The sequence below is a fragment of the Agelaius tricolor genome, unplaced genomic scaffold, assembly GCF_023055355.1.
Source record: "Agelaius tricolor isolate 1412-34295 unplaced genomic scaffold, bAgeTri1.0.p SCAF_12, whole genome shotgun sequence".
Taxonomy (NCBI): Eukaryota; Metazoa; Chordata; class Aves; order Passeriformes; family Icteridae; genus Agelaius; species Agelaius tricolor.
Window position 1 is genome coordinate 16,598,358 of NW_027269272.1, and position 61,854 is coordinate 16,660,211.

General features: G+C 50.5%; 1 protein-coding gene across 1 annotated transcript; it reads left to right on the top strand.

Annotated features, from left to right (window-relative positions):
* The first annotated feature begins 37,419 nt into the window (after positions 1-37,419).
* Positions 37,420-60,657, top strand: LOC139594995 (mannan-binding lectin serine protease 1-like). Its single transcript, XM_071437792.1, is given in 12 exon segments — positions 37,420-37,841; positions 37,844-38,067; positions 40,088-40,313; positions 46,991-47,168; positions 47,419-47,550; positions 48,026-48,222; positions 48,520-48,667; positions 49,143-49,261; positions 50,130-50,208; positions 54,494-54,631; positions 55,598-55,672; positions 58,105-60,657. Coding segments are annotated over 12 exon segments (2,511 nt in total). The 5' UTR covers positions 37,420-37,742; the 3' UTR covers positions 59,001-60,657.
* The last annotated feature ends 1,197 nt before the right edge of the window (positions 60,658-61,854 follow it).

Sequence of the window (61,854 nt, forward strand, 5' to 3'; positions counted from 1 at the left end):
GCTAGTCCCACCTCCAGCCCAGTGTGACACAGAAAACAGGCCCTTCAGATAATGCAGGAGAGGTCATGGAATACCAGTCTCCAGCAATGGCTAAGGTGGTCCCAGCACTGGCTCTTTCCAGCTGAAGTTTGAAAGGGACATGAAATCCAAAGCAGTGTCAGTCTTCTTAGCCCACTCAAGCACAACAGATTTGTAAGTCAGTGAAGCTGGTGGTGCTTGTGAGGATTTGGTTGCAGACAGATCAAAGAAAATCCATCCCAGGAGAGAACATTTGCAACGAGAAGCAAAGAGTGTGTGTGTGAGACAGGGAGGAGGGAGCACAGTGGGGGTAGAGGAAAGGACACAATGCAGAAGCTTACTTTAATTTCCTTCTCCTTCAGGCTCTTTATTAACACCCAGCCAGATCTCTCTCCCTGGCTGTTGCAGCAGTGGCAGGGGCCAGGCTAAATGTGATGGCAGGGCAGTGCAAAGCATCTACACATCCTGCTTCTCTCACAGCAGCCGTGAGATCAGATGGGGCTGGAGGGGACATGGCAATAAAGGACCAGTGACAAGCTTTTGCTTTTCGTGACCAATCCAAGTGACCTGCTGCAAACGCAACTCTGAGAGGTGCTAATGTGTGAGGATGTAATTTCCTGGCCAGTCCACACCTGCTCCAGCCTGCACATCACCTACTGCCAGCACAGCTGTGCCAGTCCAGCAGCCACTTGTCTCCAAGGCTTGCCTGCAAGGTGGCACTCCTGGCCTGATCCTAAGCAGGACACACAGGCAGGGAGGGAGGAGAAAGCCCACAGAAGCTCTGGCTGATTCTGGGGTTATAGTCCATCTTGAGGCTCTAGAAAAGGGGATCTTGTAAAGAAAACAGCAGCCAGTTTCAGCCCTCAGGTACAGAGCTGGTGCCCCAGTGCTGCCACAGCTGCTGCTTCTCCCTTGGCTGCCTGGAGAGATGAGGCTCACATGGACCAGCTGAACCTTGGAGTACCATGCTGCCAAAGGGCTGCCAGTCCCCCTGGTGATGCTTTTAAACCTTCAGGCCATCTCCAGAGAGGAAGACATCCTAGAGAAGTGAAGTCCCCACAAATGCTGTGAGCTAGAAGATGTGACTAAGCTGAGGAGGGGGGCTCCTGCTATTTTTTCCACCCAGGCAGAACAGCTGGAGCTCAGCCCTCAGTCCACAACAGAGAATATACACATATACCCACAGAGACAAGCACACAGGCACAGAGCCAAGCTGGGATGCACTTTCACATCTTCTGGATGACAGAGAGTGCAGTTGTGAGAGATGAAGGCACAGGAAAGATGGCTTGATACGGGCTCAAAGACAGCTCTAAGTCATTTCCAAAATAAGAACACATAGAAGTGAAATAAAGCCAGGACTGAGGGAGGTGATGAGGAGAGGGAGCACTTTCCAACTCTCCTTGAGGTGCCTCAGCGGGTGGGCAACTGAGCAAGTGCCTGGAAGCCTCCACTCCATCAGGGGCACGGGAAGTTAAAGCACCAGCAGCGAGGCAAGCCCTGGAGTATTGGTGCTAATAGCCAGCCCAGCCAAATGAATTCCAACTGCGTGCAGCCGACCATGAAAGCGTTGTTGGTGGCAGCGCTTCCCCATCCGCTCACATTTTCGTGAGGTAATTAAAGCCATTAGAATGTAAACCAGCTCTTTTGGCTTGGGAAGGAAAGAAAGCAGGAAGGGAAAAGGGAAACTGAATGACAGCTTAGCTAATTCAGCTAATATTCCCACTATTTCCGTATCTACTGATTAGTTCCCATTCTCCAGCCATTTCCATTCCAATGCAAAGGCTCAGATCCTCTGCAGAGGTTCCTACACGCTGACCCCAGCTCAGCATCCCCCCCATGGAGGATGCTGGCAACTGGGATTTCTTACTACCAGCCCTCAACCCTCAAGCATCCACATCCCAGGATGCAACTCAGTTCTCTCCCCCACCAGGATTAAGTGGAAGGAGGAGAGATAGGAAACAGGCTTTGTGCTCAAAGGAAAGAAACCCCACCATGAACCTCTAAAGAAATGGACAAAAGCAGTAGATCTGAGGCAACCACAGTGCTCTGGAAAGTCATTTCATGTCTGAAAAATCCTGCACATGACATTCAGCTGCCAGATGAATTGCTTCAAGTGATGGAGCTACTTCTTCAGTGTCTATTTATTGGGCAAGCAAAGGGAAGCAGCACTGTGGATGGCAGATGGCCAGAGCTGGTACCTGGGGCTTAATTCTCTGCCTGGTGCTGGCCTGCATACCAGAGGGCAGGCAAAGTTCAGGGCCAGCAGGACCTGCAGTGAGGATGGTTTTGTGGCAAGTCCAGGTTAGAGAGAAATGAGCTTGAAAGTAGAGAGAAGGAGATGCCAAGCAAGGTGCAGAGAGTTGCAGGGGAGAAATGAAAATGGCAATGCCAGGAGGAGGAAATCCTGCTGGGACTCCAAGGCCAGATGTCAGCTGTATCTCAGCTGGTCTCCACTAGTGCCACTGGGGCTGGGCCAGTGCCCAGGACCCTGTAATCCTCCCTGGACAGTGCCTGGGAGCTGCTGTCTCCATGTGCATCCAGGGCAGATGCTGCCTGCAGGCTGGCTCTGCCTAGGGACACTTCCTCACACTATCCTGGTCAGACAGAGGTGGAAAAGCAGCAGCTGTCCTGCTCATACAGCTTTTTCCTACCTTCCACCCACTTTGTCCCTGCTGAAGCAGCCCTGTGCCATGGCAGGTGTCTGGGGCTGCAGTGAGGACCTGGGCAGCACAAGCTGTCAGTGAAGCCTGGAAAGCAGGACCAGCCCCATGTGCTTTCTGTGTGGGCTGGAGCCATACACAAAGTGCTGTGATGGATGAAGAGGGCACAATACAATCCTTCAAATACCTGCAGAGAAGTTCTTTGTGGAGGGGCTCTGCCTGTCTCTGGCTCTGTATTCCTTCCCTCATCAGCCTGCCTCTGCTCCATGCAGGCCATGTGGGGGTGTGGGTATCCTGACATTTCAAGCCAGAGGAGCTCAAGAGCATCAGGGGGACATATTTTGTCTGTGAACAGCAGCAGTAATTCCCTCTTTGGGAGGTCTCCTTGTAGAAGACCAAGGGGCAAGTAATATTGGATACAGCAGCTATCTTGGGGCTCTTCTGAGCTCAGCCTGTGCTTTATTGGACCATCTCTCCCATGGTGGACTTTTCTCAACACTTCAGAGCTAAAAGCCAGGCAGGATCATGCACTCTACAGGACCCAGAATGGTTTAACCAGCTGGGCCTCTTGTGTCTCTCACATTCTCACATTGGCAGGTTGGAGCATGAGACTGAGAGTTCAACTTTCCCAAGGGATCAGTCTACCTGAAGGATGATTTCCCCACAAACAAGCTGGGCTAGGAGACTTGTGAGCACTGCTGCAGCCAGCTCAGCTGGCTGATTTTGCCTAGGACTGACCTAGGAGCACTCACATGGATTGTCCTGTGTGCCAGCACTGAGACACAGCAATGGGCATCTGTGGAGGGCTACTGGGACTGAGTGCATGCAGGTCAGTGACAGGATCTGGACTGAGAACGGTACTCTTTATCTGTATACTTGGACAGCAAAGAAAAAATACAGTCAGGAAGCTACTCCTACACCTCTAGGAGTACTGAGATAGCAGGTACTAGTGCAAAATCAAAGGGGTTTGCCCAAGAAATACAGGATTATTGATCCAAATGGGAGCAAGGAGGGCCTATAGTGCAATTTTCAAACTGAGGCTCCCACCAGTAGCTGCTCTGGCACACATGCCCCAGAGATCTTGGAGTAAGAAGCACGGGGAAGCAGCAGGAGGAGGAAGGAGCTGCATTTAACTGGCAGATCTTTGTAGTGGGATTCCACTCCTGGCTCCCCCAGTGCAATCCCACCACTGCTCTCACAAAGTGTGCCTCGAGGAGCACAGCACCATGCATCCATCACCCAGGCATTCATCCCACCTGGGCCTCCTGGCACAATGTGGTGAGCAGCACTTTCAATCAGGCAACATTAAAATGAGAGAGATTCATTTTTTCACAGACATCAGCAAAAAAGAAGAAGAAGAAGAAGAAGATGACACCAATTGAACCCAATGGGCTAAATAACATCTTTCACTCGATTTTCTATGGGCTCCCAAAACTATGGGAGAAAATTAAAATCTGTCTCTTTCTGTCTCCTTTTCTTCCTTTTTTTTGTAATAATTCCTGGTATGCGAGGCCTTGTGCCAGGGCTGGTATTGTGGGTGATGAATCCTGAGTCAGGCGGCGGGGAGGTTTCTGTCCTATCAGCGAGCACTTGCCATGGTTTGGGATAATGTGCCTGCGGCTTGTCAGGTGCTGATGGGGAGCAGGAGGGGTGGGGGGATGAATGCATTTTTGATTGCTATAATTGCCACAGATTGGATGCTTGAGAGGAGCTAATTAACAAGGAGGCTATGGGCGGATTATACTTGCAGAACAGAATCCCATGCAGATCCTTTCCCTTTGTGCCACATGTATGAGATCATTGGTAGGTGATTATGGCTGTGAATACGGTGCTAATTTACTTTGCACGTCTGACGAAAATCCTGTACATAATAAAACGCGGAGGCAACTTAAAGTAGCCCAGTTCAGAGGGGAAGGACGGCCTCGCTGCTAAAACACTGAAGCCAGAGCTAAGCTCCTGAGGTCTCCTACTTTCCCTGAGTAACCGTGGCTGTGTGACAGCTCTTCCTCCTGCCTCAGTTTCCCTCTCTACCCAAGGGAGAAGGCAAGCTCATAAGTGTGGATCTTTGCAAGGCGCTGTGCACCCTGTCAGGGAAGATGCTATAAAGGATAGAACAGAAATATCATCGTGCCATGGGAGCAGATCAAACAGCGCAGCAAAAATAGCAGCCAGAAAGCTGTGCACATGGAAAAAATACACGTCTTTGTGAGCACTCTGGCTCTCTGAAGAAAAGAGTGTAAGCAGTAGCTCCAGCTGTTTCTGCAGCCTCGGGATTAGAAAGAACTGACAGGCAGGAATAGCTCTGTCATGCTGGTCTTGCTTCTCCAGTCTTGTCTTACCAGCATATCTCCTACATTCTCACAGGCTTCCTGGGGCCCTGAGGGAAAAAGGAGCAAAGGTTTCTCCTTAAACGTAGCCCTTATCCAGCTGGAGATGTTTGGGCTGGGGTTTAACCAGCTCTGACTTCAGGGCAAGGCTACAGTTGTTTTCCCTTCTGGTATCTGGGCACTCATAGTGTCTGAAAATGAGGAATTATCCTGTAGATTCTGTGCCAACACACAGCTGGCACACCACCAGCCAAGCAGGGAAAAAAGTTACTGGTGGGGGATGCTCAGCATCCATCCATCCATCCATCCATCCATCCATCCATCCATCCATCCATCCATATCCATCCAACCATATCCATCCATATCCATCCAACCATATCCATCCATCCATCCATCCATCCATCCATCCATCCATATCCATCCATCCATCCATATCCATCCATCCATCCATCCATCCATATCCATCCATCCATCCATATCCATCCATCCATCCATCCATCCATCCATATCCATCCATCCATCCATCCATATCCATCCATCCATCCATATCCATCCATCCATCCATCCATCCATATCCATCCATCCATATCCATCCATCCATCCATCCATATCCATCCATCCATCCATATCCATCCAACCATCCATATCCATCCAACCATATCCATCCATATCCATCCAACCATATCCATCCATCCATCCATCCATCCATCCATCCATCCATCCATCCATATCCATCCATCCATCCATCCATATCCATCCATCCATATCCATCCATCCATCCATATCCATCCATCCATCCATCCATCCATCCATATCCATCCATATCCATCCATCCATCCATATCCATCCAACCATCCATATCCATCCAACCATATCCATCCATATCCATCCATCCATCCATATCCATCCATCCATCCATCCATATCCATCCATCCATCCATCCATCCATCCATCCATATCCATCCATCCATCCATCCATCCATCCATATCCATCCAACCATATCCATCCATATCCATCCAACCATATCCATCCATCCATCCATCCATCCATCCATCCATCCATCCATCCATATCCATCCATCCAGCCATCCATCCATCCATCCATCCATCCATCCATCCATCCATCCATCCCTCTCTCCCTCCCTGCAGGTTTTAAGGGAAGGTTGAAGTACAACACCCATCTTTATTTGGAGAGCTGGTGAAGAGTTTGCCCAGGGTCCTTTTGCTGCTGTCTGTGCCAGTGGGAGTTAGGCTGGGCCAGCCTGTGGGGCTTTGGTTTTTCCAAGCAGGAACACTTTACTGGGAGTCAGGCAGCTTGATGAAGTACTGATAGACTTTTTTAGAAAGTTGCAGTATTCCTCACAAATAAATTGCATCTTTACATTCAAAAATGGAAATGATATTTATAGTATTGGATAATTTTCACTTGAAATATTTTCTGCATTTTTCAATGGAATTTTTTTGGGGGTGGGGGGGGCATTAAAGTCAGCATTTTCAGAGGAAAAGAAACAAAACCATTTTCAACCTTTTTTCCTTTAAAGTCAGCATTTTGAATTCCAAATTATATACAGGGATTTAGACCTTTTCCTTCCACAGATCATTTTACCACAGTCATTTTTTTATTAAGGTTACTCTTTCCATAATAATGGCTAGCCATTGATTCCAAAAGGAAAATATCACTTGCAGATCTCCTAATAAGAACACACTGTTTCATAATAGTTCCTTAGTTTTATTTGATTTTGTGCTTATTTACTACGCTCTGGATGATGACTCCTAGAAAACAAAACTCCACAGCCAGCCTTCTCCTACAGTCAAGACCTACTCACCTAAATTTTACATTTAAATTAATCAAGACCAAGAGAAAAAGCAATCTGTCTGCAGGTTTAAAAAACACTTTCAATGTTGGACTCATTTCAACAACAGGAAAGGGTTTTCTTCCAGACAAAAAGCCCAAGAGGTGTAAAAATGGATTTCCACTTCTGTCACGACTGAATTTGAGGAGAACAATCCATGAATGAGAAAGAATTGTTCTGCTGAGGGAAGAGGCTGCTGCCTATTAGCAATCTGGGCTGCTGGAGTCCAGGGAAATAAACTGGAGAGGAAATACTTCATTTATTGAGAGACAGGATTGACTGACTGTGAATGCTTCTAGACAAGTTAACAATTGAACCTTGCCTCTGTGCCGCTCCTCTATTCCTACAGGGATGAGCACAGAATATCCATGGACTGTCTCACTGCAGAAAGGAAGAGTAGCCTAAAACATGAAACAATACAGAGAAAGGAAAAGGCAGCCAGGATAAAACCCTCTTCCGAGAAAGAACTCCAGTTCTTGCCAAAGCAACCATTTGTGACACTCTGGTCCAGGTCCCAGTTTTACTGCTGGCCATTTTCTGACAATGTCTCAACCCCAGGTTTTGCTTTGGACTATTTCAAACCATGTCCCTCACCGTGCTAGAGTTTCTGTCTTTGAACAAACCCTCCATTCTTCTTCTCCTCCCCTTAGCAAAATATTTTCCATCCTTCCATGTCAGACCCTGGATATTTGCCTTTGGAAAGTTGGAGAGTGGAGCAAATGGAAGGCAGGGATCAAACTCAAAACCATGGAGTCACTTCCAAAGACAATGTGGTGGGAAGCTCAGCAGGGTGGGGGTGATGGGTAAAAAGAAAGAGGACATTTAAGAGGATGGCATAAGGGTGTTGGCCTTTTTAATCACTCACATTGAAACATTGGCATGATTTGCCCTAATTTCTATGCAAAATATGTATCTCTGGTGCTGAGGAGAGACAGGTTGTCACAGATGTGGAACAAGCAAGGTAGAGATGCTGGCAGAGCAGACTGCTAAAGGATCAACATTAGCATATTGGCATTTGGGCTGACGCCTTATCTTGGGCTCACTTCTGAATGAAAAGTAATTCCAGGTTCTCTCCTTCTCCTGGAGCAGTCTGTTACTTTTTATTATTGAGATTGACTTTTGTCCTGTTGAGCTCTGCCTTCCCCCACTGAGTGACCAGAGAGGCCAAGTCCTGCCCTGGGGAGAGGAGGGGGCGGTGGTGGAGGCACAGCCTTGTCTGCTGGCAGCACTGGTGGCTACTGAGGTGCAGGGGTGGCTGATAAGGGACAGAAGGGGAGCAGAAGAAAGGCCCAGTGATGAATTTGGCACAGGCAGAAGTGCTGTCCAGGCATGCGGGCTGGCAGTGCTGGAGTGCACAGCCCAGATAACAAAGCACCGTCCTGGTGCAGAGCCTGTGACCACCTCCCGCTCCATGCCAGGGTGCTGCTGTCCCCTCTGTCACTGCCCAGTGTCCCCAGCCCCAGACATGGCTTCATGAGGTCCAGCTGCTGCCCCAGCTCTGGGTCCCTCTCTCCAGCCCCCCGTGATGTGTAGACAATGCTCCTCCCTGCTGGCAGCTCTCCCCAAGAGATTCTGCTTCTACAAAGGGCCCTTGTCCCTCCCATCCTTAAATAAAGAAGAGTCCCATTAAATACTATAAAGTATTTATCGGCCAATGAGTAAAATGAGTGGGTTTCTTTATGGCTGCAATGATCATTAATGAAACTTTAGGGTCCCTGTTGGGACCATGGAGCAGAATAAATGACCTCTTGCTAGTCATCATCTCCCTGGTTTCTAGGACTCTGCACCAGAAATGATCCAACTTCATTTAAGGAAAATCAAATTAAAAACAGATTAAAGTAAAAGCACCTCATGCCCCTGTTCTGATTTAACGGTGATGAAAAACAGACCATGGAGTAACTTTATAATGGGAGGAAGCTCATTTAAATAGTCCCCTCCCTACAGAAAGAGATTTAAGAATTAAATGAATGAGGAGATTTTCCTTTTAATGAGATTAGCTTTTTATAATTGCTCATTATGGACCACTCGAGAGATTTGGAAGAAAAAAGTTATACAACATACCTGGAAAACACTGCATTAGAAACCAGCCAACCCTGCCCCTTCACCATCAGTTCCAAAAAGTGAAATTCAAACTAGTTTCTACTTACAAGTCACTCATCTCAAGTGGCTCCAGCTCCTCCAGATCCTCTCTGCAATTACTGGCTTTGTAAAGAAAGTGAAACAGAGGTTTGAGATTAGCAAGCCTTAATACATTTGCTAAAAATTCTCCCCTTTTCCCATGGAAACACATTTATTTTTGACTGTCAGCTGTCTGGCAAAGCCATGTGATTTCATTTCATCTTTCCAAATTTCAGTCCTACCTAAAATAAAGGCTGGACAGAGCCGCCCCTTCTGGCTTGGAAATGCTGGCCTGATTCAGAGGCACTATGGGGAGGTTAGACCAGAATTTTTTGTCTGAACTTGAAGCATTTGGCTCTAAAGTCCCAGCTTTGGGCTGTACAATAATACCAGAGTAAGGACACATACACATGTATAATTTCATCTCTGACTGTGATTTATGCTTAGTGTCAGACTCTTTTGGATGAGCTGAAACTAATTCTCAGGGCAGGATTTCCTGACAAAGTGGGACTGAGCAGCTGTTTGCTCCATTCGTGTGGACAGCACTGAGCAGTAAAGGAGATCAATGCCTCTCTTTGTTTCCTCCATGTGCTGGGTATTCACAGCTATCAAAGCCTTGCTCCTTCTCCTTATCTCTTCACCTGCAGTGGCTGCAGTGGCCGAGCATTTGGCCATGCTGGTATGCAGGGCTGCAGGATGGATTTGCACCTTTCCCACTGGGGCCCCTAGATGCCTTTCCCATCTGTTCCACTGGGGTGTGAAAAGCTACTAAATGCAGGAAAAGACTCCATTCCCTGCAATCTGGCTGCCTTGGAATGGCCATGCCCTGCTCTCTCTGCAGTCAGAGGGGAAAGGGGCACTTCCAGAGGATGCTTTGCTCCACTCCAGGAAGGGGTTTCAAGGCAGATGGGTGATGACATGGCAGGTCACCACCTTCTCTTGTCCTCTCCTGCAGGACCAGCTCAGAGTAGACTCCTCATTGTCAAGACCTGATGTCCAGAGAGCTGGATCCTGGACCAGGATCCACTTGGTTTTGAGAAGACACAATTGAGTGCAACCACACAGGCACTGTGACACTGGGAGCTCAGGCCGGGTGACCACAGCCATGCCCTGGGATGCTCACAGGGAGTGGCCAAACCAGCTCACCAAGGCCATCAGCCATTTGGGCACTCAGCACTGGTCAATGTGTCAGTGGTGCTTGCCTGGCTGCCAGAGCTGCTCAGCCCTTTTCTGTCAAATCATTTGGCTCTCAAGGCAATATTTTATTCCAGTGTCATTTTGTTATCAGAAGTCAAGTCCATTTCTAGAGCTGTCAGTGTTAGTTTACTTTGATTTATACTTCCTTTCCATATTTGCAAAGGCAGACACAGTTTTCCAAGCATCTCTGCTACCCACTGCATTCCCTTGCAAATCTGTGCTGGTACCAGAAGCAAGCAGAAAGGGAAAAGTGTCATTAATGAATCCAACCTCTCCTTCCCATGCACCCACCATCAGATACTGTCTGCCCCTTCCCATCTCATCGGGGCTTTGGCGATAAGAGGAACTCAGCCTAACTTTGGCCTTTAATGCATACAAATAGGCTTTATGTTAATATTTGCAAATAGTTTCTCAGAGGAGCAAGGTATTTCCCAAGCCTCCCATCTTCTGGGGTTCTCCAGGCAATGGAGTGGGACAGATGAAGTCATCAGCACAGCCCAGGGATGAGGTCAGAGACAGAATCACAGATATTCTGTTTAAATCACCCAGCTGATGGGGAATTTAGAAGCCCTGTGAGATCTTGGCACTCCAGGGCACTCTGTGGGCAGCCTCCTGAGTGGACCTGGGCAATTTTATCTGGTGAATCAAGAGGGGTGTTTTTGTTGAAAACCAGGCCTGGAAGGCCAGAGCTATTTGAGAATTCAGGTCAAATGCAGCAAAAAGTCTTGGTGGAGACAAAAGGATGGTGTTTTGAGATAGAATGCCAAAACATATTCTCTGTCTTTCCTCCCCCATTACAAAGTAATTTCTTTTTCTTCAAAAGTTGCCCTAATTTTCTGGAGACATCAAAACAAAACACAGACAAAGAAATCCATCTGCACAGGACAGAGTGAAGATGAGGGCTGAGTGGAACCCCCATATTTTCCTATCTTTGATTTCACATGGGGAGCACAGAGGGCTCAGTGAGAAAGGGCTGCTGTCATAAAGAAGAAAAATAACCCCTTTTATCTCAGCCAGATCATTCTCCACAGACAGACCCTGACCTTCCCTTGCTGTTAGTGAGACAGCTCCTCCTCTGCAGCAGGTAAGGATGGAGTAGCTGGGACAACATCCAGTCAAAGACTCCTGTAGCTGAGGCTCCAGGCTGTCCATACAGGCTGAGTTTGGTGGCTCCAGATCACCTCTTTTTCAGGCAAAGAGGAGGAATTGTCATGCTCATTGCTGGGTTGGCAGTGTCCTAGCCCCTGCCCTGCTCCCTTAGGTGGCTGCCTGGGGACTGATACCTGTGGCAAAGGAGAGCCTTTCACTCCTCCCTTGCCATCACCCTGGCACCATCTACGCCTGTCAGAGATGTGGAAATTAAAATAATAAACAAAGCAAGCAACACTGCATGTGGAGGCTAATGTACCATAATGCTCTGAAACACAGGCAGCTGCTGCCTCATGCTGAGCACAGAGGATGTGTTTGAAAAATGTATCTTCCTCCAACAGCAGTTATTTCAACAATATCTTTCTCTTTTTTTACTTCAAATAAGACATTTACTTTCCCCCAGCTCATAATCTCCATATGGAGGAGAGCAGAGGGCAGTGGGGAAAGGCAGAGAAATTACACTTTTTAACACAGTGGGATTTAAATCATAGGAAAACAAATGGAATTTAACTGCCTGGCTGAAGTCACATTCGTGTTGTGGGTATTTATGGCAATCATCACTAACAACAGGAAGAGATTAGATATTGCTGAGAGCCTGAGTGCTGGCTGGGGAGCAGGGACTGACTCTGTCAATGTGTGTGATCTCAAAAGCAAGGACAGGATGTCTGTCTGTACACACACATCCCTGCAAGCACCCACATGTGGGGAGATTGTGCTTGGTCCCTGTGTTCAGTGGCCATTCCAGAAAGGCCTTTGCTGCACAACATCAATTTCACACTTTAATCTCAACTTCCACCTGAGATTTGATGAAGAAAGGGGAGCTCATTTTATTGGAACCGGCAGAGAGTGACTACAAGATTAACTCCAAATGTAGATGTGGGTGTACCTTGAACATCTCCACCAGCAGAGATGTGTGCTCATTTTCCAGCTAAGAGTGAGCCCAAATAGGAACTGTAATGGATATGGAGAGCCTTCTGAGATTGGAAAGGTGGTTTATCTCAGATCTGAGAGCAAGCTGTTTGTCTGGTTGCTGCATGCAAACGCTGCTTACATTGCAATGCAAACATTGCAATGTGCTGTACAGAGAACCCCACCTCTAGCAACTGCCCCAGGAGCCAGGTGAGCACACAGCATCCCTCACCTTGTCCCTGTCCCCATGCTTGGAATGGGTCAAGACCCAGATTACCCTTTCCCAGCAATGTAGATTTGACCAGGGATGCAGCAGCACCTAAATCCTGACTGCTGGTATTTTACCAACCTGAGCATGTCCCCCCAGCCAGCTGAGCTGAGCCCTAACAGGTCAGTTCCCCAGCAAAACCATCTCATCCTTACTCTAGGAAAATCAACCACAAACAGCCAGAACCACTGCATTGTTTCAAAGGATAAAATTCACTCAGAAATCCCCTTTTCCAATTCCCAAGTAAACATGTCCATATTAATAAAGTGCTCTCACCCAGAACAGCTCTGGCAGGGAAAAGCATTTTAATGGACTGACTGGGAGGGAAAATTGACTTGCAAGAAGAAGAGTCCTGGCTGGGTCCCCTGAGCCTGGGCAGGGGCACGGTTTAGAGACCTGTTTTAATCAAATTGCTTTTAAAAAGCAGAAAGGGAAAAGCTCTCTGACAAATTTGACCTTTGGGCATCTCAAAGATGAGGGCACAAAATGCATTACACACTGGCTCAGGGGAAATAAAATAGGGTGGGAATAGATGGAATCTCATCTTGGGAGTGGAAAGTAAAGGAGGGAAGAGGACAGACAGATCATCTGCTGGCTGGTGGTGCTGGATTCAAACCCACCTCAAGGTTCTAAATGGGACCCAGTGGGGTCATCCCCAGTGGGAGCAGCATCAGCATCCTCTTGGACAGCTCCCTGCTATGATCTTACTCCACACTTGGGTTTATTTGTGTTGGAGGCTCTGCAAGGAAAGACAGCCATGAGAACTCACTGCACCTGGGGGCAACCAAACAAAATAATTAGCAAAAACATAATAGAAAATAAATTAAACATGCACCAAAGGAATGGGAAATCTCCACTGCCCACCTCTGCCCCCTGAACAGCACTTCCCAATGGAGAGGTTTGAAACAGTGGCTGATTTAAAACTCTCTGGTGCAATGTGGATATTGAAATCCCAGAGGCACCAAGCACATCTGCCCAGATGGGAAAATCAGAAGTTACAGCACTTGGGTGGTATGATAGGTCTTTTTTTTTTTTTTTTTTTTTTGCACCCTGAAAAACAACTCAATTGTGGGAGGAATGTGTCAGTTGTAATTTTGCAACTTAATTAAATAAATCAACCAGATGGAAAGACGAGATGAAGATGAGCCCACACAGTCTCGTGGGAACACAAAGGCCACATGAAGCCAGCTGCTGGGAAAACCAAGAGCTTGTCTGGAAGACTTGGGAGCCCCCTTTGTGGTGATGACAATGAATTCCCCAAGTGAGGAAGCATCTTTGAACTTTCTCCAGCCACTGGGGCTGAGGTTTCAGGAACATTTGGTCACTGAGCCACAAGAAGGCAAGTGCTGGCTCAGCTGAGCAGTGATATCAGGGGACTGATATCACTGACATAGTCCTGCTCCTCCTCACCTGCCAGGATGTCGCCTAAGGGGAGCAAAACTTGAAAACCTAGGAGGCTGAAATTTGTAGGATGAGCAGGGAGCAGCAGCAGGAAGAGCCAGAGCCATGCAGAAAGGTTGGGAGAAATGGCACAGCTTAACCCTGCAAAGCTGAGGAGACATTGCTGGCACCCTCCTGAGCCCAAGTCAACTGAGCAAACCCAGACCTGAAGAGTCAGAGCAAGACTTGACAAACCCTTGTCAGTTAGAGGAGGCAGAAAAATGCTTGGCAGTTAAAGAAGGAGCATCTTTCCACAGCAGAAGCCCAAGACAGAACATCCTTTGGCCAAGGATACAGAACACTGCCATCCTAAAATAAACCCCAAAGGCCCACAGCACCCAGCTCTGCAGAAAGGAGACTTTACAGCAGCAAATTGATTTCCAGAGGCTCCTTCATTAATTTTCATGGCACCCTGAATGTGGTTTCAGAACAAGCAGAATTATTAATGTTCAAAGTTACCCAAGCACTGTCGGGAGCACAAGGCCCTCTGAGAGTCAAAGCAGGGCTGACAAACTGAGGAAGAAAAAGCCAGAATTGAGAAAGTGCATTCTTCAGGGTTCAACCAGGCTTGTCCTTGGAGGCAGGCAGAGGGAGAAAAGCAGGAACCTTGGAGAAAAGGTCCTGTGCCCTCTTGATGGCTCTGCTGTTTGGAAGGAATAAAATATAACAGACACTTAGCTTTTAAAAGGAGAGAAGATTGTCTAATTGCACTAATTCAGAGCTGCACTGCTTCTGAGCCAGTCCCAACTTTCAGGGAGTGGGACAGCAGGCAATTAGGAAGGGCAAAATGTTCACAAGGGGTAGAGCTCACCACTGGCTGGCAACACTGTTCTTGCCCTCAAAATCACATCTGGGCTTCAGTGACATGTCAGCTAATTAAAGAGAAAGCCAGCCCAAGTCTCCCTGATTGAAGAATTGGTCCTGGACAGATGTAAATCAGTATCCCAAAACTATCCTGAATTATCTCCTGGCTCACCAGGGAGGGAGGATGGGAGCCTTATAGCTGTAAAGGCATCTCTGTCTAGCTTTTCTCCTCCTGTTTTTGCACCCAGAGCCTCATTCCCAAGCACCTCAGTGCTTTTGGGCTGCCCCATGCCTGCAGCCTTCTCCTGCCTGCCCCCAGCTATTCCTAATCCCAGCCACTTCTTTGCATCTCCAAACACAAGACCCAGCCATGGCAAGCTGAAGGATTTTGCTGTGCCAGGGGATACTCTTTGGCTGGCACCACATCCCTCTGATCTCGCCCTGCTGGAGCAAGAGAAAATAAGTACCATTTGTTAACATGCCAATCGTTCTTTACACTGGCTGATTAAAAAATAATTACCCACAGCCATTATTGAGCACTCTTGCAAATGAGCTGTGGGAAGCTGTGACCGTGTGCTTAGCACACAGTGTGTCTTGCTTGTTTCAATATTATTTTAATTAAGTATCTGGGTAAAAGACCTTTCTAATGTAACTTTCTTTTCATCAGCAGAGAGCCGGGCTCTGCTTGGCTGAGCGGTGACGGACTATGGCATGGCTCCAGGCTGCTCCCACTCTGGTGACACAGTGGGACACGCTGCTCATTGCAATGCAAGAGGACTAATCTTAGGCAGACCCGTGATGGGAAGAGAGCTCTCTGTACCCAAGGGACATGGCCACAGCATGAGCTGGGACAGCTCTGGCAGCCCATCACCCTGAGACCGACCCGCTGGGACCACCTGGTTTGGTCTGGGATGTGGACAGGGTGGAGATGATGACCCAGGACATCGTGTGCGGATGAGGGGCTTTGGGCCACCTCTCCTGCTGGCACATGGGAGCAGAGGAGAGCTGGCCCTCTCAGCCAGATGGGAGGAGAGGATCTCAGTTAGGAGAGCTCTGCAGGAGCTTCATCCCACAACAGCACCACAGACCCCCAGCACAGCTTCACTTGCCAGGGACTTCTGTCTATTCTTTCCACAAAGGATTTTGCAAAGGAAAAAACAGAAGAGGTGGAGGAAAACTCACGTGTTCTGGTCACCCCATCCACCTCCTGTAGCTGTCTTTGTGCATGACTCAAAGCAGTCACATCAGACAATCCCACCTCTTTCTTATTTACATGTTTTCCACTTTCTGCATCCCAGCTGGAGCTGTATTTAGCAGAGCACGTGGCCGCCATCCATTATTTTGGGGGGTGTTTGCTCTTTCACATCAGCTTACATTCTCTCACGTAGCATTTAAGCTGCAGCGCTGGTGTCAATTGTCTGTTGTTTGCAAGCAAATTAACCTGGCAAACAGATTTCAGATCCTCAGCTGGTGTAGGATGAACATGGCACTGGAGAAATTGAATTACTGCACAGGTTCAAGCAGCACAAAACAGCCCCAGAACTTCCTCTTGATCTTCCTCTTATCAGATTAAATTCCCTCTCCAGATGTTTCTAGCAGGATAAAAAGAAAGCCCTGAGCAGGTGCACTCTGAAGTCCCTCCCAGACCTGACAATAGGGAATTGAAGTTGTTGCTGAGGCCTGGATTGGGTTCCAATGACAGATTCTGTTTTGGGGGATGCAAAACCTGAGGATAAACAAGATTATTGAACACAAAAGGAAATTTTTTCACTATGATAATAATTAGCCATCACTGGGCACTTCTACACATTCAGCTGGAATGACCATCTTGTCTGGACCATGCTGTTGTCAAAAATGTGAACCAAATAATCCCTGAGGTCCCTTCCAATCTGGTCCCTTCCAATTCTCTGATTCTATATAGGAAGGTGTGGGGAAAGCTGCAGCCATAACAGGCTATCATCACCAGGTGAGCTTGCAGCAGGATGGATAAATGATCTCTGACTGATTCTCTGGCAGAGTCAGACCAGTTGTGTTCTACTCCTGGAGCAACACAGCAATAAAACAGCTTTTTGATCAAATGGACACTTAACATTTCCCCAGACAATTCCTCTCTGTGAGTTGAGAAGTGCAGTAATTCCAATAGACACTCCAGCAACCTGAAAGCCTGAGCTTTAGATTTTGAATAGACTAAATAAAAATCAGAGGGCTTTTCTCTTGCTTCAACAAAAACATATGTTCTCACCAGACGTTTTTGATGGGAAAAAAATAACACATTTCCCAAACAGCTCTAGTTATTGCAGACAACTTCATTTCCCATCTCAGACACTGCTGTGGCAGGAATGTAAAAAGCAGAATTGATTAGACCAGATTAGGTTAGATAGCAAGCCTGGTGATGAAAAGCTGCTGCTGCTCTCCTTGTACCCATCCAGGGCCATTAGGAACCTCCATCCCTCTCACCCAGGGATGCCGCCCTATTGCTGAATTCTGCTCTAAGTAGCTATTCCATGTGTCTCAATTTCTCCCTGCAGTCTCTGTTTTCAAGCACATTTTTCCCCCATGTGTCCTTCCCCCACTGGAGGTGGGGCTCCAGAAAAATGGCAAGGAATTTCTGTACACACAATTTGACAACACACTTTGGGATCCCTTGGGATAAAGATTGCTAGATTGGTCCACTTTACTATCACAAGGATGATGATGACTATCCATTTTCCCCTGAAAGCCTTTTTATTTTGTTTGTTTTTCTTTTGTCCTTTTCTTTTAATGCAGTAACACTTCCTTGTAACTTCCCCCAGGAAATCGATATTTCCAGTGTAGCTTCACACTAAGCTGGAAAGAGCCATTTTACCAGCCTCTCCTGTCTTCAGCATAAAACTACTAGATCTTATTTGCCAGTGCATTAAGCTGGCTGAGAGTGGAGCAGGTTGTGGATGCAGTGCAGTTTGCCCTAACTCTCTGCTTCTTTTTTCTCTCCTTGGATAATTTCACGGTCCATTACTTTCCTGTAGCTGCTTCTCACAAACACACAGGCATCACCATGGTGTATGAGCTTCCCTGTCACTACCACAGGCACTGGGCAGAATGCACATGTAGCTGCCACACCTGCTCCAGGGCACAGGAAGAGCAGCTCAGCCTTGTCCAGAGCAGGATCCCCAGGGATGCTGATGGCCAGAACAGGCAGCACAGGCTACAGGGAGGCGAGGAAACACAGAGCTGAACCCCTGGGTGAGACTGTCCAGCACAGTGTGGTTTACATGAGTCCCATCTGGCACCCACTGCATAGAAAATACAGCAGGGAGAAGGATTAGAGGGGGTTTTCCCACGAGTGTTTTCCCACCATCCAGCCCTTCAGCTACAGAAGGAGATGGAGCATCCCATCACAATCCCTGGCCAGAGCAACCTCTGGGCTGCCCCAGCTCACCCTGAGAAAGCAACAGGTCCAGGTGCCCACAGCACCCTGCCCTTGCAAAGACAACAGCTGAAGCCTCATTAAGACTCTTGCTCTGGAAGACACAATTTCATGTCTCTTATTTTTAAATCACCTGGAGATTAAAAAAAAAAAAAAACAAGAAAACAAACCTGTGCATGAGGATTTTGCAGCTGCATGTCACTGCTCAGTTCTGAAATGTGCAGATTTGGGGAACCACTTGCCAACAGTGAAGTCTGTACTCAGAAGATGTGAGACTGAATTTTCAGGGAGAGGCTTCCTGGTCCTCATGGGAAGGCTGGGGGCAGCAGGGTGAGCAGCCCCCTGGACAGGCATGGTGTGGGTGGAGGGGGATGATGAGATTGGTGTCTCTCCAAAACAACAGCTTTTACTTGGAGTACACTTTCTCCCTCTGACAATTGAACTTTGGGAAGAAAAAAAAAAAAAAAAAGAGAGGCCAGAGCAGCATGTGAATCCTGCAGGGAAAGGATAAAAATAAACAAAAAAACCCTCTCTAAACAACCCTCAATGTAACAAAGGAAGGTGGGGGTGGGGGAGAGAGCTGATGGGTCTAACACACAAAGAAATGTTATTCACAGGCATTATTGATTAAGTTTTCCTCACCAACACATACATAAATACTTATCTCTCAAACGAATAAGAGGCTCTGTAATGCTGGAGGGAAGGAGGAAAAAGATTATTGAAAACATGAGGGTCAGAGAAGCATCCGGCTGCAACAGATGCACTGAGAAGATAAACGAAGGTGTCTTTGTCAACACGTTGGTCTGCCAAAGAACAAATGTGATAGAAGGCAGAGACTTTCAGGCACTGGAAACCATGCTTGGACTTTGATAACAATGAAATAGAGACTATGGAGCAGATCCTCACCTGGGCTAATTCAGTGCCAGAACCCTCATCACAGGGCAGCCACATCAGTTTACAGCACCTGAGGATCCTCTGGCTCTGGACAACACAGCCCATTAGCAGCAGGGCAGAAGCAGAGATTTATGCCAGCCTCTGTAGGGCACAGGAGAAAAGAGAAGAGCAGCAATGAATGAGATCAAAGGAGAAACAGAGGAGTGGTGGCTCTGACCCACAAGCACCCCAAACCTGCCTGACTCCCTGGGAACCATCCCTCCCTGCCACACGGTGGAGCACAGCTGTTTCTGGGATGGCTGGGACTTGGAGGAATTGTGCCAGATCCAGTGACACCAGACCTGGCCCGTGAGCCAGCCCAGTGTCACCTGTGGCACCTTGCAAACCCAGGCTGGGACCCATACACACCCCTCAGATGAAAGGGAGCAGAGAGGAGGGTTTGGTACTGAGCATTTGTGATACCAACCCAGAAGCTTCAGAGCCGTCTGAAGGCCATGAGGGATCATCAGGATAATCTGTTCAGCACCCCCATGGGATCACCTCATGCACCCTGCCTGGAATTCACATCTCCACCACCATGGCTTTCTCTCAGGGCAGCAGGACTGTCTCAGGGATATTTCCAACCCACTCAGCACAGCTCAGGTCTTACCTTTCTACAGCCACATCTCTGCATCTGCCACCATGCAGGGCAGCAATGCCTGGACCATACAGGCAGGAATTTTGTTGAATAGGACATTGCAGCGGGTGTGCTGACAAAGAAATTAAGAAGAAGTGAGCTTCCCCCAGCACAGTGGCTTAGCAAAGGGGTGCTGGCCTTGCACAGGTGTATGAGTGCAGGATTGAGGGTGCACCTGCAGCTGGAGACACTACAGTTCTCCCAGGGAAGCTCTGGTGCTTCAGGGCCCAGCCATCAGGTTTGCCCAGCTGTTCCCAGAATCGGGTCCCCCCATGCTGTCCCTGCAGGTCCGAGGATTTTGCTGTTATTATACACAGACATACAGGCACACAGACACGCAGACACACACAGGGTGTGCTCCTGCCCCCTTTCGTGGCAGCAGCCACAGACAGGCCCTGGGCTCAGTGTGTGATAACATCCCCCATGCAACTTCTGGTACCTCAGTTCCTCTGCCTGTGAGCAGGGACACGAGGTGCATCCCTGAGGTCACAGGTTTGCTGCGACAAGCTGCCAGTAGAAGAAAGGAGAAAAAAACCCCAAACTTCATATCTTCTGATTCCTCCAGCACAGGCAGCAAAGCTGCAGTTATCCCAAGGAGTGGAAGCTCAGGAGCTGGAGCAGGGCAGCCTCTAGTGGCTGCAAGCCAGGAAATGTGCTCCCCAAACCTGTGCAGAGGGATGTTTGCTCCCCACAGCATCCACCTGAACAAGCCACAGCCTGTGCTGCTGGACTGCCCCATGGCCCAGAAATGTGGGTCCTTGGACTCCCCCTCCCTCTTTTACATCCCTGCCTCCCTGCTGCTGCAGCCACCTCCTGCTCCTCCAAACTCCTCTGAACCCCTGCTCTGCCCAGAGGTACCAAGAGACACATCCCAGACCTCAGGGCTGTGCCACCCATGTCCACAGCACCTGCAGCATGCCTGGAAGCAGCTCCATCCCCAGCACAGATTTGGCAGCTGATTGTGGGTGGCCGCTGGATCTGCAGCTGTCCAAGTGCTGGAGCTGGCTGTGACAGTGAATCCATCCAAATTCATTCATGTTCCATCTGCAGAAGCCTGGCCTTCTCCACTGCAGGATGCTCTGGCCCCAGGGGCCTGCACTTCATGGGGAAATTTTCCCCAGGAACTCTTCTGACCATTCCTAGTCCCAACATTGCATCATGGCCAGGATCACAAATGCCTCCTGTGCAGTCTTGAACTCCCTCTGCCAAAAAAACTTTGTCAACCAGGTCAAAGATTCTTGCTCTAAAGCCATCCCACAGCTTCACCCCAGGCCTTCAGCTTCCCCTCCCACAGGACATAAAAATGAGTAGAAAACCAAGCAGGACAAAATTCCTCCTGGCTGCCTCCAACAGCCTTTTGGCTTTACTTCAGCATAACCCCACTCCTGCCTCATCCCAGCTCTACTGGTGAGTCAGAGCTCTCCATTTGATGTCTGAGCACTGGGGCAGGGATCAGGAAGGCAAACAGGGATCAGGGTGTTTGTGGGACGTATCAAAGGACAGACACCCAGACAGACGAACATAAATCTGCAGATCAGGCAGAAGAGGAGTTATTTACACACCAGTGGGGAATGGTTTCTTGCCATGAGTTGGACAAAACATTTTCCTGCCCCATGTTTCAGGGAGTGACTGGTACCAGAGCACAGCATCAGTGTAGCAGGCTGCCTGCCTGCTGGCTGTCAACCCTGCAAGCAATTTAAACACAGTTTATGTCAACAGTACAAGCCTAAAATGAAGAAGGGATGGGGAGGGAAACCAAGCAAAGAGCTTGATGCTTAAGATGTGTGTACCTGGTCCCATTGCAGCTGCTGAGGAACCCACATCTGCCAACAACCTGCCCCACTACATTTCCATTGGAGAGCTCAGTCTGTGGCAGAAGATTCAGGAGCATGGCAAGGGTATATCAAAAGTAGAAACAGGAAAATCCCTTGAGCACTGGAAATATTGGCGGGTAAATCACCTTCATGAGTGCAAGAAGGTTTTCCTCCCCACCTTTGGCTTTGACCATTTCACTGGGAGATGCAGGCTCCTGGCTAAGCAGCACAGGCAGCCATGCAGAGCATCAGAGACTTTGCTGCTGCTCTGGACATCAATGGAAAGCTCCTGACTGCAGCAGAGCCAGGCTTTGTAGCTCCCAGAGACTCAGTATTTAAGTTAAGGGATGAAGAGCTCCTAGCCCACACATGTTTATGCATATTGTCATTTCCTAATGAGGAGATGCTCATTAGTGGGTCTCTGCAGAGGAGGCCCTAATCCTGCACAGTGTCTCCTAGTTAGGAACAGAAATCAGTCAAACTCAGTTTTGAAATACTGAAAAGAGAGTGAAGCTGATTATTGGTTGGGACTGGATTGTCACAGGGCTGAGAGCATCTCCTGTGACAGCTTTAGAGTCCAGACAAGCTGGGCTGCATCCATGGGACATGAATCACTTGGCCAGAACCAGTCAGGGAGCATCGACGTATCAGAAAAATTTTTGCTTCTTCCTGCTGAATAGCACCTTGTTTCTTTTGACTGTTTCTCCCTTTTATTTGGGCAAAAGAATAGCTAGAATTTCCCCCAAAGACCACTGGGATTATTTCTTAAAACCCCAACTCCTTCCTGTTGCTACTTCATAACTATTCTGTTCTGAAATAATCTCTGCTCTCAAAGGTGTGACACCTTGGAGTGACAGGTGACAGCCACCCACCTCAGAAAATGCATCATAGGCAAGTCAAGGCAGGACAATGCCCAAAACAGCACTGAAGAAGTTGAGGGGGAGGAGATGAAAGCAGGCCAGGGACAAGAGAAAACCTTTCATCCCCTGCATTCACCAGGACATTTGTCTCTTCCTCATTGAAGCAGACCTTCTCAGCAGCACCTGCACCCAAGGACCTGAGTCCAGCTCCTCCTGGACAGTGTGGATGAGGACAGCAGCTGAGTGGAGCAGGAGGTGTTTTCAGCCAGACTTTTGCCTCCAGGAACACTCAACACTGTCTGTGCTGTCTCCTCAGCACCAAGGCAATGGCAAAATTAATGGCTGTGCCTCTGAAAGGGATTTAAACATCAATAATGAAGAGGGGGACAGCTCTGCAAGGCACATTAGCAGCCATCCAGGGCTTCACTTGGCTCAGACAGGTACAAAATGGTGTGTGCAACACCAGGGTCTTCTCGTGATGGGCATCCATCTGTTGGGAGTGGGATGGAGATGTGAGGGAGCCTGGCACAATCTTACCTCAACTGTACCACTCTGATCCTGTCTCCCCTTCACTCACTTCCCTTAAAGCCATAGTGGGTCAGAGTATTTGGTTTCTCAAGAGCATGGAAAGATTGTGTTAGATCTAAATCTCCCCTGATGTTGCATTGCTTTCCATCTCACACACAGATTAGCTGATATGTCCCTAAAATTTACTGTCCTTCTGAGACTGTGTGTTTGGCTGTTTGAAAGAACAGAAACATTTATCTTGATCAAAACAGGAGAGGGGCCAATGCAGTTTTGTTTCCATCAGAGCAGCTGTCAAAGCTGTTCAGAGGAGGAGCAGGAGCTGCATCCATCTCACTCCATTCTTTTGATGACAGCACAATAAAATCAGAAATTCGGTGGTCAGAGGGTCTGGTAGCTCCCACAACATCTTCCCTGACATCAGCACCAAGTCCTTCCCCCATTCAGTGAGACAAATAAGCCATGTACCCTGTTCTTCTGTTCCCTGTAAGTTCAATCTGCAGAGCTGCTGCAGACAAATGAGCTCCCCAGGAGGCTGTTTGGTCACAGCCAGCTCACACAGCCAACACCTCGGTGTCCCCAGACATTGAGACACATTCATTATCTGCACTGCACTGTGGCAGAGGTGTGCAAAGGCAAGGCCTCCTGGCCTGAATCTGACAAAGTGTCCTCTGAGCTCTCCTTACTCATTTTCTGGTTGCTGAGCTTCTGAAGTCAATCTCAGGCCACAGTTTTCAAGCTGTGTTCTATGATTATGAGGCATAAAACATCTCTTTTTTTTAACTAAAAGCTTAGAGTAACAAGAATGTCTGAATCCAGATTCCAAAGCTTTGGAACAAATGCCCATTCTTGCAAACATCACAATAAAATTATGTGAGCAAGCAATACTTGAAATAACACCCAATTTATCTTCCTATTTCCCCTGTGTGATTATGGCTTTCATTTTGCTGGGGTAAAGAACCTTGAAAACAAATGAGTCAGTTTGATTTTTGTTTCATGGAGGAGTTCATTTCCTGGCTCCTTTGCTCACTTGCGACGTTCAGCTGACGGTCTGCAGTTCTCTAAAAACTGAAAGACTTTGGAAACTTTGGGCTTTGTGGGACAGGAGGGGGAGTTCCCAGAAACCACTTACCACCCTCCAATTCTGCACTGGCATTCCAGGGCCTGTGGTACCTGAAGCAAAGGAACACTGCCCTCCCACCTTTCCTTCCCAAAACATTCCCACCACTGAACTCAACACCAAAGACAACTGAGAGCCTCAAAGTCTGACAAGATTTACCTGAAACATTGGAAGTGTAAATAGCAAATAAACCACCTCAGCATCACATGGTGTGCTATGGGGTGGCAGTGGAAGCTTGCAAGCCCTTACTCCTGCTGTATAACCCAGATCACTGCCAGGACACAATCACAGAGCATCATTTACCCCCTGGAAATTTAACAGGACAGAGTCTTTCACCTCATCCTGAGGAACAGCCTTGCACCCTCAGTCTCAAGCCTCTTGACTTGCTTTCCAAGGTGACTCCACCAGGTGATGGAGCAGTCCAAGGACTGTAGAACCTTTCCCTTCTCTAGACCTTTGGCTGTTTTCCTCCCTCCACTGGGTTTGTACTGCAAACAGGAGCCTATCACCCTTGCCAAGAGGTTGATTGTATCTCAGAGCCAAAACTGGCACTGGGCACCACTCTCCATACCTGCAGGAGCAGCCCCCCACATCTCCAGCCAAGGAGGCATTTGGAAACCTCATTCTCTTCTCCCACATCCTCAGCCCTTCTTTTCACCCCTGCAGCACAACCACACACTCACAATCTTGCCCAGTCCCATGAGATGTGGCCAATTTTGCATTAAAATGAATGTACATACATAGAAGTTCTGATTCAAACACTTCCATTAGATTTAGTCACTGGCTTCCAAGTACAAAATGATGGTGACACCAATTCCTCCTCAGCCTGAGTGACTAATTGTCACACAGATGCAATTAGGCTTAGTTAAATGATCCATGTCCCTTCAAAATAATGGTCTGTCGAACTGCATTTGCCCAAAATAACCTAGGATTGACTTGACAATCAAAATATCTATTTCTTCAAAATTAATACAGACCCAGAGTTCCTTGTTTTCTCCACAGTGCAGCTGCAAAATGAAAGGGCTTCCTCACTGTACTTGGGGGAGGGTGGGCCACACCAGAGAGGTGTGAACAGACAGTACAGGGCAAGAAAAAAGAACTATCACAAACTACTTGCTGCAGGCAGAACAGAGCTAGAATAGAGCTGGATAGACTGCTCTGGCCTTTAGAAAACCTCCATCCAAAGTCTCCAGCATAAAAAATAGCTGGAATGCAGGAAGATGGAGCAGACAGACATCTCTCTCCACCAGATTGTTGCCACCAACAAGATCTCTCCTGGTTGCACTCTGGGGGTAACATTCCAGTTCTGGGAGTTTCCCTCTAAAGAAGGCCTGCAAACAAAAAAAAAAAAAATCTGTGGCCCTTGAGGTGATCCTGCAAAATCCAGAGCCCCTTCAGTCCTGGGAAGGGGAAGAGCCACCTCATGGAAACACCTTGCAGAGAACACAGTGCTAGCAGGGACTGTAGGGCACTGCCTGCCTTGGGGACAGGGACTCTCAGGAGATGGGAGAAGAGTTTTTCCAGGATTCAGGCAGCAAATTCCAGAGCAACCTGCACTTCCCCACCAATATCCTAACCCAGAGTTAATAACAATCAACCTTCAGGTTTGTTACCTGTCAGCCTCCACAGGGAGCTCCAACTAATTAAGTGTAATGGTTTAACTGGAAGAACCCACACAAACCTCCCTTAGAAGCAATTCCCAGGAATGAGCTCCCCCCATCCCTGTGACCCCCTACCACCCCATGAGGTGGCTTTTTAGCCACCCACTACAGTGGAGTTACCCACCTCCATGGGACCACAGTGAAGGATGTCCTGGCAGTTCAGCTCATTTCTACATCACCCACAAACTGTGCCAATGCAATTTCCATCCTCTCTGCACAGCTCACTGCACCCAGCTCTGAAAAGGGAATGACAAAGTAATTACCCATGTTAATGGAAGCAAATATTCCATCCTGCCTGCCTTAGTCCCTGTCCCACCCCGAGGGCTGATGGCAGAAGGTGCCACAGAGCCATCTAAGCACAGCTTTTATCTTGTCTGCCTCTGCATCCCACTCGCTCACACCCAGCCTTCCACTGGCAGCAGAGACAGGAGGGTGGCTTTTCAGGGACTCTCCCAAGTGGATTCTCACCTCTGAGGCTGTCAAGTTCACCCCTTGGAGACACCAGTTTGTGTCTTCCACCTTTCATTGAACTGAAGAGGAATTTAACGTCTTTGAGACTATCAGTTGGCTAAAGGTGCCTGGTCCTAGGGTGAGAGACAGAGGGCCAAGCCCCTTAGCTCATTCCTGGGACATGAAGCTGGAAATGAGAGATTTCACATTCAGAGCAAATTACCACCTGGGAGGTAAGAAGAGTCACTGCTTCCTCCTGAAACGTTGCTCCAGCCCACACAATTTCCTCCCCTGTGCAACTGCTTAAAGCACTGTGGACTGAGGACAGACATCCTGGGGGAGACTGACCCTTTTATTTGTGTGCTGGATGAGCCCTTGCCAGCAGCAGAGGGTGGGGGAGGGATCCCTGAAGTCTGTGTGATGTTGTGCATGTGACAGAAGGGAGTCAGACCTGATGATGCCATAGGTCTCCAACTCCTGTTCTTTACAGTGAACTCAAGCAGCACAGTCAGTAATGCACAGAAATAGCAACTTACTACTGGGAGAGATTTTTCACCAAACTGTCATTTCATCTGTGACTGTCTGGGCTGATCTGCAAATTATGAGTGTAAAATAGCTCTGAAGAGATGTGGGAATTGAAACAGTTCTCTACAGTGAAACTAAAAAAAATCTCTGGCCTTTGAAGGGATAGTGAGTTATTCATGCTAGTGCTCATAGCATGTTATAATCACTCTCCCCCAGCATCCCCTCCATGTCACAAGGAGATTAATTACTTGTATTCCTCATTTTTCAATGAAGAAAACTGGCCTGTTACTTCTGTTCTAGCCAAGCCTCTCTGCTCCACTGGTACCAGCAGCTTTATTTCTTGGGCTAAATGGATCAACATGCCCACTTAAACTCAGGATGGTTGTTTTCAGTTTGCTCCTAAATCCAAGGCTTCCTTAAAACACACACAGTGACTCAGCCTGGCCTCCCAGCTCTGGGTCTCCAGCCTGTGACACCCTAGGGCTCCTATGAGTTCCCAGATTTCAGCAAGGAAACGAACCACAGCTCCAAGCACAGATGGAGGTGGGCAGGAAGGTGTTAAATCAGGAGCTGCACTAGCTCTCCCCCTCCTGCAGTGGAGACTTCATCCTTTATTTATGGGCCAGCCTTCTCTGGATACAAGACATTTAAATTTTTCAGCAAGGTCTATGTCCCATCACCCAGGGCAGTTTAAATTTTCACTCATCATGCACAGACATCCAGCAGGGGGATAGTAATTACAGCAGGAAAAGGATGAAAATAAGAGTCAGTTCTGCAGTGATTATCCCCCATGTAAAATGGAATTATGTACATTTTACAGGGTGGAAATGATCAGCCTGTTGCACTGAGCCCTGCCTGAACAGAGCAGAGACTTTAAAGGAGCTCCTCATTAATGTGTTCTCTCAGCCAAAGGACACTGAACATGAGAAAGCCCCAGGTAGCAATCCCCTGGTTGTGAGCAGGATGTGACCAACAACCTCTGATTCCTCACCAAAAGGCAGCCCAAGAACAGAAAGTTCTTTGGCACAGGGGTCAAACAGAGCTGTAACATGGGACGTTTCCACCTAGGGTGTTGACACTTAACTCTTAAAGGGCCCAAATTTTCAAAGACTTGTGAAAACCCAGCTCTGAGACAGCAGGAGAGTTGTTCCAGTCCACAGGAAGTCCTCAGGCTTGCTGCCTCCTGTCACCAGCCACACCAAGAGCAGAAGCCACCACTGCCCCAGCTGCCAAAAGAGATGCTGATCACCAGACCATGTCTGAACATTAGGCACGCTCAGACAGATTGGCTTTATGTGTCAGAAGAGGTTCAGGCTCCCAGCAGAAGCTCCTGGGCAATTTGCACAGCTCAATATAACAATTTGCTCATGGATAAGGTGATGGGAGAGAAGAGAAATGCTGTCTGAGTGCTGAAGAGGAGAGCTGCTCATTGCCGTGCCATCAAGGCATCGCTCCATGGTCATTTTCCCAGATTTTATTTAAGTGGCTGTTATTGCTGGGAGAGAAGAGGCAGACTCTGAGCTGCACAAGGACACGTGCCCAGAGCCAGAAGGGAGGGTGGAGAGCACAGGGGCTCCAATTCCCCCCATCCAAGCCCAAGGGCTCCAATCACCCCCACAGAGGGGCTGGACAGGAATGGAGCTCCCACATCACAACCCCCCCCTCAGGAAACCCCAGCTGCTTTTCCTTGCATTCAAAGCCACCCATCCCCATCCAATGGAGCTGCACATTTGCCCCTTTCCCACCTCTCCCAGACACTGCCCCACATCAGAGGGCTGCACTTGGTCACCAAGTGTTGTGGTGAGAGCACAGCCCAGAGTCCTACACAGAAACTTCTGCTCACAGGCCACCATAGCAGAGGGAAAGGGGCTGCCCCTGGGAACCCCACTTGGCACTTCCAGAAGTGGAGGCAAAAAACTTTGTTTATTTTTCTTTCATGGACTGGAAGGCCTCTAATTGCACTAGACCGCTTCTATAAGAAGGATGTAATTAAAAGTGAATGGCTCCAAGTCTTTTATCATCATGAATATTAAATAAAGATAAACACTACATCAATATTAATTTAAGCAAAAACAGAAAATGAAAGGCAGGACTTGATCCCAGCTGACATTTCAGAGTTTTATAGATGAAATGACGCAGCTAGGGGTGAAAAAAAGACTCCAAAAGCAACCAAACAAAAAAACCCACAAAACATTTCTGACCTTGGCACAAAGCAGATGGGACAGACTGGAAGTGACAGCCACTCTATGCTGTGCCCTCTTTCATCACCCAGTTCCCAAAGTTAGTTGCTTGAGAGGGACATTCCCAGGCTGACAGTTCCAGCAGTAAGTGGCCCAGGAGCTGGGATTCAGCTCAGCTTTGCTCACAGCTCTGTGCACAAGTGTTTGCTGCAGTCATCCACAGACAGTCCAAAAGGGATGCTCTCATTGACTTCACCAAGAGCCCATCGTGCTGCTGTGGGGTGATCCAAACCCTGCTGAGTGGGCAACCCCTCCCCTTGCAGTCTTCTACTATGTTAAAGATTTTTCTCACTTGGAAACGGATCTAAAGTCGCATTTTCCATCCAGCTTCTCCTTGTCCATCCCTGCTCACACCTTTTGTTTCTCTTGTCAGCACTTCCCCAGCACTGATGAGACATGAAGCATATCTCACCCCCAGCACCTGCTGGAGGCAGCTGGATGGTTCCTCAGTCTCTTGTTAAGGCTGCTGGTGCCTCATCAGTGACCTGTCAGTGTGGGTTTGGTATCTTTATTACTGTTTATAGCATGGTAGCACACAGAATCTGCACCCACCCACACTGGCTATCGACAGCTTATCCCCTGCACATTGTGCCCTCTGGCCTCCCCTCATCACAGACTGGCTTTCCCCAGGGAGCCCAGACTGAGAGCTGAGAAAAGGTTTGTGAGTCCCAGCTCAGCCCCCATAAGTACTAAAGGACACCATTAAGGAGAAATCAGACATAGCTGGCTTGCAAGGAAGTCCTCCTGGGCAAGCCAAGCCTACATCCTTCTGCAGGAGGTCCTAGGTGCCCCCACCCAAATCACCCAGCTTTCCTAAGGACCAGGCACACCACACCTCACCCAGTCTGCATCCCTCAGCTTTCTGGGCCACATCTCACATTCCTGTGTGCCCCAAGCCTGATGGAAACAGCAGAGGAGGGAGACAGAGCAAAGGAATGATGGGGAAAGTCTTTCCAAGGTCCAGGATGGTAAAACGACTCTCAGCTTCTCTGTAGTTATTTCTGCAGTTTCTTACTGGTCTGAGGGCAAAACCAGTGCAGCTGTGTCAGACCAGAAGCACCATTAACCCCCAGCTTCCAGCCATTCTCACCCTGCTCTGAGATGGGAGCACAGCCCAGAGCCAGGGCCCATGTGGAGCTTTCCCTGAGGTGTAAAACTGATGTTTAAATTTCTTCTGTCTGTAAGCAAGGGCACAGAGTGTCTGGGTCACGGCCTGACAGTGGCTCAGGCAGACACTGGCTACAAACTTCTCCCCCTGCCCAGCCTGCCCCTGCCTCTCCCCTGCACTGGTAAGGTGCTCAGGTACCCACAAGCGGCCACATCCTGACAGCAACTGAAATCACCTGTGTGCAGTCAATTTGTGATGCTACAAATGTTCAATATCATTTTTCTGTGCTCAAATACACTCCCAAAGAGCTCACTCATGAATGAATAATGCAGAAATTGCTCTTCACAAATTCAGCCCAGGGCACCATCCCTCTCTGCCCAATGCTGCCCTCAGGACTAACAACCTTCTGCTTTTCCCACACCCATAGCTCATCATCAGCTGAATTTTTATGTCCTGGAGGGGTCGGCTGGAGCATGAGTAAGGGCTAAGATGTGATTTGAAAGAGATTGTAAATGTGGTTGTCCCAAAAAGCACAAGGCACAGCAGATGTTGAAGATAACCAAGGGCCCGTTGCTGGGTCTCATATATCCAGGTGAGCTGTTGAAATCAGCCCCCCACCCCCCATACCCTGTCTCCAGCTATGTGATCTATAAGCTGTGCTCTCCTCCAGCCCACAGAACAGATTCTGCATTTCCTGCCGTTCTGCACAGCCCCTAACGAGCCGGTGGGTGATTAACGGGCTGTAATGAGGGCAGAGCTGTGCTTGTCGATAATCCTCCACAGCAGACTCACAAAGCCCTCTCGAAGAACCACAGCTCCCGAGCTGGTTCAGAGCCGTGCACAGAGGCAGGCAAACAGCTCACAGTCCTCTCCAGCATCCCTCAGTCCCTGAGTCCTCTTCTGCCCCCCTGTCTGTGCATAGCCACGAGTTCCCAGTCTTCCTATTGCTGCTCCAAGGGATGGCCAGTGGAAGGGTTAAATATCCAAACCTTCCTTGGGTGGGGTGCTCGGTGGGCTGGGACAGCTGGCCTCTCAGCTGGCCACATGAGAGGCAGCAGTTTGGGAAGCACAGTTGCCAGTTAGTGGCACCATGGCCTCAACATTTGTATTGTCACTGTGTCCAATGGCACTGAGAGAAATTGAGGTGGGGGACATCATGCTTCTGCCATGGGTGTTGCCCTGTGTGAAAGGTGCAAGGCACACACCCAGCTGTGGCTGTGGGGGTCTCCTCAGCAGTGCCACAGGGTGCACAGTGCCAAAGGATGTGTCTGAGACACCTTCTCCTTCTTGCAACCTCCCCATACTCCTGCCTTGCCTTCCAGCAGCTCCTCAGCAGCCCAGCTGCCATGTCCCACCCCAGAAATGGGAAGCAAGAGGGATGATCCCTGGAGTGACTGAAAGGCCCTAAAAACGTGTGGGTTTCCATGCTGGCAGCAGCAGTTTCCCCTTGTGGCCAGGAGGAAATGAGTCACTTGGCACAGATGTCTGTACCAACTGCCTCACCACTGAAGCAGCCCCAGCACCAAGAGCTTTCCAACAGTTTTGGCCTCACCAAGAAGCAGTGGATGTCACCATGACATTTCTCTGTGCACCAGACCTTCTTTGGTTTATTTTCTTTCCAGGCTGTGTTGCTTGAGATGGCCAACATTGTGAGGACATCACCAGCCTTAAAAATGCTTCCTACCACAGGCACAGACAGGGGCCTCAAGCGTAAATTTGCATTGTTCATGGCACACATGGGCAGTGTCCCCAGCACCAGTGACACACAGCAAATTGCCTGCCAACCCCTGCTCCACCAAGGACCAAATGCCACCCCCAGGAGCCACCACTCATGACAAATTGCTCCCCAGTCACCTTTCTACTTGGTGCCACTGTAACCGAGACCCCAGGGAGCAGGTGGACCCAACACAACCCTCAGGGAGGGGATTGTTCATTGCTGCAGCTAACAAAGACCTGCAGGCTTCCACATCCATCACATCCTCACCATCATGTCTAGAAGTAACTCCAGCCACCCAGGGCAGAGGGCTTCCCCTGTGGGGAACTTCAGGAGGTCTACTGGTCCTGAGAAAAAATGCACATTCCAAAGCAGGAAGCTTTGGGTTCCCAGGGTATTTATTCCCAGGCTTCCCAAGAGGGGAAAGAGGCTGCATTTAGGGTAGAGAGTGACACACCTGGAGCAGGGGCTGCAGACCTGAATGATGCTGGCAGCTATGAGCTACAGGGACCTGCAGTGAGCCCTGGGCATGTGAGCAGGGGCTGCTGCTATCAGGACCAGCAATGACTCACATCATGGTCCAACACCCACCAGCTTCAGCAGGGCCAAGCTTTTGGAAATGAAAACAAGAGAAGGAAACAATGCTCTGGGATTTTTCTGGGTCTTTTTTTTTTTTTCCAGCAAAGCAAAGTCCTGCAAACAAACTGTTGAGTGAGCTCAGCCAGCTCACGTTATCTGTGCTCGGGAGCACAGCTCAGCCCCCTCCAGTGCCACGGATTTGCTATCATCCCCTGCCACCCACATAATCTGTCACACCACGCTCTGTCCCACTGCAATTTCACAGCTGCTCTGTCAGGGGGAAATCACAGCAATTTGGGCTTGTCTGAAAGCATTACAACTGCACTCTGCCTCTTAAGAGGACACTGGTTTGCACAGAGGGATTGGTTGTGGTGTGACCCTTACAGAGCTCCCCAGTGACTCACTTGTCACCAAGAAAAGTACTTGGACAAACAAAGGATGCTGAGTCTGGGCACCTGGGGGTGGAAAACTGAGCCCTTCTCATGCCAAGTGCTCCCCTAAACTGGGGAGAGTGTGGGGCATCAGGTTATGAGGCAGGACCAGGCTTCAAAGCCTGTCCCTACCCCAGGTTTTCCCTGGATTGCTCAAAATAAATTTCAGAGGTCTTTTTCTCTCAAAGGTCTGCAAGAGATGCTCTGCTGCTTCCCTCTGGGGGTACTAAGTGCCTCAGCCCTTCACAAGCCTTGTGCCTGTCCTTCAGCAGTGGTGTAGGCTCAGCCAAGCCTGTGTCCTGTCAGGTGGATGATGCCTCAGCACCTCAGGTCTCACACTCTCGAAAGCACTCATGGGCTTCCCTTCCAGTGGAATACAAAGGGGAGCAATGACAAAATATCCATCAAAGTCAGGCCCAGCACACACAGTTACACAGCAGCACAGTCTCAGATCTGGCAGCTGTCAGGAGCCAGCAATGCAGTGGCCGGGATCAGGAGGAGACGAGATATGTTTGATTGGTCAATATATGACACAACATCCTGATTTCTCTGGTTTTATTTCAATGTTACATGCATTTTTTTCTGCTGTGCATCCTTTTGGATGCATCCCTCAGTTTCAGCAGAAGGGGGAATGTCTGGCTGCTGAAACAATCCTGATCACCTTGTGCCAGTCATGAACGTGCTGTGACAGTCAGGGCGCCTCCCGTGACCTCACAGTGTGCATGTAGAGGCAGAGGATGGGACAGAAAATGGCAAAAGGGGCTCAATATTTCCATCCACAGCATTATGGATCTGATTTTCTCTCGCAGCCAAACAAAGCATCGATTTATAGAGCAACCACTGGGCTGTGCTGAGAGTGCAGTAGATATTTTTGAGGTACCTTCCAGTGGAAGCTGTGTGGTACCTCAGCAGGTCACCTCTGCACGGGACTGTGGCATGAGCCTCTCTGCATGGCAAGGGCCCCAGGAGGGCCAGCAGAGCTCAGGGACAGGAGGGAAGTACCTGTCCCAAAAGCCTCTACGTTTTCTCCTTATCCAGTCCCCAGGACAGAACCACCCACGGGAACGGCTGCCAGGAGCATTTTGGGAGCCCGCCGAGCCCAGCGCATCCCGGGACCCGCGTGTCGCTCCGCGCAGAGGTTCAAGTGCCATCTAGTGGCACTGGGCCCGTGGGACAGAGGAGCGTCCCCAGCCCCTGGCAGCGAGCCTTGCCCTGCCCAGCGCCCCCCAGCCGCTCTCCCCTCCTCTGCACAGAGACCCTTTGCCACCACCCCGCAGCCCCTTTCCCCACCTTTGTGTGTCTCCTCCCCCGAGCTCCACCTTCCTCTTTCTCCCGCTGTCTCACATCCCCCCTTTCCCATCCATCCCCGTTCCTCCACGCCGGCTCTGGGCTCTGGCCGCCTCCCCCGGGCTCGCTCACATCGAGCAGCAGGCTCCAAGGGCCGGCACTGCAAAGCCACCGAAGGACTCATCTCCCGACAGGCTCACAAAGCAGGGAAATGGCTTTGGAATGGGACTGTCTGCCCTGTTCACACCCCTGAGTGTCTCTGTTGTCACCCCCATGCCCTGTGCCCCCTGTGACACCCCCAGGGTGACTCCCCAGCACTGGAGCTGCACAGGAGCTGCAGCAGAGGTGCTGTTGGCCCCCCAGCAGCTCCCCAAGGGTGCCTTCCGTGGGACCTTGTCAGTGGCAGGAGCCACGAGGGGGCTCCAGGAACCCATCAGAGATGGGGGAGAAATGCCAGGAGCAGAGCCTGCATCTCCCGCAGGACTGAGGAAAGATGTTAAGAGCAGAGCTCACATTTCATGGAGAATGAGAAGACTCATTCTCAAGCATCCCAGGTGAGAGAGAGCAGAGGAGCTGCCACAGCTCAGACCAGGAGCAGGATCTGCCAGCACTTGTGTCCCTGTCACATGCACCGTGACAAGCAGCAGTGCACGCATTGCAGCGTGCCCAGGCTGTGCTGTGGGCTGTGCTGGCCTGACCCAGAGAGCAGCAGGGTCTCAAACATTTGCAAGGTATTGGTTTGCAGTGTATGACCATTTATTCCAGTCAGAGACTCACCCCACAGTCGTATTCCTGTGGGTCCATGCTTATCCCTCACATCTGTATTATCCCTAACTCCACTCAGTCTATAATAATAATGGTATTATTTCAAGGAGGTGAATTTGTCCCCAGCATTAAAGAAATGCTTTGGGCAATTGCTGAGCTCAGTCCTTGATGAGCATCATGGGCATGAAGAAGTAATTCCAGAAATGTTCTCTCCAATATGGGGCATATCAGTGAGAAAGGAGGTCCAGGCCTGTTTGCTGACCTGTCACAGTCTAACTCCCCTGTTCCACCAGCACCTGGGGAAGAAAACACTCCTTCCCAAAAACTCAGCATGCCCACTCTGGTCACTGCATGGTGAGACCTCAGGTAATATTTTTGCAAGTGCCCCAGTAAGGTGGGACATGGCCCCACAGCCCTGGCATCACTGGTAGCTGTGAGCCAGCTGGATATTTCAGGTAAAGAGCAGGTAATAGCACATGAGACCTTGCCTGGACAGCACCAGCTCTTCTTCTGGTGACCTTTATTGCCTCTACCCTTCATGGACACTTCTCACAGCTGTGTCAGTGGCCAGGCCTGGCTATGATGAGCCCTCCTCTCTATCAGATGGGAATAGCACTGGAGAAGGCTTTGCAGCCAGAACAGCTTCTGCACCACCTTCCCTTTGCAGGTCCTCATCTGCCTCCCCACCAGCAGTCACTGCAGCACAGGGTTTATGTTGCTACAGAGGCCAACCAGGGCTGACCTGCTGTAACCCAGGGAGGCAGTGCACTTAGCCAGGCCAGCTCCTCAGGGCTCCAAGAGGACTCATTTGGAGATCAGAGTCCCTTCCTAGAGGATTCAGCAGTGTAGCTGTTGGGGCTGGAGTTTGGAGCAGGAGGCTGCAGGTAATTTTAAGCACTTGGGTACAGCAGAATTGAAGTTGTGGCCATGCAGCCACTGCCCCTCAACTTTCTTTAGGAGCCCACAGTGTCTCAGGTAAGATTTGGCTTGGAAAAAACTGAGTCCTGAGCTGGTCAGCATGAGCTTTCAGGGAGATGTGATTCTGCACACCAAGGGGGTTGGGGGACAGGGACAAGCACTGGATCAAGGAAAACCCCTAGGATTCAGCAGCCTAGTAGGGAAACCAGCTCAGAGAGCTGCTGATGGGATCTGCAGTGTGCTGCCCCTTGGGCATCCTCTCCTGCCTTCCAGAGCCTACACGGTCAGCATGGATGCTCTAAGCCCATGGTGCATCCACCCACATGGTGCAAAACCCTGCAGAGCTTCTGGTACCACTTTACACTTCCCAGTCCAGCTCTGAAGTGTAAACATTGACTTTTACCCAAGGTGGTCTTGAAAGAATCATTGGCTGGCAAAGAAAATCTGACTTCAGAATTAATACTTCCCCTGAATTAGAGAAGCCATTCCAAAAAGCTATAGAAGAGTGTCATGATGGAAAAATTAATGCATAAAGGACCCACCCTGCAGAAGAGGCAGGGAAAAAATAGATCACAGTGTATTCAGGGCTCAGACAGGACCACACTTGCCTGCAAAAATAAATCCTTGCATTTGACACATTGCTTACATATTAATTAGTTTGATCAGCTTGCCTGGGTGTGTTAGCATGAGTGAGAGCTCATGTCTGTTTAGTGATAAGCTGTTAAAACTTTCCAAATAGAGCTAGAAATTATGGCAGACTGAGATCTTCCCTTTACTCAAGGCCTTTCTCCTGTTTTTCTAGTGCTTTTCCACCCATATTTTTCTATTTTCTTTCACTGTGTCTCTTAGGTACCATTTATTTCTCGGTGCAGAACCAGAGACTCACGGGAATGAGAGAAGCAGCTTCTTCACGGGAAACCAAGGAACCATAACCCCCCAAAATACAAAGAGAAGAAATGGAAAAAGAAAATTTTACTTTTTTTCTCTCTATCCCCTTCCTTTCCACCTTCTCTAGGATTGCTGGAGGGGCACAGCCTGTGCAGAGGCACCATTGCCCCTTTAAGGGCAGCGCCACAGCCTGACACCAGCGAGCTGTGAGCCCGGGAGGGCCGGGAGCTGCTGCTCCCGGAGCGGTGCCAACACATCCCTGCTTCCCTGCCTCTTCCCGGCCCTTGTTTTTGTGTGCCTTTCAACGTGCCGCATGTCTACCCGTGCCTGCCAGTGGATATCTGCGGGGTTTACATTAACCAGCTCAAGCTGGAGCTGGTAAACACCTATTAAAGTTTTGCTCCTCGTGCGTACAAGGAGATTTCTGAATGAGGGAGTCGCTTGCATCCTTTGACGTCCTACGTGCCATTCCCTTATTTGCAGCCCGGACAGATCTTCTTCCCACTTAGCTATGCAGACAGGGGTGTTTGGGTTGGTTTGTGCCTGGCACAGGGAGGGGAGATCAATCTCCCGTGGCTTAGCGGGGAGTGTTCATGTTTTTACCTGTTTCCTGAACGGGAGGGAGTCAGGCTCAAAACACTGATACTTTGGTGTTTAAAGTTTTCACTCCTGAGCAGAGTCCACTTCTAAAGCTGCTCTTTTGCCCTGGGACAAAATACTGAATCTGGCAATTCCTCAGTTCTACAGGAGGATGCAAATTTGGGCTTGACTTTATTCGGACTGTCACAGTTCCAAAGTTTCTTGGAAGCCGGATCCCCATCCCAAAGGCTGCTCGGCACTAAGCAGAGATGCTGAAAGCAATTCCCGAGCGCCGATCCCAGCGGCAGCACCACCACTAAAGCTATTTATCCCGGCACAGGTTTTTTTTGTTGTTTTTTTTTTCCGCACATTCTTGCCTTCTCTTTTTGCTGGAGCCTCAGACCCTATTGAGAGGCAAATTTTAGCCATCTGGCAAAGCAGGCTGTGAGAGGGGAGAAAAAAAAAAGAGAGAGAGAGAGAGAGAGAGAAAACACAATGTGCATGGGCACACACACATACACAAAACTCTGGAGATTAGGGAAGACAAAAACTGCGCTGAATGCTGGAGCGCAGGGCAGCCCCGCGGCGGAGAGGAGGGAGCGGCGGGCGGGGAGGAGGGCTCGGATGCGGGCAGGTCTGCCTGCCTGCCTGCCTGCCTGGATGTGGGGAGCGGCTGCAGGCACGGGAAGGCGTGACCTGCATGGAAAATGCCAGACAGCTCCAGACGCACACACACATAGGCGCACACACGCTCGCAAATCTCCGGACAGAGATAAGGCGGACAGCGGAGCGCTGGGAAAGAGGCAAAGCCGTCCCCCGCAAGGATCGAGCCGTCGATCCTCCGCACCAAAGCCGCCGGGAAACTCCCCCAGCAGCAGAATGAGGTGAGTACCCCGCACGGGCTGAGCACGGGCACGGCCGGGCAGGGGGGTGCGCTGCTGAGGGGGGATTCTCCACGATCACCGCGGCTCCAGTTCCCCTGTCCTGAGCGAACGAGGCAACGCTCACGGCCCGGCTTCGTGCCGCAGCCCGGCTTGCACGCCGGCATCCCGGCAAAGCCAGAGGGACATCCCAGCATAGCCAGAGGGACATCCCGGCACAGCCAGAGGGACATCCCGGCACAGCCAGAGGGACATCCCGGCAAAGCCAAAGGGACATCCCGGCATGGGCACCACTCTGCCATGGCCGAGGCACAGCGAGGTGGGACCTGCATCGCGGGCTTTGGGTTTCTGTGCACACCACGGTCATTTATCACTTTCACATGAGGTTAAGAGTTTCCTGTCATGAGGAAGAAGTTTGATGCTGTTTGGCCTCCCCTGCTTCGGAGAAAGCAGAGCTGCACAAGGAAACAGCCTGTTGAAATGGAGGAGGTGATGCCCATTGCACCAGCTCAGCATCCAGCCCCGTGCATGTACTCTGACCAGAGGAGTAACAGTTTTTCCCTTCACACATTTTTGTGGTTTCAGAACAGCTGTCAGAAAAGGGCATGTTCAACCTCACTCTACTTGAAAGAAAAACCAATCCAAATTTCTCAGCTCCCATTTACTTTTCTTTGTAAAGAAGAGCTGAGAAAAGTGATGGCAGTATACAAATGAACCCCAGAAATTTGCTGCCCTGGTTTTGAAAGAACACAGACAGGTTAAAAATAATCCACTAATGCAGCTTCAATTTCTTCACCAGCATACCTAAATCAAGCCCTGATTTTGAAACCAGGTGTACATGTGAGTAGTAGTTCCAATGTCTGTTGTATACACCTACAAGCCTTTGCCAGGCCTTAGTGCCTATTTTAGAAATTTTAATGGCTCTTATTTCCTGCATGTTTCTTTTCCTTTGTATGCTCCACTATGTGTAAAGAGTCTTTCTGGGTCCTATGCAACAGCACAGGATGTTGTGTTCACACCTCCAGCATGGGTGGTGCTCTCTCCTTGTGCAGAGGAATACTCAGCTCATGCTCCCTTTCATGGCAAATGAAGCTCGAAGCTGCTGGGAAGTCAGCTGGACCACCAGAGATTTACCTGTTCTCTCTGCCCTCCTCTGGGATAAATAAATTGGTAACAAGTTGGGACAAACTCTTCAGACTGAGATTTTTTTAAAAGATGGGTTTGATGACATAACATCTTTATGAATCTCAGCCTCTGAGAGAAGAGAAGAGAAGAGAAGAGAGAAGAGAAGAGAAGAGAAGAGAAGAGAAGAGAAGAGAAGAGAAGAGAAGAGAAGAGAAAAGAGAAGAGAGAAGAGAAGAGAAGAGAAGAGAAGAGAAGAGAAGAGAAGAGAAGAGAAGAGAAGAGAAGAGAAGAGAAGAGAAGAGAAGAGAAGAGAAGAGAAGAGTAACATGCAGGGTTGCAAAGCTGAGGCCTGGTTCCATCTCTGCCCAGCTGCAAAGATGTGTGCTATTTACTGAGAGTTAATGATCCCAATTTGGCAGGATGAGGCTCAGCAGTAATAGTGATTATAATAATAATAATAATGATACTTAGCAGTTATTGCCAAGATGCTTTCACTAAATCGATTTAGCAAGCATCATTATTTTATTAAGCATGCTTATGTTTATTCTTCCATTAAATGAAGATTTGCCCACCAGAGCTCCATTAGTTCAGGGATGTGTTGCCAATGGCTGCTGCTCCAGCAGCATGGGAAACACCGAGCTCCTGATGGCACTTCAGGCTGGCTGGGAGCTGTGGAGGTGCCTTTGCATCACTTGTGGCACCTGTGGCACCCACCTTCCAAAGGAGCTTTCCCCTCATGGGATCCACATGCAGATCCCACCTGCACTTCCCAGGGGTTGCTCATGGTGCCATGGTGCTACACCTCCTCTTGCACGATCCACTTGGGAAAATAGATGAGCCTTCCACAGCCACTGTCACTGCCAGAGTTTCATTTCATCCCCTCACATGTGTGTTCCAGGTACCCCCTGGCCTGGCCCTTCTGTGCCTTGCTGCTCTGTGTGGCAGATGCTGTGGAGCTGACAGACATGTTTGGGGAGATCCAGTCTCCCAACTTCCCCGACTCCTATCCCAGCGACTCAGAAATGACCTGGAACATCTCTGTGCCTGATGGATTTAAAATCAAGCTGTACTTCATGCATTTTGACTTGGAGTCATCCTACCTCTGTGAATACGACTATGTGAAGGTGAGCTGTGACATCTCAGGGCAGGTGGTGGGATAGACAGCAGAGCTGCTTGGCCAGCTGAGAAAGGGTAGTGCTGGAAAAGCTGGGAACAAGACATTTTCTCCATTTTATTGGGCTCAGGAGTTGTCAGTCCAGTTGACCACAGGGAGAGCACAGGTAAGCTGACAGTATCCACTGGACCAACCTTGAGTGGGACACCAGAGTCAGAGCTTACCCAGAGATGAACAAATTTCAGAAAGTATTTAGTATTTGGGCATCTAATTCTTACTGCACACAATGGGATTTTCACACCTCTGGGCTGATAAAACACCTGTGGCTAAACACCAGTTTGTGCCACTCTGATGCCAGCAAGGAGATCCCCTGAGCTGGGCACACTTTGTCAGGCCATGGCTGCGGGTGCCTCTTGCAGCCAGCCTGGATCCTTGGCCACACCTTGCAGGCCCTTGGGACACCCTGTCCAGCCCCACAGGAAGCAAAAGGCAAATGCTGGACCTGAGCTTGAGGCTGCTATGGAGGTTTCCAGGGAGCTGTCATGACCAAAACCTCCAAATATTTCAGTCTGCTTCTCTGCTGGGTGGTAATCCACCCAAAACTGTGGTGGCCTCACACTGCAAGTGCCCCAGAGCAACCTTGTCTGTAAACCACGGGTTTCTCCAAGCAGGGTTCTCCTTCACATCCAGGACAAGGGTGGCTCTCCATATCTCTGAAGATGTTCAAGTGTGGTGCTTCTGGCAGATCAGCAGTAGCAAGCGGGTGCTTTCTAGGTTGAACACACCTTACATCATCACCAGGACAAGCTCCACCCTGCTCCTTCACACAGAGGCAGGTGGAGCTTGCTCCCAGGTCTGGAACCACAGAACTTGGCCCTGGTGCTAGTTGCCAGATAATTGAAATTATTGTTTTATTCTTGCCCTAAGAAAACAAAGCAAACATTTGTGTCTTTTTTCCTCTAGGATCTGTTGCTCCCTGCTATAATTTCCCCTTTGTGCTGGCACTCACCCTGCTACTAACAGCTCTCATTGAGGTTTGATTAGCTCTTTCTGCTTCTCCTGGATCTTCTCCAAGCACAAGGGCCCAGGGACATATATAGAGATATATTGCTTTAAAACCCCAGTAAGCTCAAGGAACAGATTTCTTGGAAACTTTCCCCCTTCCAAGCTTTACCCCTCCTCCTGCCCTTCACCTCCTGCTCTTTTTTCCTTTTTCATAAGGCTCCCTGTTATTTGACCATGGTGCCAACTTGGCACCACAGCTCTCCCTGCTGCTGGATTTCCATAAGAAGGAGGTATTTTTCACAGGGATTTAGATCTCAGCTGTATAAATTTGCTCGGGGCTGTAACTCAGCTTGCAGAGCCTCCACCACAGAATTACATTTGGAAAGTGATGAAAATGGATGGATTCCAGGAGATCCAGAGGTTACTCTGCTGGGTAAGGGTGCAATCTTGATGCTACTAAACCATTGACTTAGAAAACATTAAGGAGAGCAGTGAATGACTCTGTGGCTGTTTTCCTCCTTGGGTTTGTGTGTCCAGCTCTGTCTCCACCAATGCAAGCTGTAAAACCAGCATCAATCAGCCCCCTCTTTGACAGAGGCCACAGTGCATGGCTATAGAATATAACTATAAACCTGCACATACAGGTGCTTCTCTGTAATATTCTGCTGGTGACAGTGAGGAAGCTCAGAACCACAGGCAGAGCTCTGTGTTCCATGGTGTTCAATGGATTCCCCATCTATGAACTTGTACCACTGCTTTCTGAGCTCATGAGTAACTTTAATCTCTGCACCACCACATGCCAGAGAGTTGGACGGGTTAAATTTATGATTATTTGTTTCTGTGTGTGTGAAGAAACACCTTCTGGTTTGTTCAGGTCTTCATCATCTTGACTGCCATAAGAAGGAGGTTAAAAAGGGGCTGAGCAGGTGGGGACTCAATTCAGGACAGGCAAAAAGCCCCTGTGCCCTGGCCTTTGCTTCCCTCACCCCCTGGCTGCCCACACACCCAAGCTCTTAAGCAGTGTAGAAGCTCATCCCAAGTGGCAAGCTCAGGGTGATGTGAGCTGTAAACCCACACAGACCTCTGCCTTCGGGGTGGTCTGCAGAAGGGAACAGTTTCCAGAGCTCTGAAACAATGGCTAATTAAAACAATAGCTGTTTATTTATATATATGCACACACACGCGTGCCCCTGTGTATATATGTAAAAAATGAACGTGGCTCCTAAAGAAATGCTCACAGCATGGGAGGCTTGTTTGTGCAAATGGGCATGGCAGAGAAGGGGAGTTGCACTTCAGTAAGGAAGTGAGCCAGGAGGAATGGGAGGAACAGCTATCCCCAAAATACCCACCTGGAGAAACCCCCCATGCAGGTAGAAAACTCCAATTTGCTGGAGAGGCAAACTCTGGGGCTCAGCACACTGGATACAGCCTCTCACCTTTGGGTGGCTGCTGTCAGCCTCCTGCCAGGTGCATGTGGACAGGGATGGAGCAGCCACCCTCCCTGGGCTGCCCTCTTCCTGCTCCTTCCCTTTGCTGTGCTGCTCAGCAGGCTCTGCCCAGCTCATCTCCATCCACAGGCAGCCAGTCTGGGGGTTCCTCATTTGGAGGGGATTTCACCATGATTTGCAAGCCTGCAGCACTGGCCCAGGGCACCCAAAAAGCCACAGCCCTGACTATAAAATCAGGATTATAAATGACTTGAACAGTGTCACTGAGGAGCACAGTGACAGGGAGATGGGCATCCTGGCTTCTAAGGGGCCATCATGAGTAAACCCCAAGCTTATTATAGAGATCTGAGCCTGGGGAGCTGTGAGTGGGGTTTTGCACATTGCTCAGTCAAGCCCTGGAATGAAATCAGCCCCCAAGAGCTTGGCAGCCAGCTCCTGATTGGAATGAAGATGAGGGGACACCCCATCAATGACTGATGAGGCACTGGTGGGGCACATGTAGGACCAGGGAACAAGCTTGGTTTTTCATTCAGGGCAGTGCATGCCCAGTCTGGGGCTGCAAGAAGGGTGCACAGGGCCCATGTACACCTTCCTCTATTCAAACGAGGGAGAAAAAGCACAAATCAAGGTTTGGCATGAACTGGGGGTTCAGGAGGAGAGCATCCTCCTCTGGTCCTGTCAGCCAGCCTCAGCCAGGAGGTCATTCATTCCCTGGGAGTGTGGGGTCCCAGAAGGAGTACTCTGAACTGCAGGAGGCAGCTGGGAGAGCCCAGGGCTTTGCTGCTTGTATCTCCTATCCTGATAGCTCTCTGCAGAGGTGTCTGGTGGCACTGGCCATTCCTCCGTGCCACTGGGGACAGTGCAGGGGAAGGAGGGAGACCAGGCATGGGAGCAAGTCATCAGCTCTTGCAGGACCCCAGCATCCTGCCTGGTCTCTTTTCACCCCCAGCCCCTCCAGGGAACAAACCTTGCCCAGAAATAGGGCACGTGGGTGCAGCTACCATGCAGGAGGGGACAGTCTCTGGAGCCAAGCCAAATCCACAGCACAGGAAACCAGCTATCCTCCTTTATCACCCGCAGCAGAGCTGCCATCTATGTTCCCATGGAAATTCAGGGCAATTTCATGTTTGCAGCACATGAAAGGACCCTAGATGTATCTTGGGGAGAAGATCTCCAGTAGAGTCAGATGGAGGCTTTTGCAGTGGCTGTTCCTGCTTCACTCCCAGCAGTCAGTAGCAGCAGCATTGTGGAAAAAAGCCCCGTTGCTCTGGGTGTTGCCTTCTTGCCACACTCTGCGGGGCCACTCGGCGGGGGCCGCTTCATGCCCTGCCCTGGCTCTGAGCATCTCCTCCCCATGTCATGTTCCCAGTGTCTTCAGCCCAGCACTGCGATTTCTCTGCCTAATGAGCCATTTATATATATTACAAGTGGTATGTTTGGCCTTCATCAGTCCAATTAGTGCATTCCTGGAGGGCTGCAGAGGGGGCAGGGTGGCGGCTGTGTTTCCGTATTGCTGCTCCTCTCAGGCAGCAGACACCAAACTGCAGGGCCAAATTCCCCTCGGTGTTTCTGGCATTTCATTAACCCCCTGGCTGCAGGAGGCACCTCCAGAGCATCAGTGCTCCCAGGCATCCCCAACAGACCGTGCCCTGGGACAGCATTTTTTCCTGCCAGCCAGGGCACCCCAGCTCCTTCGCCCAAGGGGGGAATCACTGTGGGGCAGAGAGGGGCCTCACAGCTTGGGACACCCGTTAGCCACAGCACCAGCCCAAATGCAGAGGGATGGAGCCACAGCCAGAGAAGGACTCCAATCTGCCTCCATCCAGAAGGGCAGAAGTCTTAATGAGGGACTGAGGATGCAAGAAAAAACAGGGAAGACAGCAGGAGGCATTGGCACGGGTAAATTTAAGGCACAAGGGTGTTGCTATATTTTATTTTTCAAAGGAAGATTCTTTCAGCGTATTTTTATAGGGAATTTCTCTGTGGCAATTGATATTTCCCTCAGGGACACGTCTTCTCTAGTGAAAACGTCGACATCGTGACCCGAGAGGGAGAAACTCCAAACAAACAACCAGGATTTAATTACCAGCCTGCTCGCTGGATGTAAATGATCTACAAAAAAGTATACAGTCCCCAGCAGAAGCAGCAAATATTAACCAGGGATGATGACCTCTCTGTTTAGTTTACTGCTGAAGGGCTGCCTCTGCTCCCTGTGGCTCGGGGCATGGGACCCGTCTCAGATAAGGGGCTGTGGATACCTCCAGTGAGGAGAGCACAGCTCTCCCGGGGCCCATCCTGCTGCTCCAGGGCTGGGTCCAGAGATGCTGGGGGCAGTGTTGGGGCTGGCCCCATGGCTGCAGCATCCTCCAGCAGAGGCACAGGGCATTGGGAAGGTTTTCCAGCACTTTGGGAATGCTGCACTGCAGGTCCTGCACTCCCTGGGGCTGAAGGCAAGGAATGGGAGCTCACACGGTGACTCTGAGTCCTGGCAGGGGTGACAGCCACCAGCCCCACACAGAGCAGCTGGCTGGAAATTCCTCCTTCCCACAGATTTCCTTAAGAAAAAGCATTTTCTGTGGAAGGGGCTGTGTTCCACGTGCTGGCACTACCAAGTCTGTGCATCAGGGCTGAAATGCCTTTTTCCTTTGCTTCTGGTGATGGCACTCCTGTTTTTCAGTCTGAAACACTATTTCATTTCAAAACAATCTTTCAGATTTAAAAGCAATTCTAAAGCACCACAGTATATTTCAAAGGGATTGAAACCAGATGGAGCCCAAATTACTTGTTTTCTTTTTTTGCCCCAGAACGCTGTTACACACAAAAAAAAAATCAATTGGGTTTTTGTCCCCAAAGCAGGGTGCGTGTTTTTTCTCGAAATTCCCAAAATTTATCATCGGAAAGTGTCTCTCTTTTCTGGCCAGCTCCAGCTTGTATGAGAGGATGGAAAATATCTGGAGGCAATGTCAAGGCATGCTGAGTTGCCATTTCCATGTTGGCTTTCCCTGGTGTGAACGAGTTTCCGCCTGTTTGTTCAGCTCTGGGAAATTTCCCTTTCAGCCCAGACCCTCCCCAGCAGGCACATCCTGGGGGTCTCTTGGTGACAGGGATGGAGTCAGAGAAGGGTCTCTTCTTGCTGAGGCCAAACAAGCCAGGGACAGCATTGCAGCACCTCCAGGACCCCACGGGCCCCCAGCAGATGACTGTTTTCCCCAGGCATGTGCTGGGGGGCTGCAGACTTCATCACAGTCTCAATAGCAGTGGCTTGGCTCGAGCAGTGGTGGCTGCCTGGTGGTGCTCATCACATTCCTCTGCCGAGGCTTATTCATATTCAAATCCCTGGGGGAAAGCAGGCAGGGTGCTGGGAACTGCCTGGGAGAGGTCGTGGTTGAGACAGGGGCTGGGGAGGGGATGTGTAGGAGAAGGAGGTGGATCAATGCTGGAGAAAACAGCAAAGAAAAAGGAAAGGAGAGGGGTTTCCAGGGAAAACTGAAGGGTTTTCTGCAGGGATTACAGTGCTTTAAGGCACAGATCAGGCTCTGTTTTAAAGGGATGCACATAGAGACTACTGAATGTGCTGATATGACAACAGGGCACCCTGGCTCATCACTCCCCTTCCTCAGCCCTCTGGGTGCACTGTCAGAGTCCCAGCAGTGCCTGGAACCACAGCTCTGGAGCCAGACAGAGAGCCTGGGTGGGAGGGACAGGACCAAGCTTGTCCAAGGCAGCCCAAGGGACAGAAATTCCAGCTGCTGCTTTGAGCTGATGCAAAACCAATAGGCAGGAACTCCTCTAGGCCCCTCTCACAGATGGATCAGTGTTTGAGCCATGGGAAGAGGTGAGGGGAAGCATCTCAGGTGCCACCAACTCTGAGTGGGAATGACACAGCCCAGGGCTGATTTTCACATCCCTTCTTCTGCACTGCCACTCCATGATCTCATCCCATGTCCCAAATGAGCTCCCACCCTGCATCCTCCCCTTACATCCCCCAGCTCCTCCCTACACCCTGGATGCCAGGGCTCTTGGCATCTGCCTCAGAGGCCCCTCCAGGCAGAACAGGCAGACCTGAGTCCCTGTGCCCCATGGAGACACTGGTGAGTCCTGGCAGGGGACGGCCTGGGCAAACACAGGCAGAGATGTGAGCTCCTGGATAGAGAGGATGATTCCAGTCCCAGCCTGACCTCCCCAGGGAACACACAGCAGGCTCTCCAGGCTCACCCCTTCTTTCTGCCAACAGATTGAAACGGAGGACCAGGAGCTGGCAACCTTCTGTGGCAGGGAGACAACGGACACAGAGCAGGCTCCAGGACAGCAAGTGATCCTGTCCCCAGGGCCCTACATGGGGCTCACCTTCAGGTCTGACTTCTCCAACGAGGAACGCTTCACTGGCTTCGATGCCCATTACACCGCTGTGGGTAAGCAGCATTGGAGCCTGCAGGGCCAGCTTGCTAGGACAGGGAACCAGATTTGCAGGGACCACGTCTCAGGTCAGCCCCGGGTTCCCTGGCAAGAGAAGAACTCATGTGCAGCCCTTGGGCCATGTGGGTGCTCATGTGACCCACCACATGGGATAACGGATTTCTCATTGTTATGACAAATGTCCCCACAAAGGGTGAGTGTGGAGAGCTTCAGGGTGACCTCCCTTCCTTGTTAACTCCATTACAGATGTGGATGAGTGCCAGGAGAAGAGTGATGAGGAGCTGGCTTGTGACCACTATTGCCACAACTACATTGGCGGGTACTACTGCTCCTGCAGGTTTGGCTACATCCTCCACTCCGACAACAGGACCTGCAAAGGTACCACAGGCACAGCCCACACCCAGGCATGGGCACACAGAGGGTCCCTGAGTAGGCATCCCACCTTCCAAGCACGGGCAAAGCAGCCCTTTTTTTGCTGCCATGAGGGTGGAGGTGCTTCTTCTCCTACAAACCAGTAGTGTGGGTCTCCTTCTCCCAGGGGCTGTACTCCTCAGCTAAGCTCTGTAGATCTCCTCAAGTCAGAAAAATGAAAAGCTTTAGTCCCTGCTCTGAATCTGCATCATGTAGATTAGCTGGGACTAGCTCTCAGCCCAGGGCTTCTGTGCCATGGGCATATTTGGAAGTTGGCTGTGTGAGATTCTCCTTGCATGGACACATATTTGGGATCCATGTACCCACATTCGGAATCCATGGATCTACCCAATAGACCCCACTCCACTGGGAGGATTGCTGAGCATGGTCATGGCTGGGACACGGCTGTCAGGGCCCTGATGGAGCCACGGCTGTGTTTCAGTGGAGTGCAGTGACAACCTCTACACCCAGAGGAGCGGGGTGATCACCAGCGCCGACTTCCCCAGCCCCTACCCCAAGAGCTCGGACTGCCTGTACCGCATCGAGCTGGAGGAGGGGTTCTTCATCACCCTGAACTTTGAGGACAGCTTTGATGTGGAAGACCACCCCGAGGTGACCTGTCCATATGACCACATCAAGGTGAGCTGGGCTCTGTGCTCTCCTCCTCTCATACTCACCTCTTGTGTCCCCAGTGCTCTGGTGATGGGATCAGAATCGCCCCAGTCTAAACAGGGATGATAGAATCAGCAGGAGCCTTGTGCTCTAATCACCCCATGTCACTTACCACATCTGCTTGTGACCCTTCCAGCCAACAGTGACCCTCTTTCTGTTCACATCCCCCCTACACATGGTGCTTAAGCCCCACTCCAGCACCATCCATTGGCCTCAGGGATCAAAGAGCCCCCTCAAATCCCTCCCTCATCTTTGCCTTGGCAGATCAAAGCAGGCCAAAAGGAGTTTGGACCTTTCTGTGGAGAAAAGTCCCCAGGACGCATTGAAACCCAAACCAACAGCGTGCAGATCCGCTTCCACAGTGACAACTCTGGAGAGAACAGGGGCTGGAAGCTGTCATACTCAGCAATTGGTAACTCCTGCTGCTTTCCTGTGTGCTGGGCTTGGGAATGGGGAGGGCTTTATAAAGGTAGACAGCATGAATTTGGTAGTCTGTGATCCTGTCTCCAGAAAGGATCTGTTCCAAAAATCACAATAGGAGACGCATAAAGTAACATGGAGCCCTCCCTCCAAAGGATTTTTTTTTTTCCCTACAACAACTGGGCTCTGAAACAAGACCATATTGCAGAGCAGAGCAATTTTGGGCAGGATAATTGCACAAGCTACTGTTATTAGCTCCCAGATTTGTAATGCTCAAAGACAGAGAATTACAGACTGAAGGCAAGACATGGAGACTCCATGCCTGGCTGAGCCATGCCAGTGTAGACTAAGGGTAAAAGCAGGGCAGAGATGCTCAAATTCTGCTACATGGGCTGGGTGGAAAAGCTGGGACTTTACATTTGCTCCATTTATTCCCCTGTTTAGCATCATTTGCTTTCTATTCAAAGGAAACCCATGCCCACTGGTGCAACCACCAATCAATGGGAAAATTGAGCCTTCTCAAGCCAAGTACACCTTCAAAGACCAGGTTGTCATCAGCTGCAACACTGGATACAAAGTGCTGAAGGTATGGGTTGACAACATGGAGCTGGGAATATGGGTAGGAAGAAGAGGATGCTTCCTCTCAGAGCCATTGCATCTCAGGGACAGTGAACACAACCACACATCATCCTCATCCCCTTCCCAGGAGCAAGGAAAACACCTCCTCTGAGAGCCAACACCTTTCCTTTCCAAAGATGCAGAGGGAAAGAGGAGATAGCACTTCCCTGAGCCACCCTCTCAGCATCCCTCTGAAGCCAGCAACCTCATAGAATGTCAGGCCTGGCTCTCCTGCCAGAGAAAAAATCAGCAAAAACTCTGAGGCAGCTGCCAGGGCTCTGCCTGCCCCCCACCTCAGTGGGCACAGTCTCAGCAGCCCTGCAGAGTCCAGCCTCCACTGACTGGGAGGTCCTCGGGGACTTGGGGACAGCATTAGTGAGTCAAGGGGGGCAGGACTTTGGCAGGCTCTCTCTGGGAAACAGCTGAGAACCACAGAGAGCATGGCTGACTTATGGGGTGGCTGTCTTCCCTCCAAGCCAGTAGCCCACTTTGACTTCCAACATGGACTTGGGTATTTCTCTGATCTCCTCTCAGTCCCATCCTTCGTGCAGAGCTGCCTCCTTACCCATCCCATCATTTACAACAGGAATAAGTGACTCCAGTTCTTTGGTTTTCAGCGTGCCACAGAGTTGCTGGCAGCAAGAAAACGCCTCAAGCTTTTCATTACAATTTTATTGCAATTTTTAGCTAAAAAAGTCCTCTTCCAGGGGATGCTAGCTATAACCTGACTAAATCACCAAAAAATTCCATTTTTATTGAGAGATTTATTTCTTTGCTTTGAACATTGATAGGCTGTTGGGTTTTTTTTGTTGTTGTTGTTGGTACCTTCTGCACAGGATAACGTGGAAAGTGACTCCTTCCAGATCGAGTGTCTGAAGGATGGCACATGGAGTAACAAGATCCCTATCTGCAAAAGTAAGGACACCCTTCCCTACCCTGCCAATGTCCTTTTCCTGCTAAAATCATTTCATGCTAATGGGAGCTGCCCTGCCAGAGTGGAGTTCCTTACTCAGAGACACAAACCCAGCCAGAGAGGCTACGTAACCCTGCAAAGCTCTTTTGGCTTGTTCTTGGATAACATAACGGGGCTCAGGCCAAATGCCACAAGCAGGAGATTGGTGCTTTCATTTAGATTACTCATAACTTGATTTGTGAGCCACTTTGCTGTCTCCCTGTCAAAGAAACAGCAAGCCTGGCTCTTGAGAACTGGCTCTGTCAGGTAAGCCTGGGACAATGTGGGATAGTCTAGCTCCTGGTCCAAATTTCCTTCCAAATGGAGGCTGTTAAAATGCAGGGCATTGGAGAGGTCCCAGGTACTAGCCTAAACTGAGCACTGCTCAGGTAAGTGAGAGGGGAGAGAAATATGTCCAAATATTTCCAAACCTTAAAATGGGAGAAAAGGAGAGAAGAAAAGAAATGCCATTTGAAAGGACAGGTGATAATTTGGATCATCTCTTCTTTCATCTAATCCAGCTCTTCCCTCAGCTCAGGTGTGAGATATGTACCTGATCACACCTTTTCCTTTTCACCCAAACCTCTCAGAGCTCAGGGAGGCTCTCACTGCTGCTCAGTGCTATAAGGCTGGCCCAGAGAGGAGAAAAGCAGCAAACATGGTCAGAGATTGTCCCAGTCCTTCCAGGAGAGGCAGGAGGGGTGTTGGGATCCAGGTTCTTCTCATCTGGGCAGATGCTTTTAATAATTGTGCATCTTACCTTGGAAGAAAGAGTATTTCTGGAGTTCTAATTCATGTTTTCTCAGGCCAAATGGAAACTGGGAGGCTCTCAGACTTGCTAAATAGATTAATAACTGAAAGGGCTCCTTAAAAGCTGTGGGGTCAGTGATGCCTCTGCCCTACTGAGGAACGCCTCACTCCTGAGGAACACTCTCACTACCACAAATTCCCATTGATTTTATCCAGCTTGAACAGTGATCGGAGAAAATTTTGCGTTGTCTAAAACTTAGAACAAAATCTAGGTAAATATTTTTAACACCAAAAATTATTAATTTTTTGAGAAAATGGAAATGATTACCTGCATTGTTCCAGCTGGGCTGGAACTAATCCCTTCTTGTGTAATATGACTCACTACACTAAATTTCCAAGACCTCTTTGAAAAGCCAAGAAGCCCCTAAATGGGTAATTTAGGCCTCTAGACTACAGACTTCCACCTTCCTGGGATGTCTGTGCGAGGCAGGGCACAAACAATGCAGAAAATAGAAAACTTCTCAGCAAAGTGGATAAAATCCAGCTCCATAGCCTGGAGAGGCTAAACAGAAACCTGTGACAGCTTCTCCCAGCCACTGCCCCCAGGTTGCCCTGGCTGAGCAGAGTGAGGGGTCCCCAGCAGGGCCGTGGCTCCACTGGCATCCACAGCACCCTGGCACAGCTCACTGGGAGCTCATTAACGATTTCTGGTGTTTTGGGGGCTGGGTTTCCTGCATGTCTCTCTCTGCTCATCTACTAATTGGGCTTTCTCTCTCTGCTCTCCTCCTTCCCCTCTGCTTTCGATGCAGCTGCAGATAGAGCCGACAACCAGACAGAGGGAAGAGCCGGCTCAGAGCGAGTGGCCGCGTGAGGCTGGCGCCGGCCGTGCCGCCCCGACGGGCAGCCTGCCCCGATGCCCCTCTGATCTGTCCAGTACCCAGGGCAGGTTCCCTTTCCACTGGCCTGGCTGCCAAATCCATCTCTGTGGCTTGTCTAACCGGCATGGCACTCTTAACCCCCACGCCTGGTGCTTTCTTAACTCCGTCTCGAGAAGGGTGAAGGGAATGGGCGCCGAGCCCCCTTTCCCACTGACACACTGCCCCAGGGGAAGGGAGCCCACTGGCCCCAGCACCACTGCCTGGGCACCACGTGCTGCTGCTGCTGGCTCCCAGCATTTCTGCATCCCTCCCTCTCCACTCGGACTCCTGGGCCGCCCTGGCTCCCCCTCCAAGGCAGCCGGGCGAGGACTGTGGCACGGCCGCCCGGTTGGTGGGTTGGTGGGTTGGACTCAGTGTCCCACTGTCCTTCCTCACTGGCCCAGTGTTGCAAATAAGAAACACTCCTTCCCTTCCTCTCTCCAAGAGTCCTGGTGCCTTTCAGACCCTCTGGACAAGGAGGCCTGGAGGATGGGTTGACATCACCAGCCCTGTCCTGCAGGCACCAAGCCCTGGCACTGAGACAGGGGAATGGATGTTCCTCTGCTTCCCCTTTGCTCCCCATGGCTGGCCTGGCAGAGGTGAGGAGAGCCTGGCCTCAGGCTGACTGCAGGTGAAAGAGGCCAGAGCCTGGTATCTGGCCCCATTCACATCCCCAGGAACCATGGGAACACACACTGTTCTCCCTGGGGCACTGGAGGCTCCACTTAGGAGGATGCTGGCATGTGGACCAGAGGCTGGGAGAGGAGGAGGAGGAGGAGGTGTGTGCTGGGGACATCAGTCCACTTCTGGTCCTACAAAGACAGAGATGCTAAATGGCCCCTTTCCTGAGGGAAAACTCTAGAAAAGTTCACAGAAGGAATGCCCTCCCCTCACCCTTTCAGCAGGACCTGGGACACTGGTGCAGCAACACCTCTCTGCAAGAGCCCATTCTCCAGGGATCATGCCTGCCCAGGTCTGAGGGGCACACAGGGATGAGATGGGCTGTGCAGTAGGCTGTGCAATGAATGCTGCCCTCCAGCCATGAATAATCCCAGAGTAGAGATGGTCAGAATGGCCCCCTGACATCCATTCCCTCTTTCCTGCAAGAAAACAAGTACCCAGACTCTCCAACCAGCCTGCCTGCACCTACACACTCATCCCATCACTTGCTGTCTCTACAAACAGTGGAGGGGACCCTGGTGAATAGTGAGCTGCAGTATTTTGCCATAAATCAGGATTTTTCCCCCAAGGAATTAGGCAATCCTGAGCAGTGATCCATATCCCTGGTTCCAGCTATGTGTCCAGTGAATTCTCTCTTTGTTAGCCTGGATCAGTTAGGACTGCTCTCCTCATTCCCTTCACATCCTGGAGCACATGGGAACCAACAGACCTCACATCATCCCTGATCCACAGGACCTGCTTACTGCAAAGTCACTGTTTCCCTACTCAGCCCCTAATCCTAAACACAGCAGAAGCCAGCTGCACAGCACTGCATTTCCTGGCAGGATCAGACCCTGGTTCCTGCCCTCCACTGGGGCAGCTCACCCAGGATGGGGTAGGGGAAGGCTGCACAGCATCACCTGAATGTGCTGTGAACTGCCCACGTGGGAGGGAGGCTCAGCTCCAAGGAAGTGACTCCTGGATTTGGCAGATGAACCCTCCCACAGCCTGGGGTCCTCCCTGGAGTGTTTGGCACTAACCTAATATGGGGGACAAGCCATGGGGAGAGGCTGGGCAGAGCACTCTGGGGGGTCATGGGGAGAAAGGGAACCATGGACAGGCCATGGGGAAGGGCAAAATTCTTCTCCCTCTATCCCACCCTGAGTCAACACCAGGGACTGGTAAAGCAGAGCCATCCCTGCTGATGTCTTGGGGGATGGAGCAGGTTTGGTCTCACCCACATGTACTGGCCTCCCCCCTGCCTCCTCCAGACCAGCCAAGCCACACTCTCCATGTCCTTCATCTCCTGCTGTCATAGGACAGCCAGGACCCAGGGCTGTTCCACCTGATCTGTAAATGCTCCTCAGCACTGTTTGGTGAGCAAGACCAGAGCAGGAAGGACAGGGCTGTGCTCTCAGCAAAGCCTTGTGCACAGAGGAGCAACCCTGATGCACAGCTGGTGAATCACTGCCTGCCTCTCCCTGCACACTTCTACAGTGCAAAGACACACTATGGGACCATCTCACAGAGCTCACTTGCCAGGACAGGCTTGTTCCCCTCCCACTGGTGCAGCAGAGAGATCCTGCTCCCTCATGGAGGGGCTTCCAGGCCTGGGGTCTCCACCAGTGGGAGTGTGGTCACACAGCCTGTGGGTGGGACACGCTGCTGGTGTTTCTGGTGCCACCCGAGTGCTCTGTGTGTGCAGGGTGGCCATGGCAGGGTTTCACAGAGCCAGCCTGCCCTGCCAGGACAGAGCCCCCTGCAGTGCCACAGAGAAAAGGGACACAGCATCATACAGGCCCTTGCTGTGCCCCACAAGAGCACCATCCCAGGCCAAAGCCCAGCACTACCTGCCTGCAGGCTGGCTGAACACCCCAAGATACAGCACAGGGTCCAACCCCCCTTCTGTGTTGGCTTTCAGTTGCTGACTGCAAGGCGCCACCGGAGCTGGAGCATGGCTTTGTCACCTTCTCCACCAGGAACAACCTGACCACCTACCAGGCAGCCATCCAGTACCACTGCCAGCACCCCTACTACCACATGGCCCCCAACAGCACCGGTGAGCAGTGGGGCCAGGCCACGTCCCCACGGCACAGCCAGGGTGGGCACGTGGGATGCAAGAGGGGGAGCTTGGGATGGCAGCTCCAGGGTGTTCTGCAAACAGGCTGCACATACCAAGCCCTGTGTCTGCCCTGCCTGGACTGTCAGACTGGACAAATCCTGCTCCACAATGAGGTAGGATGGAGCTGGCCCTGCTGGCTGCTTTGCCTGGGTGTTTCACAGCCTCAGCAGAGCGGTGTGGGTGTTTGTTTTGCATTCTGCCTTCTCACCCTGCCATCTGCTCCCTGCAGACTACAAACTTTTCTGTGTCTCTGTGAAAGGAGCTGCTGCTGGAGAGAGTACCAGGTCCAGCAGCCTCTGGAAGGGCTCTGCAAGGCTCCTCATCCCAGCACCCAAATGTTCAGCACAGACAAAGCTGAACAGATAGTGGTGGGATCATATCAGACTGAGTTTTTCCTGCCATCCCCCTTAGTCCACAACCACAGAAAAACCAGAAAGTGGTTTATCAAGCACCACAGTTCTCAGTACCCTCCAGACCCAGCTCTGGACAGTAGAAAGGGTGCATACACAGCCCAGCCCTTCTCCCTTCTCCTCCCTCAGCAACCAAAGCCAAAAGAATTCTTCACATTCTTGTCTTCCTGCTTTTATCTCCCTGCATATGGTCCCAGCATCACATATGAATTATCAGAATGGGCATTGGCAGCATTTTTATATGGAGGCAGCTGCCAGCAGAGGCTGAGGCCATAGCACAGCCCTCCAGACAGCTCCAGGCAATGAAACTGAGGATGGAGACATGTTCCTGCATGGGGGCAGGGCTACCATGGCCAGAGCATTAAAAGGGAGGTCACTTCCTGCTCTGACAAAGGGTTCAAAGGGCCCTGACAGCCAGGCAAGGTCTCCTCACTGGAAAGGACAATCCCTCATGCCAGGACCAGAGCCCAGCTAACACTTTGCTCTCTTGCAGCCACCTACACGTGCGATGCGTTGGGGCAGTGGAGGAGTGAGGAGCTGGGGACCAAGCTGCCATCCTGCAGACCAGGTACTGTGCTGGGGTGGCTTCACACAGCCAGGGGTGCAGAGCAGGGACACAGGGAGGGGATGCTGCCATGCAGGAACCCTGCTCCTGGTGACAGTGCCAGCTATATATACCCAAGTGCCAGCAGGGTGGTGGGGACAGAGGCTTCCTGCTATCCCAGCAGGCCCAGGGGGTCAGGGTGCAGTGGTGGCACTGGGGTCACAGCCATCCCAGCTGTCAGGGCTCCCCAAGCTCCCCACTCCAGCACACAAGGAAACCAGCAGCCCACTGGCCATGCTCAGCTGCCAGCATCCCTGGAGATGGCTTTAGCCAAGAGCAGAGCATTACCTGGCTGTCAGCTCCTGTTGGCAGTGTGTACACATCCAGTAGCAATTATCACCTCTTCAAGCCTTCCAGAAAAAAACAAACTGCTTTACAGGGAAGGAAAAGTCCCAAGTCTTTGAGCAGTGGCAGAAATGTTTGCAGCCAGCAAGTTTCCAGGCCAGGCACCTGCTTGGGATTAAACAAAAGTCTCTGGGAGTTTCTGACCAAGCATGGGGCCAGACTGGCTGGCACGTCAGGGGCCTGGAGGCAGTTTGGGTGTGGGCTGTAGTGGGATGTGCAGGGATGGTTCTCCAGAGAGGTGCAGGCATCCATGCCATGCAGCAGCTGCAGCTGCAGCCACCCTGGGTTCAGACACTGGCACAATGCCATGGAAGGTATCTGCTCTCCAGCCATGCTGAGACACTGCAAGGCTAAAGGAAGGACTCCTAAGATTCTCTGCATCCCACAAAACTCCAAGACCAGGGCTGTGGCTGCTCTTGTTGTGGCAGCTGCTCTCTGCATCTCTGCTTGATGTTTCAGCCTGAACTAATTTGAGCTGGGAGCATACGGGGACAGCTTTGGGGCCATAGCTGCTTTCATGGGCCATTTCCAGGCCTTGTGATTAGTGACAGGAGTCAGAGAGACTTCAGGAAAATGGAAAATCCCAGAGAGAGGGTGACGCTCTCCTGAGATCGGCATCTGCCGGCAGCAGCTGGCCAGCTGCTCTTCAGATCTTCCCGTGTCTCACGCACCTCCCCTTCAATAGGAACCTCTCTTCCAGGAACCTCTGCTCCATGCCTGCCTCTGCCATTAGTGGGAGCATTTGCAGCCTGGTCAGCATTTTTGATATGTAATTTAATAAATATTTGGCTGTATGCACTTCCTCTAAAAGCATCTCCCTGGGACAGTCATCGGCTTCAGTGCAGCAGAGCAGCTGGGCTGGACACAGGAATTCTTTTCCTGAGCATGTTTTTGATTCCTTTCAGCACTGGGAAAGACAGGGGTGTGGAGCACATGCAGAGACACATTGACCATGTTCCCTCCCTGCTAGAGTTACATTTTTCCTAGAGACAGACCTCAGCCTCAACAAATCCACAGTAGCAGCTTCCAGTGCTCCTGCCCTGGTTCCAAGACTGATTCTCACCCTGACCCCACCACCTGAGGGGTCAGAGCCTCTGTTTGTGAGGCTTTGCATCCTCCCCTCACAGCACAGGTGGCATTGAGGCAGAGTCCCAGCACTTTCCATGGAGGATCTGGGGTTTTTTTGCAGACTGAGAGGGATGAGACCAGCACCTGAGTTGCTGTGATTTGGGACTCTTTCAGATGTAGGACAAGCCCAAATAGGCTTCCATAATCTCACAGTGACATCAGCATTCCCAAGCCACCTGAGAGACATGTTCCACAGTGCTGCCATAGGCAGGAATCAGCCCCACCACCAACAGCCATATCCCAAGGCTTAAATTCCCCAGGGACAGGATTGTCCCTCCCCACCCTGTCCAACCTCTCAGAGCCACCTTCAGCATCCTGATTCCCTCATCTTCCTAACACCGTGCTTCTGGGAACAAAGCAGGCACCATGTCAGGGCTCTTCAGGCATTAATTCTGGTCTATTGAAGAGCTGAGCAGAGAGCTTCTGGTTTGGCTGCCAGAATTGTGGCTGATGAGACACAGGAGTAAAGCCCATGGTGCTAGGCAACATCCCATGGCTGAGCCTTCTCCAGCCACAGCAGCTCCAGGAGGGCAAATGCCATGGCTGTGAGAACACAGACCTCGTGACAGGTCTCAGTGAGGGGTGAGACTGGGTTGATGTCAAGCTCCAGTCCTCCCACCATCATTCCCCTGGGTCTCTTGGCACACTGAGCAGGAGCCAAGCAAGTGCCTGAAAGGTCTGGGAAGGGCTGGGTGAGCTCACAGGTCACAGTGAGGCTGTAAGATTGCTCATTTGGCCTTTCTGCTTCTGAAGTGGTGTGGATCTAGCCAAATCCCTCCAGAAACTGAAAATGGAAAAAAAAAACAAAACCAAAAAGGACAAAAGAGAGTGTTTGGTATGGAGATAACCAGCCACACGGCTCCTTTCATTTGTTCCCTAGATAAATAAGCTGGAGGTAACTGTGCTGTCCCTTCTGTCCCCAGTGTGTGGCCGGCCAGCTCGCCCTCTGCCTGGCATCATCAAGCGCATCATCGGCGGGCGGAACGCGGAGCCTGGCTTCTTCCCCTGGCAGGCCCTGATCGTGGTGGAGGACATGTCCCGGGTGCCCAACGACAAATGGTTTGGCAGCGGGGCCCTGCTCTCAGAGTCCTGGGTGCTGACAGCCGCCCACGTGCTGCGGTCCCAGCGGCGGGACAAGACCGTCATCCCCGTCTCCAAGGAGCACGTCACCGTCTACCTGGCCCTTCATGATGTGAGGAACAAGATGGAAGCTGTCAACAGGACAGTGGAGAGGATCATCCTCCACGAGGAGTTTGACATCCAGAACTACAACCACGACATCGCGCTGGTCAAGCTGAAGGAGAAAGTGACCATGGGGAAGTACGTCATGCCTGTCTGCCTGCCCCAGTTTGAGCACGAGCTGGAGGGGCCTCACCCCAACACGCTGGGGCTGGTGGCTGGCTGGGGGATCTCCAACCCCAACATCACGGTGGATGAGATCATCAGCTCAGGCATGAGGACCCTGTCTGACATCCTGCAGTATGTCAAACTGCCCGTGGTGCTGCACGCCGAGTGCAAGACCAGCTACGAGTCGCGCTCAGGCAACTACAGCGTGACCGAGAACATGTTCTGTGCTGGCTACTACGAGGGGGGGAAGGACACTTGTTTGGGGGACAGCGGGGGAGCCTTCGTCATCCAGGACCCAGGAACACGGAGGTGGGTGGCCCAAGGGCTGGTCTCGTGGGGCGGCCCAGAGGAGTGCGGCAGCAAGCAGGTGTACGGTGTGTACACCAAGGTCTCCAACTACGTGGACTGGGTGGAGCAGAAAACAGGCTCCTCAGAGAGATGGACATTTCTGGACCCAGAGCTGGAGAGATGAGTGACTAAGCAGCCTGCTGCCACCGCGGCTCCCTTTCTTCTTGTTGTTATTGTTTAATGTGCTCCAGACTCGGGTCTTTCGCAAGCAATAGCCACGATACTCCGCGCATGCCAAGCCCTTGCCAGGTCATTTGTTTCACTTGGTCCCGCATCCCTTCACTCGCATTCTTAGGAAATGCTTGCTAGGGAGCTGGAAGGAGGGGGCGAAGGACAAGATCTCAGCTGGTGTCCTTTGCATGTGCTGCCCATCTGCAAACCTCACCCACACTCCAGGGAACTTCCCTCTGAGCCAGGAAAAAGGCACGGCGATTGAGGCAGCGTTTCCCTGACACCAAAGCTTTGTGCTGTGTACAGGGAATTGTCCCCACCCCCAGGACTCTCTGGCCAGATCTCTCTATCAGAAGATGCAACTACAGAGCTTCAGAGCCTATGGACAGTGCAGGAAACCCATGTGGGCAGGCCTGGACCTCACAGGTTCCCCATGCTGGTGAAGCCCTTTTCTGTGCAAGGAGTAGTGAGAGAGTCCTGGGAATTTGCCATTATTTTTAGAGGCAAATAAACATCTCTTCTTGGTAGCATCTCAGGTGATATCCACCTGGCCCCAAAGATGTGAGGATGCATCCACATTTAACCCTAAACTTCAGCCATGGCTGCCAAGACAGCACCAGCCCAAATGGGATACCTGTGGGATATGGGATGAGTGACCCACAGAGAACACGAGGACACAGAGCAGGGTTTGAATTCACCATGACCCTGACCTCCAGCCACAAAAATTTCTCCAATCTTCTATCACCTGAAGCCCTCTCCAGTCCCACCCTGAGATTAGCTCTGTGGTTTCCAGCCACAGCAGACCTCCCAAGGAAAATTTTCCATTACAAGACAGCTTCACATCAGCTGTATCTAAGCAATACTTATTTTCAGCAGAATCATTTCATATAAAACACCCTTTCTTGCTTTCATCTCTTTCTCAGGGGCCTGGTTAGTCCCACATGACAGTTTATTCATTCTTGCAAGAACCTAGTCCCTTTTCACTGCTTTTGAGGCCCCTGATTTTGCTGATTTACAGGTTACCAGTGGTGTTCAGTGTTTGTTCATGGCTCTTGTGGCCTATTGCAGGTGTCCAAGTCCTTCTAGACTGACTCAAATCCATCTAATACACCAGAAGTATTCATATCTCCCCAGCTCCCCTCCATGGCCCATGCAGACAAATCCCAACAAGGAACAAGGTCAGGCGAGCTGTCCTTCCTTCAGCAGGACCTTCTCCTTTACTTGCCAGCATAGCTGTAAGCAACATGCAAAAACTGCCTGCTGTGCTCTCTGCGTGCCTGTAGCCTCCTTCAGGCCTCTTTCTCCTCCTCTTCCTCCTTTGGTTTTTTCATGAAAGGAAGAAGCCAACAGTGGATGAGCCACTCTGACATTTTGCTATCACCCAAAAAGCCATTTGTAGAACTTGTAGAGGAGCAGAAGGCCTAAGGAAGGTTGAACTTTCAGATACACTATGAACTGTACTCTTGGCTATGTCATGTAACTGCAAGGTATTTTTTAATATATATGTATTTCTTTTTTTATATATGTTACATTCAGTAAAATACCTGATGTCAGGTAAGGATGGTTCTCTTAGTCTTCCTCCTGAGAACAAAATAAAACTTTTGTATGTACTGAGCTTGTGCCCCGTGGCTTTTATTCCAAGAGGAACATGGTTAAGGCTGGTTGCTGATATCTGCCATGCACGCCTGCACTCCCAGGAGAATCTTCACACCATCCCTCATTCTGACGGCTGCTCAGCCTTGGCCTGTGCAGCTTCCAGGGCTGAGACAGACCCTAGCAGCCCCTGAATACAAATCACAAAAAAAAGGCGACAGAGGAGATCCTGCCTTCAATTATTTATAGCCTGAGCACATCACTGAAGATGGGGGTAGTGGCAGGAGCAGAGGGCAGCAACCTGTTTGCTGAGAATAGCAATTAAGTCTGGGTTCAATTGACATGAGGAAAAAAAATATGAGGGATGTGACTTTTGCTTTAAAAGGTGTGAAAAATCAGCCCATTCCCACTCATCGTTGGACTGAAGGAGCATGTCCTCACAGCAGAGGACCTGCAGTGAGCTCAGATGTGAGCTGAGGCAGGGACAAAACTGTGCCGGACATCTCTGCATCAGAGACTGTGAGAATCTCCACTCTGGAGAGAGCTTCAAATAATGGGGGTGTTTCCTCCCATGTGCCTGTATCTGGGCTGGGAGCTGGGTTATTGATCCCTATTTTCCTATGGCACAGAACTGAAAAACAGCGCCAGGCTCCTCTGCACTGAGGCAGGGAGGAGGGCAGTGGGTCTGGCTGGCTCACAGGTCTGCTAACAGATCCAGAGACATCACGGGAGTAGAGGAGAGGACAGAGACAAAGCAAAATAAAGGCCTGGTCCCCTGAGCATTAAACCATCATCTATGAGGTCTGAGCCTAGACAGCCCTAGGGCAGATTATAAAATATTGCTGCCCTTTAACAGATCGCTGGTGAATACAGACTCTCCCCGCCTCCCATCAATAGCTCTGCCGGGAAATCCTCGACCCAGCTCAGCCCTCGCCCCCTGCTCACCAAGCTGCGGCTGCCGAGTGCCAGCCCCGAGTGACCCAAGGGCACTGCGGTGGCTGCAGGGGGCTGGGGACAGACAGCCGAGGAGAAAAGTGAGACCAACAATGGGCTTTGCATTTCTGGCACCTCGCAACCTGCCAGAGTGGTGAGAGCTTCTCTCCAGGGAGACAGGCGTGGAGACAGCTATTTATCAGTCTGGCTGTGGTGGAAAGCCAGCAAAACATCCCTGGGTGAAGTTTTGCTGTCCCTGGCTGCGAGTGCCAGGCATGAGC